Here is a 72,089-nt window from a genome sequence, read left to right on the forward strand (position 1 = left end):
ACTGTTAGCATTAACCCCATCCCAGCCAGAACCAGATGAAGGTTTTGTCCTAGTTTGATTTCTCCTGAGCCAGAAAAAAACCTTTTGTATTATCAGAACTGGGATATTTCCAAGGATTTTCTGGATGTGGAAACTATTCCCCAGCAGCTTCCCTGTATGTCGTGCAGCTCAGCTCTTGCTCGTGGCTGTGGTTTTTGCAGCCTGGGTTGAGGAGTTAGCAAAACAACAGCTCAGCAGGTGCCTGAGTGCCTGTAACATAGTGTACATAGCCTACTCCCCAGGTTGTTGCCCTTTGTATCAAGAAAACTGCATGTTGTCACCCATTTCTGTGTGATGATGGTGCATTTGGGAATGTTTGGGTTCCTTTTTTTTTTTAAGCTGTAATTCCCTCAAACCAGGTATCAGTCATGGGTTATATTTTTATTGTTATCCCATACTTTTTTTTTTAACTGTCTGCTGTGTGATTCTGTGTGTTTCCAAATATTTATTGTTGTGGAAGTGTCAGCGATTCCTTTTCTGCTGTGGGAGAGCTCCCCTGGTTTGTGAGGTGAAGGGAAGGTCCTTGCAAAAGTGCCCCAATAGCCAGAAATAATATTTGAATCCTCCTTACCCAGAATGGGGTACTGATCTGTTTGGGTTTTACGTTTGGAGTGGAAATGATAGAGTGATAGGACCCTTTTTTGTTTTTCTTTTAGCAGAGGCAGGCAAAGTGATGAGCCAAGATGCTTTTAGACCAGCACTTTGGATTGACAGCCTTTGGGTTGGCTGGTTGGGCTTGGGGGCATTTTTGATGTTGAGGTTTGGTTTTGTTGAACAAAATAAATATCTCCTGTTCAAAACATGAGGGTCCTTTTGTTTCTCCTTGCGTATTTTGCTTCTGGCCGTCGGCTGGCGGCGATCAGAAAATTACAGGGGAACTGAAAACACACAATTTATCCTCCCTTTAATATGAGGAAAGGTAGGAATGATTCAGTCTTGCTGAGCTTCAAGGGAAGAACTCAGCCTTATCTCCTTTTCCTGCCGCTGGCACACAGCAGAAGATGAGTTTTTCTTGGCAACGCTGCTGGAAGGAAAAGCCCAATAAAGGACCCTTTTCCCTAATCCATCTCCCTGCAGCAAGGACACAGTTGGGATGTTCCCGAGCCAGTGGTTATGCCATGGTTAATGGAACAATGCCAGCAACAAGATGTCCTGTGGCAAAGTGTGCTGTAGGACTTGGTTGTGCCGTGATTTATAGATGAGTCCATCAGCACAGCCCCAGTTGTGTATCTGCCCCGTTTGCCTGCTCAGTGCCCATGGGCTTACCGTGATAGACTTGTGGGTCAACTACCCTCACCTTCACTTACCAGAGAATGGCTTAGGTTGGAAAGGGACCTTAAAGTTCATCCGCTTCCAACCCCCCACCATGGTCTTACCACCCATCAGATCAGGTTGCCCAGCGCCCCGTCCAACCTGCCCTTGAGCACCTCCAGGAACTGGGCATCCACTTTGGGCACTTCCATCTTGCACAAGGGAAACGCAGCTAAAACAATAACGAGCTGCACATCTGTGGTGCCTACAGTATGGTGGGGTGGCTGTTTTCCTCCTCTGCAGCCCTAAATCGCGACCACCTGCCTTGTCCCCTTGTGTCCATCCCTTTTAGCCTTGGTTCCTACTGATGGGGGAAATTAAGTGAGATCTGGGCTGAGTGCAGGAAGAGGAAGATGGCAGGAAAGAGAAAAGGGGCTATGGGGAAGGCTCCTATTTAATTGCACTTATAATAACTGATATCCACTAACAGTCCTAATTGCACTCCGGTGGGTGAGTTGGGCAGCCAAGTCTGCACCTGCAGAGTTGGGCAGCTGAGGTGCCCATGTTCTGGACTTGGGGCCGTGGCTCAGATCTGGATGAGAGCTGGAACCCCAACTCAATTGGAGCTGAGGACACCAGCAGGATTTGAAGACCCCAAAATAGACCCATTGGTTGCTTCAGGCTCCTGGGAATCTTGTCCATGCTGCACTGCTTTACTTGCCATGGTTTTATTCCCTCAAACCTCCCCACCTCACTGTATCAATGGGTGTACAACTCCCAAGCAGTTACCAAGTGTATACATTTCTAACTCAACAAATCATCTTTCCTCAGACTCCTTCATTTACTAAATCCTCATTGGCTGGGCACTGCTTTCATCAACTCAACACTTCTGTTTCAAATCTTTACCTTTCATTAAATTCAGGTTTGCGTTTATTAATGCTTTCAATCTGTCCTCACCATGGTTCACCACGGTGGGATGGAGAAAAACAAGGGATTTTTTTTTTATTAAGTGAGAGGGAAACTCTTGAACTCCTTTGGGAACCTCCATGAGATCTCTGTCACTTCCTAAGTGTAAAAAACTTACTCCCGATACTAAATTAAGTGAGAAGGGAAGGAGAGGGATAAAGATGTCTCTGTAAATCACTTGGAGACACACAGTTAGTTTCTGTTCAGCATCGTTCATTATACCAATCATAAATCAGCAGCTGAAACCCAAGAGAGTACGAAGGTGAGATTTATTGACATGGAAAACCTGGGAGAAAAAGATCTTGGAGGATATAGAGCCATTATTTTTGCCTCCAGCATAGGTTGTGGATCTCTTCTGGCCCCCTTCCTTCTCCAAGACGTGCTGGAAATTTTTTGTAATTACTAGTATTTTCCCTCTTCCATACAATTATAATCAACTTGGCTTTACCCTTCACCCTCTGCTCTTTGTGAAGATGGATGAGCTGACCCTGCAATGACCAAAGGACAGCAGTGCAGGGAATACATGTTAATTTACCCCTTTAAAGCCTGAGAGAGAGGAGGCAAAGTGGGAGCATCTGTCAGAGCCACACGGTCCCATTTGGCATGGAGGAGGTGCTAGGGGACAGCCATGGGAAGATGCATGTTGTCTTCCGCGTCCAGACAGAGGGTTAACCCTGCTTTGAGTCACCATGGGTGGAAATAATCCCTGGGCTGGCAGCTGCCCAAAGCTTAGCACAGAGGTGATGGCTGGTGACCTGGTGACCTTGAAGCAAAACGAGGAAAACTAATGTTATGTAAAGCAGAGATGTCTTCCGTTAGGATCATAGAATGGCTGGGTTGAAAGGAGCCTTAAAGCTCACCCTGATCCAATCCTTGCCGTAGGGTGGTTACCCCCTACTGATCAGGCTGCCCAGGGCCCCGTCTAACATGCCCTTGAGCACCTCCAGGGATGGGTCATCCAGAACGTCTTCATGCAGCCTGTTTCAGGGCCCCCCACCCCCTGAGAAAAGACTTTGATTCTCACATTTCACCTAAATCTCCCCTCTTTTAGTTTAAGACCATTCCCTGTTGTCCTGTCACTATCAGACCATGTTAAAGGTAGGGGAGGAGAGCAGCACAGTCCTTCATGGTCTCCATGGTTGATTACAGGAAGCCATAACACATGGGATTAATGCAAGAAAAACCACTCCAGGCTCCTTTTAAACCAAAGGAAATCTCTCCTTTCTCCCTGGACAGGGATGTTTTCTATGTTGATACCCGCAGGGAAGCACAAGATTGCCACGTGGGTCCAAAGATAAGATATAATCTCTGGAAGTACCTTTGGCACAAGGGATTTTTCACCATGGAGCTCTCGTGCCTCTGATGGACATTGTTTTATACCTTCATGCTTCTACTTGCTCTGAGGTATAAGCGGGGAGAAGCAAGAATGATAAAAATGTAGGAGCTGCATCCCCCACCTCCCCACAGCAAAAAAGAAATTCAGGCTCAGCAACAAGGGCTCTTCTCTCTCTACCCTCCAGGAGACAGAACAAATATCTCAGAAGCTTGAAATATTTCAGGAGGGTTACCAAAAGGGTATGTCTAAGAAGCAAGATTTACTGCAGAGACTACAGTGGGTAGCAAGAAGCATTTGCTTAAGCTCCAGCTCCAATGGAATGGGCACCTGAGTTGGGTTTGCAAATAGAGCAAAGTGGAAACAGTGACTAGGAACACTGTTGGAAGAGCTGGAGCTGTTGAATGTGTGTGAGGTGAGATCAAGGAAGGACCTAAACGGGCCTTCATCAAACCCTTTTTTGGCTCTCCCTTAGTTGAGGGATGCAAAGAGGAACATGGTCAGTTGGTGTAATCACACCACGCAACAACTTCTCTCACCCCCACTGCTCTACTGTTAAAAAAAAAAAATTGTAATTCAGTTTGACAGCTGCCAAATTAGCAGCATATTATGCAGCATATTCAATTAGACAAGCTCCTGAGGGAGCAGGCAGAGCTAGCAGGGCAGCCAGCTGCTGCCGGGATGCAATGCAGTGCCTCAGTAAAGTATTTTTAGACATGGACGTGGGCATTCAGCAAAGGAATAAGGATCCCTTTGGTCAATCCAAGCCAACTCTTCACCATCTGCATCCAAAAAATACTTGTAAAAAGTAAAAATAAAAAGGTGTTGCTGCTGGATTCACAGTAGTTCTTACATCAAGCCTCTACCAGCCTGTATCAGTGAGGTTAGTAGGGGAGGAAGCAGGGCAGTGATGGTCCAAAAGTAGCAAAGCAAATAATTTTATGTCCATTTTTTCCCAGGTCCAACTGTCTAATTTGGGAAGTGGGTGCTGGAGAATTGAGCCAGCACTTGTCTCCTGCTCTCGTCTTCCACTGAGCCCATAGCTGCTTGCCCTGGCTGTCTACATTCTCCTTGTCCATGGAGCACTCAGCCTCTAGCACTCAATGTGCTCAGCAATTTGCACGAGGAGACATTCATGGACCTCCACAAGTCTTTCTTGAGTTGTAAAACTTTTAGCCAACAAATTTCATATCCCCTCATTTGGGAGGAAGTCTGAATCCATACACTCTACTCTTATTCATCATTCCTTAATTCAGCAACTCCTTGTCCTACAGCATCCACATGATCCTACACCATCCTTCTACCACGTTGCTACGGGCTTGGGGGAGGAATGGGGATAACAGGATCATAGAATCATTAAGGTTGGAAAAAACCACTAAGATCATCTGGCCCAACCATCCACCTACCACCAATATTGCCCACTATGCCATGTCCCTCAGTCCACATTTCTTGAACATCTCTAGAGACAGGGATTCTACCACCTCCCTGGACAGCCTCTTCCAGTGCCAAATCACTCTTTTGGAGAAGTTTTCCTCCAGCATCCAATCTGAAGAGCTGCCTTCAGCATAAAGCAAAGACTGGTAAAGTCTTTTCCATTCATGTGGATCACCAGTATGGATTTTATTGGATGCTGATTAAAAAAAAAAAAAAAAAAAAGGGAAATTAAAGAGCTTGTTATGCTCCCCTCTATAAAAATCAGGACTCAGGGACTTGTTTGACTATGACTAACTTAAGGTGTTACTCTGCTGTAATCCAAACATGCTTTCTGCCAATGAAAACAGAGTTCCCCGAAACAGCCCTGCTTTTATCTGCCAGCCTATAAATAAAAAGGCACCGAGTTGCAAGTTCTGTACTTTCAGCCAAAAATAAACCTTCTAAACTAAGAACACCGAACTGCAAAGCTTCACAATCTGCTGAACAAAACCTAAATATGGCAATCCAACAGCACTGCTGCCTTCTGACTTGGCCAGATGTTCCATGCTTTAGGGTGCTGTGGGCAAAGGACGAGTCCACATAACATGGTTTTTTGTTGGGAATCTTGTAAAATTGGGTGAGCAATTTGATCTGCAGTCTGCTGGGAAGTGGGAGGAAACCAAGCAAAAGTGCATGGAGGTAAAATGTTGGGGAGGGAAGGCAAGAAATGGTTTCTAACTATAAGAAGGGAGATGGAATACAGATAAAAGGGGAAAAAAATCACAGTGAGGTAGTGAAGCATTGGAACAGGTTGCTCAGACAGGTGGTGGATGCCACATTCCTGGAGACATTCAGGGTCAGGCTGGATGAGGCTCTGAACACTGAGGTGTCCCTGTTCAGTGCAATGGAGTCGGACAAGATGACCTTTAAGGGTCCCTTCCAACTCAAACGATCTATGAAAGTGAATATTTGGCTGAATTGGCTTCAGCATATTTCTAACGTGAGCTTCTCTCTGGTATTTTTAAAATCCCATGGTCTATTTGCCCACTGGGGATGAGTAACCCTATGGAATGTCCCACACTTGGAAGCATTTGAGAGCTCAGGGTCCAGTAATTGCTTGCAAACTGGGAGATTCTCTTCCAGTTATGTTATTCTGATACATGTTCTATTATTATCTGATACAAACCCAAGTAAGCTAACCAAAGTCCCAAAGGAGACACTGATGTAGCTGGGGTGTCACCCACCACTGCCCTGATTTTCCAGACATACAGAAATTAGTGTCTAGGAAAACAAACAAACAAACAAACAACAGAACAACTGATCCATCTGCACTGCATTCCTAGTTTAAGCAGCTCTGTTACCAGGCTCAGCTAGGAGGTGTGATCACCCCTGGCTCTGCTGCGTGCAAAACACGAGCTATCTTGTACATATTCATTAACCATGACATTAACAATACTACTATCACCTGTACAACAGCACAAACTGATGCACTGATCAGCATCCATGTCAATCAAGCATGCAGTCGGCCGTAACAGCCAGGATAACATCTGCAAAGGTATTTGTAGAGACAACACAGCCATGCAGAGATCTGTTGGAGATATTGTGATGATGCGGTGGCAGTCAGGCACTCACCTGGCTGTGATGCCATGGTCAAAGCCATCAAGGTTCACACTGCAGCCTCAGCTAGTTGAACTCCTCCTGAACCCAGCAGAGCTGCCCTGCTTTTTCTTCTGCCCAGAAGTGGTAATAACTGGTGCTTCTGACAGGCTGTGCTTCAGTTCGAGGATATGGTCAGCTGCAGTGTGGAAAGGAAACTACTTAATAAAAGGCCGAGCTGTTTTACAAGCTTGCCTGGAATTTAAGGTCAGGGTATCTGCATCGACTCATTACTTACTTTGCTCAGTTCATCCTATTTAAACAACATAACCACTCAGCCACATTCTGAACAGGCGTAGTGAGATACTGCAAAGCTGTTCCATGGACATGAATCTGCACTGTGGCAGCGAGTTGTATCTTCTGTGCACACAAGGACTACTGAGGACCTCTGTAATGTAAATAGCAAACAGTCTTCTTCTGGGGAGGCTGCTCAGGTAAAGGGTCATACCATCTGTTCTACGAATGGATGGCAATGGAAATTAATCAGGACATACACTGACTCAAGAGTTTTATTTATTTGTCAGAGCTCTGTTCCACATATAGAAGAACAAGTCTTCACTTACCGCTTCAGCCAGTTCTCAAAAATTGTTACAGTTTTTCTGAGGTTGTTTGTATAAATACATGTGCAAATGAAATAATTATGTCACCTCTCTTAAGAAAACACATTTTATTAAAAAAAAAACAAAAAACAACTTGCAACCAGTTTTCATTACCAACAATCCTGAACGTTTCGCAAAATCGCTCTTGAAAATAATTCACTACTCCTACAGCACAGGCAATATTACCAGAAGCTCTTATGCTTCCACACTTCAATTAAATCTATAAAATGAGAGGGGGAGGAAATAAATAAATGAACAGAAGATATGGACACGTGGTGGTGAGGAAAAATTCTACAGCATTTCCCAGCTGAGAATGCCTGGGGAAATCATTTCTAGTGTTGGGAAACACAGAAATTACTTTTTAATAAAGTTATAAATAAATAACTTTTTTTGGAGAGTTAATCAGAAATGGATTTAGAAATAATCTTTGATAGACTTTGCTTTGCCAAAGAGAAATTCTATCAAATTCAGTACTGCTGTTAGACAGAAAGCTTCAGTGTGATTGAGACCAAGATTCCTAGCCGTGGCCATCAAGCATTGGTGCCCTTTCGCCCAGATGGGATTGGAGGCAGGACAGGTTTGGAGTTGGTGAGCTGAGGCACGTGGGAAGAGCCAGTCTTGGCTTTGCTGTATTTTCTCTGAAGATTGTCACTATGAAGTTCAGTCTCTGCAGAAATTATAAATAAATAAGTGAAGAAACTTAAGGGGTATTGATTTTAATGAAAAGCCAGAATTTATCAACACAAAGTGCATCTCCAGCTGAAAATGCTGTGTGTTGTAGGGAAGAAAGACTACTATATACAGGTAGTCTAACAGCAATTCTAACTCATGTAAACAGAGGAGTAATTTTATGCCAAAGCAGCCATTATTTTGAATTTTTCTTTAAGTTCACTGCTGCATTAAGCATGTTGCCTCTGCAATGTGATGATGCTGTCACATCAGAACGTTGCTTTTTGTGTCATTACCACAGAGGCACAAAGGCTGCCCTATCACCCAAATAAAGCTAATATAGAATCATAAAATTGTTTGAGATGGAAGAGACCTTCAAAGGCCACCTAATCCAAGTGCCCTGCAATGAACAGGGACATCTACAGCTACATCAGGTGCTCAGAGCCTGCTCCAGCCTGACTTCAGTTATCTCCAGAGATGGAGCATCTACCACCTCTCTAGGCAACTTGTTCTACTGCCTCACCACCCTTACTGTTCTATCCTTCTTCCTTATGTCCAATCTAAATCTCTCTTCTTCTAGCTTGAAACCATTTTCCTTTGTCCTGTCACAACAGACCTTACTAAGAAGTCTGTCCTCTTCTTTCTCAGTGCCCCCCTTTAGATAGCATTCCCTTCTCCAGGCTGAACAGCCCCAGTGCCCTTAGCCTGTCCTCATAGGGGATGTGTTCCATCCCTAGGATAATTTTTGTGGCCCTCCTCTGGACACGTTCCAACAGATCTATGTCTCAGTTGTACTGAGGACTCCACATACCTGCACTATCTGAAGAACAGTTGGACTAAATGACCTTTAAATGTCCCTTTCAACTGAAACAAATTCTATGATTCTACGATCATTACAGTAAGCATAAGCAAGACTGTTACTTTGAATAAGCTTCAAACCTTTCAAACTGTCCACTCCATTTTCAGCTCCCCTTGGACCTTGATGCTGAGCTTTGGCAGCTTCAGGAAGATGAGCAGGGGGAAGAGGGCTCCGAACGGGCAAAGCTTCAGCAGCAGGTGTACCAGTTGAGTTTAGAAATAGTCTGCTAGCAGGACCAAATCCTTTGCAGCTAAGAGAAGAAAATGATTTATGCTTTAAAATAACGATAAAAAAAGCATATATACCAAGTCTGGTACTATTACTGATGTTGCAATCACACAACTCAACCAGAAGTCAGAAATAAATGCCAATGCTCATCAGTTACAGAAAGATTTTTCACACAGTACAGTTCTCTCAAAACATGCAGCGCTTGCAAATACAACTGCTATCTCTCCCCATTTTCATTTATCAATTTAACTAATTAATCACACAAAGAGGTGTTACAAAGGGGTTCATGCCACACAGTGAATCAACTTCAGAGCATCACAGAGTTTAAAGTGGAAAGGACCTCTGAATCTATCTAGTCCAACTCCCCTGCTCAAGCATGGCCAACTAGAGCAGGTTGTCCAAGACCATGGCCAGATGGCTTTTGAACACCAGATCTGAAATCAGAACTCATGGCTTCTTATTTGGAGTCTGACAGTGATAGGATAGGGGTTATTGTTTTAAACTAAAAGAGGTGAGATTTAGGTCAAATGTTAGAAGGAAATACTTTACTCAGAGGGTGGTGAGGAACTGGAGCAGGTTGACTAGGGAAGTTGTGGATGCCCATCCATGGAGGTGCTCCAGGCTAGGTTGGATGACGTCCTGGGCAGCTTGATTTGGTGAGAGGCAGCCAGGATCCCTTCCAAACCAATCATTCTATGAGTCTACGATTCTGCAGACAACGGCTTCTTTTGGTAAGTAAAATAAAATGGGAATTGCCTTGAAAAGCAGCAGTTCTGTAGTACTCACTGACAACCTGGATCACAAGTAGCCATCTACCAATGAGATGCAACTAAGGCACCTCTGACCTATTAGGTGTCTGACAGAAAAACAAACCCAAAACAAAGCCTGAGTGGTCTGAAAGACTCTTCCCCCTGTACTCAGCACTGGTGAGGCCGCACCTCGAGTATTGTGTTCAGTTTTGGGCCCCTCACTCCAAGAAAGACATTGAGGCCCTGGAACGTGTCCAGAGAAGGGCAACGAAACTGGTGAGGGGTCTGGAGCACAAACCTTATGAGGAGCAGCTGAGGGAGCTGGGATTGTTCAGTCTGCAAAAGAGGAGGCTCAGGGGAGACCTCATTGCACTCTACAACTTCCTGAAGGGAGGTTGTGGTGCAAAAGGGTCTGGCCTCTTCTCCCAGGCAAATAGTAGGACCCGAGGAAATGGCCAGAAGTTATACCAGAGGAGGTTTAGGTTGGATATTAGGAGAAACTTTTTCTCTCAAAGGGTGGTCAGGCACTGGAATGGCTGCCCAGGGAGGTGGTGGAGTCGCCGTCCCCGGCAGTGTTCAGGAGGCATCTGGATGAGGAGCTACGAGAGATGGTTTAGCAGCTTGTGGCACTGATAGGAATGGGAGGGTGGTTGGACTAGATGATCTTGCAGGTCGTTTCCAACCTTGTGATTCTGTGATTCTGTGATTCATATTAAGGCAAAAATGAGTAAATGTGACAAAGATAATGACCAGACTGTAGCTTATTATGATATAGGCTTTCCATTTCATTTCTAGGTTCATATCTATATAATATCAATTTACTTGAAGAAAAGTGAAAGGCCCTGATTGATACAGAGAGATCAGTAACTCCTCTTCAATGTAAAACCATAACATATTTCTGGAGCAATGCCTAAGACATTTGATAATGTCTGTCTTCATGTGCTTTTCATACTGCTTTTCTAAGCACTGTTCTGATCTGCAAGGTCGAACTGATTCATAGGTTTAATGAACTTGTGAGGAAGCTCTAAGATTATCCACCCTGACCCTACTGATAGTGCAGGCCAAAAGAATTTCACCCTCTAATTCTTGCAAGATGCATTATATCTTGTGAGAATATTGTGATTACAGCATTCCAAGGAATAGAGAGAGAATTTCTGTGGTATTTTAATAAAACCATGCAGTAAGAAGAAAGGATCATGAATAATGAGATTGAAAAGTGTGTTACTCCCATAAGAAACAGGTAATTATCTTCTAACTAGAGGTAGTGTAGAAGTCTATGTGATTTTTCTACTGCCTTCAAGGTAAAGGAATATTACATTCTGTAATGAGTGTTCCTGTCCTCTATTGAGGTCTAATTGAATCCAAGGATGCTCACCAAACACTGAATGTTACAGCCCTGTGCTCAACCCTAGCTGTAATCCCATTTTAGCTGCCCATAATATGCATCAGATGTAACTGTGGGAAGGATGAGAAATTATGAGCAGTGAATCCAGCTTCAGTATAAAAACAGCTTGGACAATTCAACAGCATCAAAATCCAGCATGCTTAGTGTTGAAGAAACATTGTCACTGCTCCTGGGTGTAGCAGTAAGGCAGGCACCCATGTCCCCCTCAAACTATACAGATAGGTTAATGACAAGAACCCTACCAATGCAGCACTACAGCAGAAATCTCTGTACGTAGCTTGTCAGCAAGCAACTCAAAAGATAAAAACCAAATTACCAATATGATTATCCTGTGTTGGCTGTAATTATGATTTCTCTGTGAGGAAATAGTGCTTTTGATGTAGCACCTTCTTCCACATAGGGAAGTAGTGTAAATTATAATGACAGCTGCAGTCTTGCAAGTGTAACCCATGTTTACTTGTGGCAGCAGACAAGCACATTTGTCTTAGGACACTCAATAATTCTGACTAAGGAGTTATAGTATGTTAGCTCTGACTGCAGCTATAACAAAACTAACACAGGGGAAGACTGGGTGCTTCACTAAATGCCTCACTATTATTTCAGTCTTATCCAAGCAGTGAGTTTTAATAAATCTTGATATGAGGCTTTAGTGTAATGCTCATTTCCTTGTTTAGTTGCACAGAGTTTAGCAAAAGGCTTCTCTAGCACAAACGTGGGAAGTGATTAAGGTTTCTTGGAATGCTACTCAGAAAAAGAAAGCTATCAAAAAGTAAGTGGAGAAATTACAGCTTAAAATCTGCTAATAATCTATGTCTAGACCTTCCCCAGCACAGAAAACTACCACATATGGAGTAGGAATGTGCCCTAACTTTAAGCTTTTACCTCTGCCTATATTTTCCCATCATTTAAATGAAAAGAAAATGAATTTTTAAAAGAGAGAGGACCTGAATACCCCGTGGAATAATGAGAATAATGGAGTCTGTGTGCACTAAACACAGATTGTGTTAGTAATGAGTAGAAGACTAAAGCCCTGGACTGCTACAGGTTCTGTTTAGATTATGCTTGCACTGGACTGCCAAACCCCAACATACATCATTTCATATGTTGGCACAATATTTCAATTGACAGATATTCTTCATTTGATTGTGTTTTGAGACAGCTCCTTGCTAAATGCATAGTTCAGTTATAGGTGAGGTTCTGCCTCCACTCTCAAAAGTACAGATGAGGGTTAACACTAACAGGTTCAGAAGTTTCCACTCACCAGCTACTAGTTCCTAACTCCACTCTGTATTTCACTCCTCCTCTCTTCTCTTCACATTGCTATGCTGTAACCAGATCATTTTAATAGCTGGCTTATACAGTAGCCTTACAAGAACCTCTACTGGTACAGGTGAATACCCCTCTAGAACGAGAAGTAATGGCCTTAAGCAGTGTCAGGGGAGGTTCTGTTGGAAATTAGAAAAAAATTATTCTCAGAAAGAGTGTTGAGGTATTGGAACAGGCTGCTCGGGGAGATGGGGAACTCACTGTCCCTGGAGGTGTACAAGAAACATGAGATTGGCACTGAGGGACATGGTTAGTGGGCATGATGGGTTGATGGTTGGACTTCATGATCTTAGAGGTCTTTCCCAACCTTAATGACTCTGTGGTCCTATTTGCAGTCCCAGCACCCTGGGGTTTATGTTCACGGAGCATCATAAGGGACATCACACAATCCTACTAAGAAAGATCTCAGCATTGAGAAATAAAGCAACAAAATTGGGACCTGGACACAGTTGTCCAGCAAGATGTCAGACTAATCTGCAGACCCTGATCCTGGCAAACAATATTTGCTTTTTTGCCTGTGCCTGGAGGTCAAAACATTAATGATCTTACCCCTTGTTGGCTTTTTTAATTTTACTCTTTCTTCCATTCCAAATGTGAAAAGCATAACATTGGGAAAAAGCAAAAGAAAAGATTAAACCACCTCAATATTCAGACAAGTAAAATCACTACAGGGTTTTACTGCAGTACTTCAGAAGGGAAGGATTATTTCTGCCAGTATTTCAAATGCATTTACACAACAGCATTTCCAACAACCATTCCTATTAGAAAATTTATTCCAACCTTTCCTTATTTCCCTTGCAAAAGAATTTGACAACATGACTCTGTACAGTTTTGCGGTAGGCCTTGATGCATGCACAGAAAACGAATCAGATTAGCAGTTTGCATTTTCCCTCCTCACAGTTGTTTTTCCACTCTGTTATTAACAGTGCTAAATGAAAACACTGTTAAAGTCAAAACACCAAAATGTGGTGGAGTGGAAAGACGTATTTATTCCCATATGCGAAGGGTGAGACCTTTACGATTCATCAAAGCCTCACACTCATTTGAGTTATAGGTCTTGCCACTTACTGCTAAGGACAGATGATGCATAACCCCTCTGCAACCTATTATGCACTCAGTTTCTCTCATATGCTCACTCTGTTCCCCTTCAGCACACTCCACTGTGGCACAAACACTCAGGACAAATGAATCTGCAGAGGCCTACGGTTTCAACCTCTTTACAGCATGCTAATTAACTACTTGTAATTACAGTGGCAGGTAGTACATCACATAGAGGGAACTGGCAGCCCCCCTAGGATATAAAAGGAACACAGATTTCTTTTTTTCAATAGTAAGTTTATCTAAGAATTCTGCTTCAATAGATTGAGAACGAAGTGAATGGGTTGAAATCTTACAAAGATATTAGCATTTCTCATTGCTTTGACTTATGTGAAAAGCTGTCTAATGTGTGTTTTGGTTTTGTTATTTAATGCAGTGATTTGTTCACTTAAATAGTTGGAAAATACATGGTATGGGTGTTTTAATACATCTGGAAAGGTAGCTTGGTTTGTATGGAGTGAGAATAAGGTATCAGCTATGGGATTCAACCCATGATCTAATTCCAGATTTCCAACAGCCATACAGCATAGACATCAGCTCACAGTTGCAGCTTTCAGATGAGCTTTCCGTAGGTTCATAAGAGTGAGGAAAGCTCATTTTAAGGTGGCCCAGGGCACAGCCATAAATGCAAACCCATTTCCATGTGTGGATGGGGATTTTGGCATGTTACACTGCACTGGGTCATGCTGTGTGGCACCTGCTGCTTCTGTGTATCCCATCTGGGCGTGAGATTACAACAGATGGCCAGGAGAGGGGAAAAAATGCTTATTCAGAATTCTGCATAGAAAAGCTGCAGTGTCACTTGCTCTAATAGTTGGCAGCCAGAGCTCAGACATTCTTACGGAACAGGACAATAAGAGCAAGTCATAGCTGTCTTGGCAGGATGGCAACGTTGGACTTGAAGAACTAGTCAGCAAAACATAGCTTTCTTCATAGCAGGATGCCTGAAAGACAGTGTAGATGTAGCCTTTTCAAATCTTTTTTACTTCTCTCTCTACAAGCTTTACATGAGATAGGAGCTGTCTCCATTTCATACTTCGAAACATATGAACATACAAATGAGGATGCTCATCACTCATTGGATGAGATATGCCACATAACAACAATGTCTGAGTAAGGAAAGGCAAAGGTACTACAGAGGATCCTGGCAGGGTCTGCTGTTATCATCGATGAGATATGAATCTGAAGATTGTGCTATTACCCATAGCCATTACCCACACCTCCCAAATGGTATTCAACGTTAACTATGATAATCCTTCAAAAAGGGTAAGAAATAATTCTGATAGCAATATCTGACAATTTGTCTAAAATAAATAGGTGTCACTGAAGTTCTTTTTCTCTATACCTGGGCCAAGTTTCATTCAGCATCATTTCCCCTTCAAATATCCTCTTAATTGAAAGCTCTGGAAATTCCCTCTCTTTTTTATGAATTATGGTGCCTAAATGAAACCATTCCTGTGAATGACAAGATTTGTATACTGTACATTTAATAAGGCTGTTGTAACAGATGAGACAACTACATTAGTTTGGACAGTAGTTTTACATCTTATGTACTGCAGCATTAACCTTCACTGCACTCAGTGAATGGAACTCTCAGAAATGGAACTCACCTGCTTTCTGTGTTAATCAGGGGGAAGCTGTGGTCTTGGGTGACACTCTTTCCACCTGAGACCAGAGAACTATGTGTTGTTGGCTCCAATAATTGTTGCTGGGAGCTGCCTGGTGCAGGAGTGATTCCAAGGTCCCTGGAAAAAAAAGCACAAAAAGAAAATAGAGGGCTTGTTACAGGCTTTTATATACTCTGACAGAATAGTTAGTGCTTAGCTAGCTCATCAGATGTGTCTGGATAAAGGGGAGAACTATCTCCAGTAGAAGAGAAGCAGGAATAAGCAGTTGAGATAGTAGTCCAGGTTCTGCTTAGAGCCAGTGGAAAGGAACAGTCACATTTATGGCGATTGCAGTATTGACATCACTTCATTTATAGACTTGAACCATAGAATTACTTGAGTTGGAAGGGACCTTTAAAGGTCATTTAGCCCAGCTGCCCTGCAATGAAGAGGGATACTTAGTCAGGGACACTGCAGAACTAAGACCAAGCACAAGCAGCACTGAAGACTGCCAGAAATAAGACATTCCCAATGAAATGCTGAATTTAAAATTGCACCTCTTAGGAGATTCCATACATCTACTCTACTAGAGCCATCCCACTGACACAGCTTAACGACCTCAGAAGGAATCAATGTATTTCTAAGGGCTAAGAGGCCATTTAACTTCCGCATTTTCTGCTTTCCCTAGGAAGCTTGTTAAGAGCATTTTTAATCACAGCAGCAACTGCTGAATGCTTGCTCCATGGCAGAAACGAGGTTTCAAAGAATCAGTGGAAAAGACCACTAAGATCATGTCTGACCATCAGCCTGTCCCACTAACCATGACCCTCAGTGCACCATCTCCATGCTTCTTGAACACCTCCAGGGATGACGACTCCCATCTTCACAATTTCAAAGTTTAAATTTATTTAAATCTTCCCATGCTTCAAGCTTTTGTTTCATTGTCATCCACTGCTGGCTAGCAACAGTTTGTTCATTATTGGCTCAGATAAAAACCTGAACCAAATTCATGGAAAAAAAGGGTCCCTAGAGCTACTGAGTGCTCTCAGAAATCAATTTGTGTACATCAGCATAATGGAAATAAAAATTAAAAAGAAATTAAGAAATTCTTGTAACAGAGAACTTTGGTCAATGGAGGGTAGAAGACTAAGGCAGAAGTCTGAAGGCAAACTTCAAGGCCACACCTCCAAGGACTGGATCCCCACAACAAAATGGTCTCTACTATTTGGAGTAAAGCTTGGTATACACAACCTATGATCAACTCAGAAGCTACATCTCAGCTGAAAAATAAATTTAAACCAATCTATCAGACAGTTAAGGAACACAGGCATTTTTAAAGTTGAAAGGGATGTTTTTCCACTACCTACCTGTGTGCCAAATGTCTTCTTCACACTTGGTCTTGAGTTTTGTACTGTTGTTAGAGGTTTATAAGGCTTAGTGTAGCTCTAATTGCACTAGTATGCCTCAGATCAAATGAAAAAAGGAAATTGGTTGATATGATTTAAATAGCTCCCATGTAGTTCATACCCATGTAGTTCTGTCCTAGGTTTGTCACTGGCATGGGCATAAAAGCAAAACTGAAAAGTGAAATTATATTGAAGTCAGAAGCTGGCCAGACAGCAGGGTCTGCAAGACGTGTATGCTACATGCATGCAAATCTTATGCTTATAGCAAGCAAATCCAGCCTGAAGAGAGTGTCAACCACAGGTAGACCACGCACCTTTGCTCTTCCAGTTCTGGCAGGGAGCTCTTTTGAGACTGTAAAGTGTATGAATCTCCTCCAACTCAGAAACATGAGTTCACAGGTTACAAATTTTCTGCTTGGAGATGTTTGCTCTTGCTTACTTCAGTTCTTTCAGCAACATTCCAAGAAAACCAACAAGTTCATCATTAGACAAAGGTCTGATCTGAATGAGACTTCACCCCAACTCCTTATTTATTACCCTCAGCCACAGAGACAGTGAAATTATTCAGATCAAACCACGAAACATTGCCCTTACATTGTATCAGGCAATGAGACATCAGAATGACTTTAATTACACACAGCCGCAGGCAGAAAAAAAAAAGGCCAGGTTTTCAGTAATTTAGATTTAAGAATCCAAATTTATGTAGATAACCCTGTGGGGTTGCAATAAATAAAGCAGGATGGATGCTTGTGTGACACCACTTTTAAAATTTTCTAATGCATGCTTTGGAAAATTGAGCAATATATATCAGTCTGGATTAAAATGTGCAATGGAGAGATTAAGCATTAAAGAATCTTTTAATATTTACTGATATATGAGAAATTCAAAACATTTAGTACCTTAAGAACTTTTTTGCATCTATCACTCTTGGCACCAGTTTGATATATCTCCCAGTATTTAGATTCACTCCTAGCTGAAGTAGGGTTTTCATTCTCTGCAATAGCACTGCTCAGAAGCAAGTTGACATGCTTCTGTCCTCCACCATTTTGGGTCCACAGCTACTCACTCACCCTCCCAGTCTGCTGTCAGCATCACACCAGCATGATTAATTATTCTGCAAGTGAGTGAAATGGATTAGAGGACTGAGCAAAAACAAAACCAAACCAACAAAATCCACCAAAACTCACCACCTTTTTTGGCTTTGCAAAACCTATGGCAGCAAGTTTCCTACATTTAGGTGCTGGAACAGCTGCCCAGAGAGCTTGTGGATGCCCCGTCCATCCCTGGAGGTGTTCAAGGCCAGATTGGATGGAGCCCTGGGCAGACTGGTCTAGTATTAAATGGGGAGGTTGGTGGCCCTGCCTGTGGTAGAGGGGTTGGAGCTTTGTGATCCTTGAGGTCACTTCCAACCCTGGCCATTCTGTGATTCTGTGATTCTGTGATTAAGACTCATCTGCTAAAAGCCTCTGTAAGGTCAGAGACGTTACCAGCAAAAGAAATTATTTTTACACAAACAGCAGATTAGGCAGACAGATTTTATGCACTGCTGCTGACAATGGAAATTAAAAAAAGGTGTCTCATATTCTAAAAAGAAAAAAAAATAAAAATAAATTTAGGACAACGCTGATGAGATTCAAGCAAAAAAAGCAAGTGTTTTTCAAAAGCAGATTTCAAACAGCATGACTTCTGTCCTATTTACATAGCCGAGTAAAAAGAGAAAGAAAAACCTCCAAATGAAATAGCTTAAAATAAGTATTTTTCCATGAGAGAGAAAAACCTGATGAGTACTGAAGACAAGGTGGATCTAGACATAATAGTGAGATGAGATGTCTAACCTGAATGCCTATTGCAATTCGACTGCATGAAAGGATTGATGCCCATTTTTAGTATCATATACTGAGACAATAAAGTGGTGTGCCTCAGACATGCTATTGACTTTTATTTGCCTGCACTTCCAAGGACGTTTAATGTTCTCTGGTCAATTTTGAGAGTTAATTAACAAATTAGAGAGAACTAACAGTAACATTACTGAATTTACTAAGCACAGGCTTGCAGAGAAAGGTGAAAGGACATGGATTTGAAGGGTGGACTGTCAGGTGCATAAACAATTGGTTGAATGGTTGCAGCCAGAGGGATTTAGTCAATGGTTTGATGTTCAGGTGGAGGCAGTGTGATGAGAGGTGTCCTCTAGGGGTCCCTAGGGGTCCATCTTGGGAACAATGCTCTTCAAGACCTTTATCAATGACATCAGTGACGGAATTGAGTGTACCCTCAGCAAGTTTCTGATGACAACACATTGAGTGATGCAGTTGACGCAACAGAAGGAAGGGATGGAATCCAGAGTGACCTGGAGAGGGTTGAAAAGTGGGCCCCATGAGAACATAATGAACTCTAACGAGGCCATATGCAGAGTGTTGGGTTGAGGCAATCCCAGATATGTCTACAGATTGGAAAAAGAAATAATTGCAAGCAGCCCTGATGAGAAGGACTGGGGGTTCTAATGGACAAAAAAGCTGGACGTGAGCCAGCAGTGTGCTCTTGAAGCCTGGAAGGCCATCTGCATCAAAAGAGGGGAGGCAGCAGGGTTAGGAGGTGATTGGCTCTCTCTCCTCTGTCCTTGTGAGGCCCCATCTGGAGTACTGCATCCAGGTCTGGGTCTCTCAGTACAGTAGGAATGCAGACCTTCTGGACTGGGGCCAGAGGAGGGCCATGAAAATAATCAAAGGGCTCCACTACCTAATAGTTACATTCCAGGAATCAGATTCTCTCTCAGAATTTAAATCATTTTGTAACATTTACATTAATGGCATTTCTTGACTTCTTGCATGGAATGGTGCGTTGTCTACTCTTGCCTCCAATTCTGCTGAGTGCATCTATCCCTTGAGGCCTGGTAATTGCAAACACTGATTGGGAGTGACAGGATTTTCTCTCACCTGCCTGACAGCTCTGCTGAAACAGCTTCATATTTAACTCCTCAACCAGTTTCCTTGGAATGACTATTATGGAATAGAGGCTGCAAAGAGCAATGGATGCAAGAGAACAGTTTACACTGCCACACTAAATCAAAACCAAAACATCCAGCATAAGGAAACACTGATTTCCATTTTTCTTCTCAGTACAACATAGTTTAAATGAATGAGTGGAAAGAAAAGTCTTCCTTCAGCTACTTAAAAAACTTTTCTTTAAGGTTTAGAAAATGTTTCATAATTATGCATCTCTGCTGTAAGCTTCTGACACTGTTTTTTCTAAAGATAGTTTAACCCACTGATTTGTTTCTTTCCTTATTTATTTTTAAAGAATCAATTTTCAGTCTTCATTACAAAAAAGTTGATATGTGTAATTAGTGAACTGAAAGTCTGTTCTATTCATTTTGATAGGTGCTGATATGGAGGCCCATGTGCTACTTTTAAATGTCAACAGTGTGATTAGCCTTTTCACAACAGGTAGGAGAAGCAAGCAAAAAAGAATCCAAAATAGGAAGATTTGCAATGGTATTTATCAGGGAAAGGAAGAGCTACCAGAAAAGGCCAACCAAAGAAAGTACACTAAGATTTACAGACTTAACACTATTTTTGCAGGGCTGTGACTATAAGAAAAGGCAGAAGGGACAGTAAAGATATGATTCACCTTCATTAAAGAAAAAGAGCCAGAAAATGGAGTCAGCTTTCAGAAATTCTGCTTTAAACAAAAGTATGCACACAAGTGCACTGCAAAGAACCTCGTGCTGAGCAAGGTCACTAATCACCAGAAGCACTAAAAAACATCTTGGAGACTGTGCACTGCCAGAAGCAGTATGTTTTCAGTATGTAAATGGAGGCTATGAGAAAGAAGGGGATAGAGTCTTTAGCAGGGTCTGTTGTGATAGAACAGGGGGAAATGGTTTCAAGCCTAAAGAGGGGAGATTTAGGCAAGATATAAGGAAAAAGTATTTTACACTGAGGGTGGTGAGGCACTGGAACAGGTTGCCCAGAGAGGTGGTGGATGCCCTGTCCCTGCAGACATCCAAAGAGTAGAGCTGGAGTAGGCTCTGAGCACCTGATCTAGCTGTAGATGTCTCTATTCATTGCAGGGAAGCTGGACTAGACGAGCTCAAAGGATCCCTTCCAACTCAAATGATTCTGTGGTTCTACATTACCTTTGAAACAGCTGGACATACGCACTAGGAGCCTTTCCTGACAGAGCCTGATGTGCTGCAGCATGACGTCTTCGGAGAGAAGCTTCTTCCTGATGAAGAAATACAACCAACTTCACACAGGAACTTAAAGGTATATAGGGTAACTTAATTGGTTGTGATATTCCTCTCTATTGTTAAGTTTCTAAAATGTATGCATTTATTCTGGGAAAACAGAGTTTCACTGTAAGTAACAAGATGCTAAGTATAATTCACCAATGTATACAAAGCAAATTTTGGTCTGAAATCCTGTAGGCTTTGAATAATGAAAATATTCATCTCCAGTGAAGCCCTATTTCTTCATACAACATTCAAAACTGCCAGGACGTAGCAGGAAGGAGTATCTGCAGAGAACTACTTCTGATGCATTCCTACCTCACAGTATAACAGAGCTGGGATAATTCAAGGTATGCTCTTGTCTTCAGCTTGTTTTCACCAGCAAGTAGTTGAAATCAAAAAAACTGCTTCTGCTACAACTTAAATACATCAGCTTTCTCTCTTTGCTCCAACAATAATGAAAACCCGTGTTTCTTTCTATATAAACCAATAACCAATATTTCCCTCTCAGAGTTGGAATTAACCAACTGAAATTTGCGTAAGGTAAAATGATTCCATACAACGAACACATTATGATCTTAGCAGACTGAAAAATATGGTCTTGATTTTCAAGGGTGTGTTAATTAACATGTGCTGTGCACAGTGTAATTTCTCAGGTCAGACAAACACCGAACAACAGCGTGCTTAAAAAATGAAACGTAAATCTCAGAGCAAAGTTATTACATCCTGCTTTGTTATCAATTGATAGCCATCGATAGTTATCAATTTAACAGCTAAATCACATGTCTGTAACAGAGGTGTTTTGTTATGGTATGAGGAATGAAAGAGAATACAGTTAATCTGCTAACAGCTCACATGATGACTACTGCGAATTCCTGCACTTTCTTTCACTATCACGATAAATAAGGGTCTGTTTAAAAGCTCACTGAGCTTGAGTTATGTTTTGCTTTCTTTTGGTAAAGATGCAGCTCCATTCCTGTTTTTGTTGGTGTGGATTACAGGCATGGATTCCTTTATGTTCATCCCTTATATAGTTAATTGCAGCTACGTGACATTGGTGCAGGTTTGGCATGCTCACAAGGGAGAAGGCTGTAGGGAATCAGATCTGCTGTCTTCCTCTAAGCAGCAGACTCTGCTTCTTAATTTGCTCATGGACAACTCACATCCATGATTTCTTCTTTTTATTTTTTACTTTCTCATTCTACATGATGGGAGTGGAATGTAGTTACTGCAGTGACAGCAAATTATTTCAGTGCTTAAAGTAAAAAAAAAAGAAAAAGCATAGTCTCAAATGTAACAGTTTAGACAAAATTTTACTTTAAAGCCACAGACATATTTATATTCTTCTCATTAAATACAGTCCAAGAGGCACCTGTGTTTCACCTTGGATGTTTTACTACATTCACACTTCAGCTGATGCTATAAAGCTTCCTCTGCACATAAAAATGTGTTGGAAACTTAGCATAGTAAATAACTAAAAGTTATTACCAGCATTGAACAAGGAGACTAATAAGAAAGAGAGCCTTGCAGCCACGAAGTAAGTAGAACCCACATTAAATGATAGCCTACTTCATCATAAACCACTTCTCCCTGACTTGACAAAATGTAAACGTTCAAGATAATATTAAAAAAAAGATGAAATAAAAAGTGAGAGAAATAAATTGCTGGGGCAGGAGAGCTGTCAGAGAGCCACCAAGTTAAAAATTCTGCTTTCTGTCTCACCTTAAACTAACAAACCTTTACATGAAAGAAACATGAAAATGAACAACACTTGTGACAGTTTTTGAATTCTGCAAGGCTTGAACAGAGGCATTTCATTTCACAGAATTGGAAGATAGGAGGTTCCTTATTTATGTCAGCCGTTTTACCATCATACCCTTCCCCACACTCAAGAGAGCCTTTTTTAAACCCTAGGAAGCCCAGGAGGGGGTCTTCTACTTTGCTCCATCTAGAACACTAATTCTATACATCAGAGGTAGTTATAAATATAGAGATAGTAGCAAAATTGTGCAGCAAGTCATCCTGCGCAGCCATCATTCATCATAATGACATCATAAACCTGGAATGGAACAAAGTTTAAAGCCTTCATTTTTCTTTTTCTCTTTCTCCTGTCATTGACATATAAAAAGAGCATTAGACACATCTGCTTCGTAGTCTCAGCTCCCCCACTGCCTGCAAGGAGAATGAATACCTTTAGCGAAAACACTATTGAGAAGGAAAAAAAAAAAAAAAAAGAGATGAAGCCAAAGTTGCAAGAGGTTATTTGAAATCCAAGCACACTGTTGGATCTGTTGATTGAAAAAGTGAAAGCAGGTGAAAAATGTGCTTAAATTTGATCCCTGGCAGTCATTACCAGCACTCACTCTGAGACACTTGGCTGAATGAGTTTTTCCACTGCCACGGAATGGCATTCATAAGTAATCTTCATTGCCCTATGAACTGCATCTAACTGTTTGCTCTGAACAGGATGGTTTCAATGTTATGTAACAGAACTGAGAGAGATGCTATTCAGCTCCCTTACATCAGGGCATAACTGGATGAAATCCATTATGATAAATGGTTTTATTTTGGTGTGAAATTGAGCAGATAAGTTAGCCTTACTCATCTGCCTTGAACTCTAGGTAACTTGTAAATGGTTGGAAGGAAAGATAGCCAGAGAACAGAATTTAATTCTTTTCTGGAGAAAGAAAAGTCTGATATACAAATAGGTTTTTTTCCATATAAGTTACTTCTATCCTAAGACTAGAGCAAATGCTACTTACCACAGCGCTCAGTTGTGCAGTAAGTTTGTCTAAAGTCTCTCCTGAATAATTTTTGGCAGAAGAGTCCAAGAATTCATTGATAGTTGAAGACTGAGTACTGCCAGTCACTCCTCTGCTGGGTGACAATCTTTGCTCTTGCAAGAAATGTACCCTTGAACCTAATATGGAAAAGACACTTCTCAAAAAATAAAATTCTGAACAGCACTTTGCTTACAGCAGTCAGAAAGAACCTGGACATTTGCAGCTATGAACTGGCTTTCGGTACCATTTTGGATTTACAAAAGATAACTGAAAAGGTTACAAAGGATATAAACCATTCCAAGCTAACTGAAATCCACTTACTTAGGAATTTTTTACTTTCTTAGAGTGGTCAGAATGTGATAGGGAGCTAGAATGGGACATCTGTTCATAGAATCATAGAATGGCTTGGGTTGGAAGTGACCCCAGGGATCATCAAGCTCCAACTCCCTGCCACAAGCAGGACCACCAACCTGTAGAGCTGGTACCAGACCAGGCTGTCCAGGGCCCCATTCAACCTGGCCTGGAACACCTCCAGGGATGGACAGGGCATCCACAGCCTCTTTGGGCAGCTGTTCCAGTACCTCACCACTCTCTCTATGGAGAGCTTCCCCCTGACATCTGAATTTTTTTCTGTTACTTCTCTAAAGTTTAAAAAACAAGAAATCCAAAGACTTGTAATATGCTGTACTGCAAGGAATCAAACAAAAATGTAAGTTGAAAATACAGGTAACGCCTTCATTTTTAAATTTTTTTCAAATTTGAGAAATCTGTAAGCTGGAATGGGTGAATAGATGGAAGATAGCTGTCCTGTACCTGGAGCTATTCAAGGTCAGGCTGGACAGGGTGCTGAGCAACCTGATCCAGCTGTAGGTGTCCTTGTTGATTGCAGGGGAGCTGGACAAGATTGTCTTTAAGGGTCCCTTCCAATTCAAACAATTCTATGACTTATTCTGTCTATAAAGTAATATCTAAATATTACACTCAATCACAGAAAAATATCTAATATTGGTACATGGCGCATTTTGTAGAAATTCAATCATTTCTTACTGTAAATTCAATCATTTAATCTTACTGTACTGTGTGTCATATCATATATTATCACACACAATCGGGATAGATGAGAGTCAAAAAGATATCCAATCCATTTGCATGTTCATATGTTAAATATGGTTACTTTTCTTACTATATGCACCTATTAAAAAAAAGTTTCAACAGTCATCAGATGACTTTGAGCCCAGCCATTAAATATATACTGCTGGCTTGTAGCTGGCAGGAAGTCTGGTGTTAAAAACAGAGGAGACAAGACGTGAGATTGGTAGGCTCTGTTTCACTCACAGTAAATCACTCATTTTGACACTGAGTAAGTGGTGGACTCTAACCTTCAGAAGCACAGAGCTTCACAACACAAAAAATTCTGTGGGCTTGCTGGTGCCCAGCATCACAAATAATCAGTCTTTAACGCAAATGTTCCTTTACTCACTTGTAAAATACAAATAGTAACACATACTCTACAGGACTGCTGGAGGAAATAATTAATAGTTGTATAGTACCAAGTTCTGTGGATGAAAGCTGATAACACAAGTACAAAACATTATCAGTCCTGCACTGTATTATATTTCTCCTCTAAAAAGTTTCTAAAAAGAAGAACTTATCTATTTTCTCCCAGTATTTTCACTTTGCATATGAGCAAAGGATCTTGCACAGCAGTTCATTAAAAAGAGAATTAACAACCTATCATAATCTCACACAACCAATCTTCCCCCTGCTTCTATCTTACTAAAAATGTCCATTTAAAGACAACCTTGAGGCAAGTTTTTAAAAATAAATTATTTCACACAGTCCATAAGAAGGGATGATCACTAGAAACAGGATAGTTAAATTCATTTAAACACCTATAAATGAAGCTCCAAATGAATTTAATGGTGCATAGTAAATTTCAAAGTTGCTTTATAGACAGTAGAATTACCAAAATGTAGCACTGTTAATGAAGTTTCTGTAACTAGTGACAAGCCACTCACAGAAAGAACTCTGAGGAATACAGAGACCTTTAAAGAAACCTCACGTATGTACACACACATCTTCAAAAATGCAATTGCATACAAATCTTTTGTCTTCATACCTTTTCCTTTTTGTCCTGATAATCTAGTTAGGGCTTGGTGGGTTTTATTGCCTCTCAGGACAAAACATCTCCAGTGATTTTAAGACAAATAAGTACCAAAACTATAGGCAGTAAGGCAAGGAATTCCTCCCCTCTGACTTCAAACAAATACGCAAGCTCTGGAAATAAAAATTAAATCTATATAGATAAGATTAAATAAGATTCTTCAGAAAATGTGCTCACTGTTACAGCACTGGGACACCACAATATGCATAGGAGCTTTTCCGTCCCCCCCTGGGAAATCAGTATTTATTAATTCTTTCAGGATACAAAATTACTTGAAATGATGAACTGATGAATTTTGCACTATCCTTCATTAACATTTTCAAACGTTTTTGCCCTCCTTCATCTACTTTTATTTGCAGCCTTCTGAGCCACACAGAAGGTCATGAATATTGGCTCTATGTAACTTCAGAAACTAATTACTCTCCTATTGCAATGGATCTAACCAAGAGAGCCATAAACCACAGAGGTTCTTAGAGGTAAGAGTTCACATAAATGAGCTTGTTGTTAGTCTCTGTTGTGTAACATCTTACTGCTGTGATATCTCCTTCTTATTTCTTTTTCTCCCATACTTTAGAGACTGTATTCTTCTGCTTTTATCTCAGCTGGTAACGTGTCCTGTTTGGAATAAATCATAAGTAGAACTGGGTTCTCATAAGCTAATCTTAGGACTTCTCTCTGACGAGAGCAGTCCTTTCTTCTTCTAGAAGCACTCGTGAAGCTCTTCTCCCCTACCCTTTTCTCCTTGAGCCAATCCTATAGCTACACAATGAGGTTGATCAAGGAATTAATCTGTCTGAAAGTCAGGTGTGTTCTTTTCTGGGTTAGTTTTTGGAGGAATTATATGTGACTGCACTATCAGGGGAATGAGAGCAAGGAAGGACTAGAAACGTACAGGCAGGAGAGGTAAGTTGGGCAGAACTCTTTTTGCAGCAGCATGTGTTTGGGTTAGCCTGAAGTGATCAAGAGGCTTCATCTTCAGTTATTCAAGTAGTTAAAGGGTTCTTTTAAACACAGCGCCAATCATCTGGGTTTATGCTGCAGTGGGTAACCCCAAAAGCACTTGGAGTGAATTTTTAAGATGCCTTCACTCATCTTACTATCCTGGTATTCATATATCTCTTCATGCTTCTGGCTATCCTGAGGGAAAGAGAAAACTAAGCTCTCAGTGCTATGCCCTTTTCTTCTTGTTCAAGTTTGATAGGCACAAAGCTCTCAGCCAGGGACACATATCCAGCTTGTGATTCATCTGGAATGAATGGGAGATCCTCAGCCCAAAAGCATCCTCAGAAGAGTCTGGTAACTTTACTTTCTGCATATTATTGCCTCAGGGCACACAGCAGTATAAAATACCAAGAAAGATCTCCATTAAAGATTTACATCCCAGGGAGGAAACAGCCCAGGAGACCCATTACAGAGAAACACACAAAGCTTTCGGAGGCAAGCGGTCTCACAGGTTGCATCATTCACAGATTTTAATTCTCATAACAAATAAGCAGGAATACTCTACTGATAAAAGCAGAAGTAGCATGTGCCCAGACACAGTACCTGTTCCTGCTTTGCTATTCATGTTTTGACTGCTATCAGAAACTGCAGGTGGCTCCAGACCCAGGCATGCCTTTATCAGGAAACTCAGCTCTGCAAATGCCTCATCCAATTCATCTGCAGAAAGGGATAAGCATTTGGTGAAAAAACAAGCTTCCATCAGAGCAAAGTCACAAATCACAGAAAATGCAATCTTAACTCATGCATTCTTAACTCATCCAGCTCATCTCTGAAAAATCTTCCTCTTCATAAGCAGCACATTCAAGCAAATAATCTGGAATTCAGCTTGAAGTTTCTACACTCTATGCTACAGTTTGGTTCACTGTGTTTTAGGGTGGGTTTTTTTATGCTTTATTTTAACTGTAAGCTCCATAAACCCTTGACAATGACTACAGATAATGTTTTTGTTACCACTATGATATAAATATTTCACCATCACTGTGATGAACTGAAAAGTGACCTCAACAAAAGGGCACACGCTGAATGAATTAGAGAAAGATTCCTCTCCACCTTCTGCTGCCCTCAATCCCTTAATATCAAGAAGCAAACACTGGTTTTAATGAAATATTGACCACTCATGCATTGCCTGTCTCAGGCTGGAAGACTTGAACAAGTTACTAATTAGAAGAGTCCGACAAGGAAAATCATTGCAGCAGCCTCTCCTTTATAGCAAGATGCATATCAGCCGTCAATTCAACACTTGAAAAAGTCTATCTGGTCCAGAGATAATTAGATCTGTTAGGTCAAAAGCTCCTCTGACCTCTACTCAGAAGCTAACAGACAATTAACATAAATCACTGAACATCTGTTTGACATTCTTACAGGAGACAACTCTTAGTGTTGCTGAGTTCAATTATTTGGTTTCCTTTCTAGATGGCCTTGAGACAACTTGGACACAAAATAATTCACTCCTGACAAATCTCCAGAGTGTTTGGATTCCCGGGACAAAAATGAACACAGCAAATCAATGATGGGATCCAGCTGTTGTTGTAACAGTCCATTTAATGCTGTAACATGAGAAGTCAGGTTTAAAGTATAAAAGAGATTAACTCACCTGTGCTGATTACCGCATCAAAGTATCCTGGGATATCCTCACTTGTTCTGAGGTACATGTCCACTCTGGATACTGCCTCTTCTATCTCTGGCCTGCTGAATAATCCTGTCCTTCGCAGATGTCCCTCATATTTTACTTTGTTCATTGGTACCACCAGGATATACCTGGGTTTAAAGTAGGTAGTTTTCAAGCTACGCACACCCTTTAGAACGAAACAGAAAAGCACAATGTTTTTTCCTGAAACCGAGTGTCCATTGAATTCATACCTGAGCTGAGGACAACTCTGTTTATCACATAGCACTGTAAAAGCAGTACTGGTAACCTGAATCCAAGATCTCAAGATCCGGAATCCAGCTTGACAGAAGAGGTAAGTTCCAGGTGAAGTGCCACGATGTCTACATGTGACGAATGTTATAAGAATAGCACTACTTTATTCTAAACACACTTCTAAAGGAATCCCTTCGGTCAAATTCTTACAGCGATTTAAAGCATTATACTTCATCACACTTCTGATTTAGGTACCAATTCTGAACTTTCAACAGCTCTCATTTGCACCAACTCATATATCGAATAATCTTTTTTCTCTCCTTCTACATAAATAAAACAGAATACTGTAACCATGGAGTCCTATAATATGGTATTGCCACTGCTTGTGATACTGAGTTTTCAGGGCTTCAGGACTAAGGCTTGTCCTGCTCCCTCTGGACATCTCTTGACTTACCCTTATCTTTGTTTTACTTGGCTCAGCTGTGACAGCAATTTCTTTTGTTGACCAGATGTGGTATCTATCTGATTTTTGTTTCTCTTAGTGTAGTAAAACCATAGTTTTATTTAGATAGCAGTAACAAGCAATTGTTCCAGGTACTATGGGATGTTTACAACTGAACATAACAATATAGAGTAGATAAATAAAGGCCTAATACAATAGCAGAGACCTGAAGAAGCTGAGACAGGACACAGTGCAAAGGAGTACAGACACAGGACAATAGCAGATGGGGCAAAGGCCTGATAGTACAGATCTCACAGCAATAAACTGTCAGTAATAGTCATTAAAAAATGCAGATCTGGAGGTGGACAATGCTGGTTAAAGGGGGACAAATTAAAAACAGTCTGTAGCACTGTTTAATAATAGGAATCCTATATAGCCCAGAGCTGCAGACCAGCAATGAAAGAGAAAGGTATAAATGTGTGCTACTAAAAACATAAAGAAGTTCTCAAGATAATCTCAGAAAGAAAAAGAAGCTACGAGCATGAATATTCTCTGAGCAAAGGACTCAAATGTTGACAACTCATTTTAACCCCCCCCTGCTAACAACACCAAAGGCAAAACACCTTTCCCTTTTTAGGGCCAAAATTCTTCAGAGATTACAGAAGAATAGCAAAGGATTGTTTTGACCATTTTGGAAGAACACCAATATCAAGGACTGCCAACAATCATTGTATTGCACAGTGATGAACAAATTATCTTGAGAGCATACACTTACTGCACTATAGAAAATGCAGGGAAGCTTACTTTGTTTTCATTGAGGCATGCTTCTTTGCTACAGTGGGCAGGAATAGAAAGGAACTAATATGACAAAACTGAACACTGTTGTTCCATCAGAACTGAAAGCCACATGCTTAAAACTGGGGTTTCCCATGATAATTCAATAGTCAAATATAAGCCAAATTATACAACAAGCAATAACTGGCTGAACACTTACTGGTTTTTAATTTGCTTAGCTATGCTAGGTACGGAACTGTATTTCGATCCATTCAAACAAGTTTCAGGGAATAATTCTGGGGAAAATCCTATTAATTTTGGTGAAAAATGGAAGGGAGAATTTGGGGCACAAATCTTTGGCTTCTGGCTATGTGGCCACCTACAGACAGCTATGCTTGTAAATTTTCAGAGATGAAACAACTGGCAAAAAGCACCCCTACATTCAAGCCGAGGAACATCCTCCACATCTCAAGCCACACCATGAGTTATGTCTCTTTCTGATCAGGAAGTAATGTAGCAAACAATTTATATGACCACACGCTTCATTGGAATAGGAAGGTGGCACATCAGGGATGGACAGGGAAGAGAAATAAAGAAGAGATACAGAAAGTTCCTGGTGTGCCCAATAAGTTTACTACATGGAGACCATAGGTTGAGTGACTAATGTGAAATGAGAAAAAGTGACCTTTAAATAAAGAATAAGAAAATGCAGAAGTTGAAACTGTTTGAAAGCAACGAGATACTCAGAAAATTAGAAAAAAAGCATTTTGAGTTTCCTGAGATTCTATATGAGAATCATAGAATCACAGAATCATAGAATCATAGAATCACCAAGGTTGGAAAAGACCTAAAAGATCACCCAGTCCAACCGTTCACCTATTCCCAATAGCTCCCACTAAACCATGTTCCTCAACACAACATCCAGTCTTTCCTTGAACACCCCCAGGCTCGGTGACTCCACCACCTCCCTGGGCAGTCCATTCCAGTGCCTGACCACCTTTTCTGAAAAGTAATACTTCCTGATGTCCAGCCTGAATCTCCCCTGCCGTAGCTTGAAACCATTCCCCCTGGTCCTATCACTACTGACACGAGAGAAGAGGCCGACTCCCAGCTCACCACAACCTCCCTTCAGGAAGTTATAGAGAGCAATGAGGTCTCCCCTGAGCCTCCTCTTCTCCAGGCTGAACATTCCCAGCTCCTTCAGCCTCTCCTCATCAGCCCTGTGTTCCAGACCCCTCACCAGCTTTGTTGCCCTCCTTTGAACACGTTCCAGGGCCTCAATATCTTTCTTGCAGTGAGGGGCCCAAAACTGGACACAGTACTCGAGGTGCGGCCTCACCAGTGCTGAATATAGGGGAGCAATCACCTCTCTGCTCCTGCTTGCAACGCTGTTTCTGATGCAAGCCAGGATGCCATTGGACTTCTTGGCCACCTGGGCACACTGTCGGCTCATGTTCAGCCGAGCATCAATCAATACCCCCAGGTCCATTTCCTCTACGCAGTCCTCCAGCCACACCGCCCCAAGCCTGTAGCATCGCCTGGGATTGTTGTAGCCGAAGTGCAGGACCCGGCATTCGGCCTTGTTGAACCTCATCCCATTGGCTTCAGCCCAGCTCTCCAGCCTGTCCAGATCCCTCTGTAGGGCCTCGCTACCCCCAGGCAGATCCACACTTCCAGCCAATTTGGTGTCATCTGCAAATTTACTGAGGGTGCACTCGATGCCCACATCAAGGTCATCAATAAAGATATTGAAGAGGACAGGCCCCAGCACCGACCCCTGGGGAACACAACTCATGACCGGTCACCAGCTGGATTTGACTCCATTCACCACCACAATCACAGCATCATAGAATGGCCTGGGTTGAAAAGGACCACAATGATCATTGAGTTTCAACCCCCCTGCTGTGCACAGGGTCATCATCGACCAGACCAGGCTGCCCAGAGCCACATCCAGCCTGGCCTTGAATGCCTGCAGGGATGGGGCATCCACAGCCTCCCTGGGCAACATGTTCCAGTGTGTCACCTCCGTCTATGTGAAAAACTTCCTCCTAATATCTAACTTAAACCTTCCCTGTCTCAGTTTAAGATCATTCCCCCTTGTTCTATCATTATTCACCTTCATGAACAGTTGTTCCACCTCCTGTTTATGTGCTCCCCTCCAGTATTGGAAGGCCACTATGCGACTTTCTTGGAGCCTTCTCTTCTCTAAGTCAAACAAGCCCAGTTCCCTCAAACTTTCTTCACAGGAGAGGTGCTCCAGCCCTCTGATCATCTTAGTGACCCTCCGCTGGACCATTCTGAGAGCTCCAGATCCTTCCTGTTCTGAGGTCAAGAAAGGCCAAAGGGCTACCTGACTTAAAGATGCCCACCCATTTAAAGTTTCTTCAGTTAACAGCATGGGATTATGGAAAAGACATAACTAACATTTACCTAATTTCTTCTGACTCCACAGCCTGGATCTATAACCAGCATCAAATGCAAAGGAATATGATCTTAGGGAGGAGACAAGGTGTACAAGGTGGAATCATTGCCCAGTTCAAGAAAAGGGTAGATGCCACACTAAGGGACAAAGCTTACTGGGCATGATAGGACAGGTTGATGGTTGGACTAGATGATCTTTGTAGTCTTTTCCAACCTTAATGACCCTATGATTCTGCTTACAGTCCTGGGAGCATAATGAAACAGGGACAGGGAGGTGATCAGCAGGGACAGGGAGGTGATCGTCCCTCTCTACTCGGCTCTTGTGAGGCCCCATCTGGAGTACTGTGTCCAGGTGTGGAGCCCTCAGTACAAGAAAGACATAGAGATTTTGGAAAGGGTCCAGAGGAGGGCGACTAAGATGATCAGGGGGCTGGAGCACCTCCCCTACGAGGACAGGCTGAGGGAGTTGGGCTTGTTCAGCCTGGAGAAGAGAAGGCTGCGGGGTGACCTCATTGCAGCCTATCAATACCTGAAGGGAACCTACACCCACGAGGGGAGTAAACTCTTCAAAAGGGCTGACAACAGCAGGACTAGGGGAAATGGATCCAAGTTGAAGGAGGGAAGATTTAGGTTGGATGTTAGGGGGAAGTTCTATACAAGGAGAGTGGTTAGGCCCTGGAACGGGCTGCCCAGGGAGGTTGTGGATGCCCCGTCCTTGGATGTGTTTAAGGCCAGGTTGGACAGGGTCCTGGGCAACCTGATCTGAATGTGTGTGTTTGGTGGCCCTGCTAGGCAGGGGGGTTGGAACTACATGATCCTTGAGGTCCCTTCCAACCCGGGTGATTCTGTGATTCTGTGATTCTGTGATTCTGTGAAACACGTGAGCCATTCTGCCATTAAGCCTTCGGCTGGAACATGCAGCTCCTCTGTTACTATCCAGATATTCATGGCTGCACAAGCAAATGAAAAGCACTGCAAACGTGCATACTGTGTGTCAGAATTGCAGCAGCTTCACTAACTGCAAGTGTGGACTCAGCAAGATATAAATGTTAAAATCTGCGTCAGTCTCCTTTATCAGTAAAAGATATACTGTAGATTAAAGGGAATGAACAGCTCTAAATTTTTAGTCTCAGCCTATGGACCGTAATTAAAATTTCTTTTAATGGTGCTAAATCACTTTTGTTATGAGCCTAGCAGAAGATAATGGAGTTGGATAATTTCTATTCAGGTACATAACTCACCATTATTGTTTCTCATCTGCTACAAGAGTCCACAGTGATACGAGAGTGCACATTATAACTATGTGACCTCAAAACTTCAGTGACAAAGGAATTTCTTAGCTGTCTGTCCATTCCAACAACTTCAGTAATACCCAGAGGTGTAGTAGTATCTATGAACTTGTAGCAATCCCTTAGAGGTAGAGCTAAGCCCTACAAACACAGCAAAACACAGAAACATTCAGTATCATGTTTTGGGCACTCCGTAGAGTCTCTTGTTCTGGAAACTTATGTAGATAGACAGAGCTTTGGATTTTAGCAGCAAATGAAGCCTGCCTTTCCTCTTTGTTTCCTCAACCCTTGCCTAGTATACCATCTAAGGTAATGAAATGTTCTTAATTAGAGAGCGAGATAAAATGTTGTTATTTGGGGATTCCAATAGATGGGTTTTGGCACATTGTTGTGACTTTATTTCCTAACACAGCAAGACTTTTGAGATTCTGCCATCTGTGCATGCGCACCTGACAAATCTCAAAGAAGGTAAAATAAACCCTTACAGAGATTCCATCTTTTAACCATCCTGTCCCAAATATTGCTCCTCTGTTGCCTCATCAGGAAAGAAGCATGGCATTGTTTTAGAGAATGTGCAGCTCTAGACCACTCCCTCTCTAAGCTGGGCGTAGGTGGAAAGAACATGGATGAAAAGTGGAAGATACCATAATGGAAATACCAATGACATGGAGGGGAGATAAGGTGACTGAAGATGGGAAAAATTGATTAAGAAATTTTAAGATGCCAGCCATGGGGTGCACGTGACTAAATGTGGGTATCTGTAAAGGAAATGTTAGGTATTGTTTCATGCATAGACAATGGAGAGCTACTTGATGCAAGCAGAGGAATTAAAGGTACCATTCATTCAACCCAAAGAGTGCATTTCCAGTGACACTAAAGAAGCCCAAAGAAGTCACTGAAATCCATCCAAAGAACCTGCTTTGGCAGGGGGGTTGGACTCGATGATCTCTGGAGGTCCCTTCCAACCCCTACGATTCTGTTTGTGATTTTGTGATTCTGTGATCCACAGCAGGCTTGGTGTAAGGCCTTAGAATGCCTCTAAAGTCACTAAGTTGATAGGTCTAGGCTCCTGAAACAAACCTTAGTCAAACTGCACAAACTCCTCCCCGCAGCAGTTCTCACAAAATTATTTATTCAAAAATGTTAAAGCAAGATCAATTCTTACCTCCAGTTCTAAATGAATACATGTCGCAAGACCCTCTCTGGCAATTGAATCCACAGTGTCTCTTCCAAGTCCATAGTAATAGCCACTGTATTTATAGGTTGCTATAAACTTCCCCTGAAATTCAAAACAGTGAGTATAATGACAAAGGAAGTACTTTAATGAAAACACTTTCTTAAAGGAGCATAATTACTGTGAACTTCTTAGCTTGCTTTACCAACAGATTTTCTCTCTGACTAAATCATCAATGATAATAAGGCCAGTGGGAACACAACATTTGCAGAGAAGAGCACATAGCTAGCCTGAAGGGTATGGGTTTGTATGCTGTTCATGGATAATAAAACACCAGAGCCTTGAAAACAAGCTGCTGACAGGTTACAGCTTTCATTGGTTATTCATTCCCTCTGTAAAAAAGCAGGATCTAAAACGAAGGGGCATCCTTTTTTTTTGACAATACATCAAACCATATGGCTATGCCATGTAAAATGGGAGATGCCAAAGAAAAGAGGACAGAAACAATACTGCAAGGAGAATGCATAATTGGCCAAGAAATTTCAAAGTTAATACCTAACAACTGAAAATTTGGTTTCCAGCAGTATTTCTAGAGAAATGTACGCAAAACTGCTTGGTTACTGAGAGCTACTATTAAGAACCATTAAAATCAGTCACTTAAGACTGTGTTGGCTCCCTTGTTTGCACATGTACAAATAATGAGCTCTGTTGTGGCTTTTCAAGCCAAAATTTTATTGCAGGCAGCAAAAGACATCAGAAACAATAGCTGGAGGCACAATGCCTTTAGGGGGAATTTGCTAAAATTCAAAAGACTGCATTCCCTGCAGGGTTACTAGAAAATTTAGAGTGGAGATGACAGATACGTCATGAATTTATGTTTCTTGTACCCGCATTAGATACTTGTACATGCAAATAAGATTATTTCTACTTTATAATGCTATTTAAAGATTCCTACTGACCATTGGGCCTACTGAATAGCTCCTACGTATGCATACAGAAGAAGAGACAACATAAATATACAATGAACTTTTGGTTGTTTTATATGAGCTTTCATATTCATTCACATAACTGTGAATGATGACTTGGATGGAAAAGTTGAGTTAACTCTGTAGCAAACAGTTCTGCCAGAATACTGGTGAGGTACTCACCGCTTTCAACATTTTGTCAAATGCTTCTTGAGAAACAAAATGATAATCAAGTCTGTTTTCTTCACCAAAGTAAGCTGCCCTGGTGGTGTGACAGGGACTGGAAGATAAATGGTGTAATAAAGAAAAAACCTGTTTTCAATCACAGAAGCAGCCATGGGATAGGAAGGGGGGAAAAAAAAGGAAGAGTTCTACAAATCATTTTATTTTTAAGAAGAGAAGAAATATGAGAAATATAAAGAGGTGCAAATCATACCACTAATGCTGCATGTTTGAAAGATTAACTCATAAATACACACAAAAAAGTTTAAATGTAACATTACATTTTGGCTATAAATCCCCTCCAACCCAGGATAGCCAGAGCTGAAGCTGTCATAGCACCCTGTAATAGAGAAATGATGAAACCATTTTTTCCCAGTTATGTCAGCTTGTGAATGATATAAAGTAGAATCCTGAATACAGAAAAGGAGACCAGGAATTAGGCTGAACTGTGAGGTTAAGAAAGAGATACAAAGACCAATCTTTAAATAGTGCCCTAATATCAAGAGGAGATACAGTCCTGAAACTAGGGAGATAAGTGGGACGCAAGGCAAGAAAAGTAATTGCCTGTCACCATGTAAGGATAATGGGATAAGCCTCAGAAATGGGAACCTAACTACCAGAAAAAAAAACAAAAAAACAAACAAACAAACAAAAAAAACACTAAAACAAGACCAGTCCAAAAAGCCCCGGCTAAGTCAATGCATTTAGCAACTTTGGATTAAGCTTGGATTGATACCACCTTTGCTATTCAGTGGCTCATGTTCTTAGGAAATGATATTTTGCTAATTGTTTCTGGTTTGATTTTGCTTCTAATTTTCACATTGTTGGATAACAGGAATAAAAGCATGACATGGAATTCACGCTGACAGCATTTTCTCCTTAACTGCTGTTGGACTGTTTTGGAAAATATGGCAAAAAAAATCATACCATGCTAGTATACCACCTACTGGGTTCACCCACATTGCCACATTTGTGGAGAAAGTTTTAATAGGTTTTCAAGAGACAGGGAGAGGTAACTTAGAGATTAGAGCTGGAAGTGATAGAAAACCAGGAGCCACTTCATACCAAGTCAGTATTGTCTAAAATATGGGCCAAGGACTCAACTCTTGTTTTTCTAGCCTGAGATTTGCCCAGAGCATTGCTATTCCGAGTCATTAATTTTCTTTCTTTTCTTTTCACATCAGGAAGCAATGGCAAATGAGAACAACGTGCTACACATGGAGTCTGTAAAATAGCACTTCAAAGGCTTGATTTTTTCTTAAGATACTATGAACGCATCCAGCTTTAAAGGTCAATCCTGAGCACAAGCCAGATGGTTTGAGGGTCTAATTTCACTTTATTTTTTGAAACACTTTTAAACATTACAACCCTTTTTAATTGCAAAGCCATGTTTACATTCAAACTGCTAGAGTATCTTGCATGAAATACATTTTTAATGAGTGGAATGTTTGAAATTTAAAAGAGTAAGCCATAAAATTGCTTAAATCTCCACTGAATAATTAAAATACAACTTTGCTTTATGGTTGCAATTATCTGCTCTGTTAAGATTCTGTCTCTATTCCCCTTCCCCCCCCCCCCTCCCCCCTTGTGCATAAAACTTTTAGGAAATAAAATAGTATAAACAGTATAAAAACAATGCTCCTGAAAAAAAAAACAAAGCAAAACAAAACTCAACACACAGTGCTTAGAAAATTTCAATTGACATTCAATTAGTCTGTAATTTCCCATCTCATCTTTCAAGACACAGCAGTTTGTTTTTTTTTTTAAGGTAAAGAAAATACATTTTTCCAATTGCATAACCCTCTCAGGTCTTTTCTTAAAATGTCCTTTTGATTCGCCCATTTATAGCCATGTGTTGGATTGGGTCATTAATCTGAGAACAGTGCAGGAATGGAAGCTTCTTCACTGTGGAATATTGTGGTAGCCAAGAAAGGTATATCAGATATTGAGAGATGTGGTTTAGTGGGCATGGTGGTGATGGCTGGACTGGATGACCTGTTTTTCAACCTCGATGATTTTATGTTATTACAACAACATGCAGATTGTGGTTCCATGATGTTGTGAAACTGAGAAATATTTCTCAAATATTCACATGCCCATGGTCCATTTCTTACAAATTATGCTCAGTATGACAGCATGAATATGGATCCAAGATATTGTGGCAAATACCATATGTACGAAACTATGGCCAAGGTATGGTTAAAAAAATTAACAGATAAAATTGTGGGATTATAAAAACAACAAACAATTGAGGAAGAGTGACAAAATAGAGGAGAGATGGTATAAGAGGCATACAGGGATTCAGATCAGTGCCATATAGAGCACAGATCTATAAGAGGATCTCTGGAAATTAGCTACCATGAATAATGAGGTGAGTAGACAAAAGGAACAGCTTGTACCACCTAGTTTTAGGTCCCAGACAGCGATGATTTGACTTAGCCACAATTCCTATCCATGGGCACTGAGGAAAGGTATGTGATTCACAAAAGCTGAATCCCCTCTGGAAAGAGCAGGTTTCTCTCCACTAAATACACAGGGAGCCCAAGGCAGAAAGGTTCCTAATTCAAGCCTTTCAGAGTGGGAGAATTACTCCTCCCAGCAGGTGGTGAAGGCTGAAAAGTGCCATTTACTTTGATAGCACTACTTGCAAGATAATAAACTGGTCCAGCAATTGCACTTGCTTCTTGCCTAGCTTCTGGATGCAGCGTGCACATGCATGCTAATGTGTTTACATGCAGGTACGTTATAAAAATTTAAGAGAAATGGATACATATCTAAACAGATGTTTAGACTGAAGGGCATGTGTGAGAGTAGATAGAACAGATCAATAAACAGAGCATAAATGACACTTTTTTGTTTGCTTCCTTGCCATTCACCTTTGAAAAGAACAAGACAATTTTAAATGGCATTTCTTTTAAAGAAAGTATCTGATGACTTCAGGCAATTAAGCACTACAAAGAGATAAAATGCACAGCTACTAACATTTATTGGTTGTATTTAACTTTTAACTTCTTTGGGGAAAAAAAAACCAAACAATAAAAAACCCCAGCAATTTGATCTCTGTGTTCTTTTAACCTCAAGGAGTGAACTTACCCATATCTGAAGAAATTATTGAACTGTCTGCAGATCCTATGAGCAAGCTCTCTCTTCCCACAGGCGAGAGGGCCAACCAATACCAGCATGGGGTAGGGAGCATCGAGACTAGGGAGAGTGCTACAAGAAAGGAAAACAAGGAGGCATTAGGTTAGTTGGAAATAAAGTCTTCACAACATTGCATAAAGCTTCTGCAGAGACTTCATCATCATTTCCACTAATTTCCTCTATCAATCACAATATTCACATTGTTCACAGCATAGATTAAGATGAGGAAAAGCATGTGCTCAATTTGACACACTCTAAACATAAAAACAGAACAGAATGCTACAATAAAGACCCCTGGGTCTCTTTTGCTGAGGGTATAATATTATGTGTACAATATCTTCTCTGATTTACAGTCTTTTTGAAGTTGCCTCTGCAGTTATGGCATTGCTGGGTTTTGTTAAGAGTTTTCCAATTCTATTGCAGGGATGGTAATATTTTAATGATCGGGACAATAAACCTGGAGTGAACCCCAACTCAGTCCTACAAATCTTTATGTGCTCCTGCATATATTCTTGCTAACCTTGCCAGATGAAGGTAGTAATTTGTGAAGAGCTCTTCAGTTCAGTACAATGAGAGCCACTAAGAAACTTAAACTCCACTGAACACAAATAACACTACAATGAAAGAAATCAAATCGTTGCAAAAACACAAAGCCTTCACTTTGGCTCCATTTTCTCCATGCTGTGCAGACGGTTTGATTCTTGAATTTCCTCTTCCAGCTTTAAATACAGGAATAGGGGGGTTGGACTCGATGATCTCTGGAGGTCCCTTCCAACCCCTACAATTCTGTGATTCTGTGATTCTGTGATTAATATGTGGTATTTCTGCATTTCTGAAAGTCCAGCAATTTAGGGATATAAAAATAGAATTCAACTTTAAACTCTCACTTCTTACTCTCACTTGGGCTGTAAGATCATGCCACTTGATGACATGTCAAAAATAGCTGAAATGATTTCAGAAACACACGTTTTTAACTAATGAATAGCTTTAAAACAACTTCAATTTTAAAGGAAGAAAACCACCTCTGTGCACTAGGATTACATTTAATGTGATTTACAGCAGGTGAGCATAAATTCCTGAAAACAGATTCCTTTCTTTTAACTCTTCCCTTGCACAGGACAAGATCCACAAGAAGTAATGATGGCCATCAAACACAAGCATGGGGAGAACTAAATATAAATAAATAAATAAATGAAATCACAGTAATAGCTTTACCTCTATTTAGGTTCAACAAAACAACTCCATCTTCTACCAGATTATACGGATGTAATGGGACCGAATGTTTGAGAAGCACTGAGATAATAATGTAATTCAGTCTCCTAGTTCTCCAGTGAGGTAGATAAATACTACCCTCACAGAAGACATAGAACACACACAACTAATAAATTGGCTGGCTTGAGGCTGTATATATGTGGGGTTACTAAATTGTAAAATGAAGTAAGACCCTGGTCCAGTGCTCCATTTACTGGACTAATTTCAAGCAAGAGGGCAGCAGCACCATTTGGAGACCTAAGGTTGTTTTGGTTTTGTATATAAATGTACTGTGACATTTACAAAAATTAGACAACATTGACACAATAAGCTTATTAGCAGAATCATAGAATGATTTTGAGTTGGAATGGATCTTTAAAGGTCATGTAGCCCAACTTCCCTGCAAGGAACAGGGACACCTACAGCAAGATCAGGGCCTATTTACTTGGGATTGTCACTCTCTCTAAATAAATTCCCATTACTAGAACAGAGAACATATCTTCACATTCCTTGGCTTTATTGTTTCCACAGTACTATCTCTCATTACATCACCACTTACCTATTTTCAGAAGTTCTGGTTTTGCTAAAATGTAAAAGCAGGATCTGGTAAGGAGTTCTTGGTTTATTTAATGTTCGTCTTTCAACTTCCTTTAGTGAGTAGAGCAATACACTGCTGTGAACAATTAATAGATTTCAAGGCCAGAAGGGACTCATGATCATCTAGCCAGATCCACTTCATCATACTGGCTCCCCAAGTCAGTTCTTGTTTCAAGCCTGACGCTGAGGGTTCTGTCAGAGCATATTTTAATTAAAACGTTCCAGTTGTGGAGATTTCTTGGTACCCATGGTAAATTGTTCCAGTGGTTAATTACATTCATTGTTTAAAATAATCCTGCCCTCTTTTTTCTCTGAATAAATTTATCCTCAAAAGCCAGATAGTAAGTCTCATCATGTGCTTGCCCAATAGACTGAAGAGCCCTCTGTTATTAAATTTCCACTCCCCCCACAGCAGTTATAACTATGTCAAGCCACCTTTTTAAATGTCACATGCATTTAGAGTCAGGGAAAAAATACACATAACATTGTTCAGTGGTCTGTTACTATGTAATTAAAGATAGCATCAGGAGGCACACAGAGAGGGAATGGCATAAGTAACTTATGCTAATATTTTCTGACTGGAGTAAGTAACAGTATAACCTTTTCCTTTGATTTCAGGCTTTATTTTTAATAGAAATATTACTAAAACCAGAATTAATTATAAACTCATCTAACAAGATCGATGCAAATGAACTACACAAACCTTGTTCCAGTAAGCAGTTTATAGCGTGGAAGACAGCAACGTATCATCATTAGGAAGATTTCATTAATGACTGTGTTGTGTATTTTCCAGCTGAGCATAGGCAAACACTCGAAGCTTAAGATTCGACTCGAAGACTCGAAGATTTAACTTAAATAGTTAAATCATTAACTATTTTGGTCAGTACCATAAATATTGCTTTGCTTGTTTATATGTTTGTGTACACGATGCCTCTGACAGAGTTGTTCCTTTCTAGCAATGAAGACACACATGCACAATCCAATAAACAAATATTTAAATAAGGCCTATGTCTGCATTGGAAGAAATCCATGCCTTTAGGTAAAACTACTCTTTTTGGTTTGGTTGCTTGGCTTTTCTGTTTTTTTTTTTAATAGGCTGATACAAATTCTCAGAGCTATCATCACCACAGGGATAGTTCCTATCTGTCATCATCAAGCCCAGAAATAAAACCAGCTTTGCAATACAGACATCTAAAAATGTAAATTAAGTCACTGAATCATGGATCTTGAATCACGTTACTTAGCTATGAATTAAGATGCCCATAATGATGCTAAGACAGGATGTTGGGCACAAACTGATTTCAACACCCACTGTAGCTGATAAAATAACAAACCACTTATATGTCATTGTATCCTCCATCAGCGTACGTCAAAGCACTTTCCAAACTTATCAAGCAACTATCATAATTCGTCTACAGAACAGCAAAGTATGCTGATTTCCATTTTCTAAATGAGAAATAAGACAGAATGAAGTCACCTGGCATGACAATGGCAATGTCAGAAAAAGAACATTGATTTGCTTCTCCCTTCTGTTCTTTAAATGGCAGACAGCATCATCTCCTCCCACAGGCACAAGTTGGACTTCCTTAAGTACAAACTTGAAAATTTTGCCTTATGAATATAGAAACGTGTCCCAGAGCCACAAAACAAAGCCATTCTGTTCACGCCGGCACGCCAGTAGCGTGAAGAGGAATAAGCAGAACAGGAAGAAATGTTTTACAGCTCTCTTCTCCCTCTAGAGACTTTCAAATTGCCTTTTAGAAATAGAATTTTACATCTCTCATTTATGGTGCAAATGGCCATCTGTTTCAACAGATTGTTTAAAAGAAATGGAGTTGTGGACAATCTGTCTCCGACTTCAGAGGTGAATGACTAACTTCATTTCATAATCCATTTCAACCAAACAAGATCTGCCTAATTTGCAGACTGCTAACAGAATGCGATGGAACATGTCCTCTTCATTAGATTAATTTAAAGGTGGGAGAGGGACGGAAAAATGTCCCTCTAAATATGCCAACATATTCTGCTTTACATGAGTGCCACCCTCAGGAGCAGATGTGAAGTGGAGGTAAGCTTACCTGTCAAAGATTCGCTGGGGCTGCAGCATGCTATACATAAGCTGAGTCATATGATCTTTAGCAGCAACAACTTCTGGAGGAGGATCATATTGATTCACAGCACCAACCTGTCTCCAGAGTTTAAGGACAAAAGAAAGAAGAAGGGCAGTGATGTAATTGTTTCCAACTGCAATACGTTTCTAAGATCACTATGAATAATGAGGGCTTTGTACTTTTGATGGTCAGTCCTTGCATTTGGCTTGTCTACACTCTGCTACATAAATGTTTTTGGGAGATTTAAACACTGTCTGATAGATGGATGGAAGGTAGCCAGAAGTAGCTCACCATCGTTAATATATTCAACCTTTTACTGGAAAGAAAACAGGATGCTACATAAGACACAAGGTAATTCTGCTTAGGTTTTAATTATCCATTAATTTGCATCCTTTCAGTGCTGGTGGAAGATGCCAAATTAAAATCCTTGGGGACTGAAGCCATTCATTTATTTGTTAGAAGAGAAACAGAATGGGTATTAACAAAGTAAGCAAACTGCAATTTTCTCCTGACAAAGCACTTCTGCCTTTCCTGGGAGGAAGAGCATTGAAACTACAAGGATTCTCCCTATTTATTCTATTGAAGGTACTGACCTCTAATGGGCTGTATTTATTTTATTTTACTTTTTTTGTTATTAATGCTTGCCTCTCCTACAATAACCTGAGGAAAGGATTTTTGAAGTAACTTCAACCACACAAAAGTTGTGTGCTAGTCTCAATCAGTCATCTAGGCTTACTCTTACAGTCCATAAAGAAAGAAAGATTTCTTGAATACACGTGTGTGGAAGGAAAGCAGATTGTCACATGAGACAAAGAATAAGATCAACATCTCTGGTATCATCCATTCATACTCATGATAGCAAGAGGCTGGCATTAAACAAGAGCCTTGATCCCTGATGTTTATGCAGCTGAAGTTAGGAATGACAAATTTCCTGCAAGGATCCTTTATACGTTTTTTTTTAAGAATGCTTCCCTTAAATCCAACACCAATATGCAAATATTAACCCTAGCAGTTCTAGATATGGCAGCACTAGAAGAAAAGTTTACAATAGAAAGTTACTGTAAGCAGTCTGAGGATTTAACTAAAGGAGGAAGATTTTACAGAGAAAATTGTATTGAGTAGACCTGGAAACAAATATCATTATAACATCCAGAATACATTATAAAAGAACACATTATAACCACAGCTGCTAAGTAAATACTCTGCCCAGAATGCTCCATCCCTGGAGGTGTTCAAGGCCAGGTTGGATGGGGTCCTGGGCAGCCTGGTCTAGTATTAGATATGGAGGTTGATGGCCCTGCCTGCGCTGGGGAGGTTGGAGCTTCATGATCCTAAGGGTCCCTTTCAACCCAAGCCATTTCATGATGGCTTTTAGCTAAGTTTTGCATTTTCACTTACATGCAAGTGCTCCATATCTGGATTTAGAAGCAGAAGTCTCTGAATTTGTAGTCTGAAATATGGGACACCTATCACACTCAAATGACAAAAATCCTGTATTTGCATGCACAGTTGTTCAAGTTTTTTGTTTGTTTGTTTGCTTGTTTTTGTATTTGCATTCTTTACTTAGAAAAAAATCAGAATGATACACTTACATACCTTTTCTTCCACTGAAATATTCTTGAGATCCAGTTCTGTTAGTTGTTGCAACATGAAAATCACCAAGAGCCAATAATCTGTTTGTTCCTGAAGGAAAAAAGAACCTAGATTCATCAATCTAATATTTAATATCTCTCAGCTGAAATTAAATTGGTTTTAATACAGTGTGATATAAGAAGACTGCTGGAGAACCAAAAGCATTATCTATTCTGGAACTACATGATCATCTATGTCTAATACTTCCAACCTTAGAAGGACTGCAGGAACTTTAGAAGAGAACTTGCATTATATAAGCATTTATAACAATGAATTTAAGTCTGGGACAATAAAAATGAATAATTAAAATTCAAATAAAAAGTTGACACCAATAACCAAAACTCAAATGGCTGTCTTAAGGTGATTGTTGTTCATGTAAGCTACTAAAACAGTAATTTAAAGGAATAAGATCAGAATCTGCTTAAGAGAAGGTCACATAAAGAGAAAAAGGTTTTCAGTACATGGAGGGACGTGGGACAGCCTATCTCAAAAGAAGAGTCAAAGCAAAGTTGAGCAGTTGAGGTGGAGAGGATGTGTTTTCAGCCATTGTTTTGGCTTAACTAGCCTACTCTACTTTCAATTGGTAATAAATGAATCTTCCCCCAGTCAAGTCTGTTTTGCCTGTGATCATGATTGGTGACTTATCTCCCTGTCCTTATTCTGAATCATGAGTGTTTTAATCTTATTTTCTCTCCATCTTGCTGAGAAGGGGAAGTGAGAGCATGGTTTGGTGAGCAACTGGAGGAGAACCAAGGTCAATTCAGCACCATCTCAAACAACCTAGAAGTCACAAAAGTCAGGAGAGAGTCATCTTGGATTACTGAGGACAAGTTACAAATGCAAAGTCAGTTTATCTGACATTTTGTGAATCATAAAATCGTTAAGGTTGAAAAAGACCTCCAAGATCAGCTAGTCCAACTGTCCACATATTACCACCATGCCCACTAAACCGCATCCCTCAGTGCCACATCTACACATTTCTTGAAAATCTGAGTAAAACAGATGTTTAATTCATTAGTTGAGGAATATTAAGGGAGCCATAAACGAGGACTGAGTAAATCCTGGATGAAAAGATGATAGAGATTCCAGAGACACATTATTTGGAAAGGGCTACTATTAAGTTCCTTTCAGCTTTTCTCATGAACAAGACAGTACCTTCAAAGCAAACAAAAGTGGGATCTTCTACAAAAAAAAAAAAAAAAAAATCATTGCATACTATGAATACAAAAGTATTAACAAATTGATCAAATTCATGGATTTATTGCGTGAATATGAAACATGATACATTTTTAGCTTTGGCTAGGAAGTTCCCAAAGAAAGGTGGGTGAACATGCTGGCAGAACAACTGCTCATCACTACTTTGTTCCTAATCTTCACTCCCTGAGATGACCTGGCTACTCTCAGAGACAGAAAAGGAATCTAAATGGAATCTAGTGTGACACAAAACAGCAGCTCTAGGTTCATATTTTTGCCTTCATTTTTACTTTCTTCTTACCTGCACAGGATTTTTCAAAAGATTTAAAGCCCTGAGGAGAGGCAGATCTTGAATATTTTCAAGTTCACTCAGCTCAGCAATCTAATTAGCAACAAAAACAGAACATAAATTAGCAGCAACAGAGTCAATGATAACTATGGGGAAAAAAAAGCTTTTCATTCCTGTTCCTAAAATCTGGAAATAAAGAAGTCATTATACTCACAAACTGGGTATACATGTTAACTGCATTCAATAAGGCATTTTCAGCCACAAAAGGCAGACAACTTGGATGTTAGCTGGAGAAGCAATATAACACAGTAATTTCGAACCACCTGCGTTTTTCCCGTTCTTTCAAACGTCAAGCCATAACACATTTAACTTTTATGTGGCTGATGTGCTTAAGTGAGGCAATTCTGCAGTTATATTTGTGCTTCATGACTAGCGAAAATAATTCCTTCTAAGGAGATTTTCTTTTCACTGAAGCTCAAGTTAGAACACCCTATCTAACTTGCAGCACTTAACTGAAAAGCATCAGCATACTTATTCTTACCTCTATTTATGTCCAGAGGGTAATGCATCCCACTTAACGTCTCATCTGTTCACAAAGAAAACCTTGGTTGGCTGCACTCAGCCATATCCATTAAGCTTTAGAAGTTACGTGGGACTGACCAAAGCTTGTGTGCCCAAAGTGAAGTCACGCCAGTGGCACTCAGTGAACACTTGTAAGGCTATCAGTTAAAACAAAGTGGGTAAAAAGGAATTCCTTCTGACTCATTTTAACCATCTGTAAATTAATTAGCCCAGATCAGCCACTTAACAATTTCACTTTATAATCAGTGGAAAAAGACAGGTTCAGAGGACATGACCCATGCAAGGCTGGGATGAATGGAATTCTAAAGAAACTAATTTTCCTTTAAATGCTGGAAGACTGAACCATCCCCATGTGTTAGTTAGCTTATGTGAGGTTCCTAAAAATACAAATCTCAACCACACTCAATTTAATATTCCTTCTGAGATAACAAGCCCCCTGCAGAACAATTTTGACTAGGTTGTCATTTGAGTGGATTTCCCAGATAAGTCATAGAAAACCAACAGTCCATAACTGAAAACCCCTAAATATGTACAGGTTATATATGGGTTATACACGGGGCACTCAGCACAAGAAAGACAGGGAGCTCTCAGAATGGTCCAGAGGAGGGCCACTAAGATGATCAGAGAGCTGGAGCACCTCTCCTAAGAAAAAAGGTTGAGGGAACTGGGCTTGTTTGACTTAGAGAAGAGAAGGCTCCAAGAAAGTCGCATAGTGGCCTTCCAATACTGGAGGGGAGCACATAAACAGGAGGTGGAACAACTGTTTATGAAGGTGAATAATGATAGAACAAGGGGGAATGATCTTAAACTGAGACAGGGAAGGTTTAAGTTAGATATTAGGAGGAAGTTTTTCACATAGACGGAGGTGACACACTGGAACATGTTGCCCAGGGAGGCTGTGGATGCCCCATCCCTGCAGGCATTCAAGGCCAGGCTGGATGTGGCTCTGGGCAGCCTGGTCTGGTCGATGATGACCCTGTGCACAGCAGGGGGGTTGAAACTCAATGATCATTGTGGTCCTTTTCAACCCAGGCCATTCTGTGATTCTATATATAGATAATGATATACGTGAGAGCTATATGCTGCAGATAAACCTACTGTCCTCATTGGCCAACTGACAGCATGTGGGAATACTCCAGAGAGATAATTCCACCTTGTGGATGCAGAAGTGAAATAAAACATTGAGAGTTCTGTCCTATGTCTGCTGACTGGCCCTACAGATCTGCAGAATATCATGTCCACCCAGCTCTCCAGAGACACCAAGCAGCTGGCATCCTACTCTCACCACAGATGCAGGCAGACCAATGTAACTTTACCTTGGAACAGTGAGTTCCAGTGAGAACCCTTAACGCAGCTTTTTTAGACAGATAAAACTTGAGGCTAAAGCAACTGTGCCAATATTCTCTTTACATTATTCTGCAGAAAGAAATGTTCAAAAATGGTGACTCATTAAACAGCTTCAACAACATCATTAACAGAGGTAGGTTTTGATGAGGCAAAATTAATAGTTCCTACGTGCCGTAAAGAACAGTAGAATCTATATGAGGCAATGGAAGTGGTGTTATTAATACTAATAACAGCTACACCATTAGATAGTTTCCTGTCTTGTGTAATTTCAAACACTGATGCACCTTGAAATGTCAACCTGAACACATCATGAGAAAAAGAATTCATAGTGTACTGTATTCCTCTTCTCTTATAAATGTATCTTGCGTGGGGAAAAATTACAGAAAATGTTCAGTTCCTGGTTTATACTGTTATTTCTCATTTTCTTCTTCTTTTTTTTTTTTTTTCTCCACATGCAGATCTATCTTTGATGTCAGAATGATTCATGAATTGACAGTCTTTTCAGCTAGAGACTCCAGGAACTCAACATCAAAAGGATTAGGTATACGTCGCCTGGGTTTCAAAATTCAAATACAAATGAGTTGGATTGTATCATCGTACTCCCTGTGAAAATCTTGCTGCAGAACAAAACACAATTTATAGCAGAGTACACGCAGTTCTGCCTTACAGAAACATACCATTTGAGAGCTCAGAAGAATCTGTGGTCATAAAATCGGGCTGAGAGATATTAGCAAACCCTCCTGACAGTAGGAAAGCTGTGATGTAAGTAAAGATCCTCAAGAATAATCAAACTGGAAAAAACCCACCAATACTCACCTCTATCATATCTACACAAGGGAACTGTGTTAGGCCTTTATGTACACGAGCACTAAATACAACAGAAGTGATCCTTACATAACAATAAACCTGGACATGTCAAATAAAGCCTGAGGAATATACTACTAATCAACATGTGAAACAATACTGGATCAAAACATCAAAGGAAAAATGGCATCTTATCTAATATTCCTTTCTTGGAGTATTGTAAGATTCACTGTTTGACGTTTCTAGGGATTGGATTTAAGGAGAAACAAAAAAGGATGCATTCTCAGAACAAGTTGAGATCAATATTAAATATGTTACCTTGTTATCCTCTAGATTGATCACCTCTAGTAAATCATGTCCCTCCAAGCCTTCTAGAGTAGCTATTTTATTGCTAGAAAGGTCCAGCTTCCATAGAGTTTTCAATCTATCCAAGCCGGTTATCTTCTCAAGCAGGTTAGAGCTCTAAGGATACAGGAAAACATATGAAGTCTGATGAAGTTCTACAGATGGGAAACAACATCTCTGAGGAAGAGCAGCGTTCACTTTATTATTGAGAATCCTATTACAAACAGGCCTTTTATGCATTGGCCCCAACATGAGATGACATACTGCAGCTCTCCATACTCCTCAAGGAGAAAAGAATTACCTTCTGATTAACTTATCTTCTGCTCACCTTGAATAACAGCAAGTGACAACAGCAGTATAAAAAGAGCTCTAGCATTCTTTTCGAGATTATACTGCCTAGAGAATACACTTGCCACCATCAAACTCAAATTTAGAAAATAGATATACACATAAAAATATAGAATACATACAATATACATACATACAATTTCCCTCTATAATTGTGGTTATGTTTACATTTATGATTAGAGAATAAATAATGAAAATACTAAGGTAGAACAAAGCAGTACTGCCTTCTTTGGGCTACAGGCAATCTATAAAATCTCTTTGGGATACATAAGTTCATTAATATGTACAAAGTGAAGACAGACTATTTGCTGTCAGTGACAGCATGCCCTGAAATGTTCCAATAAAAACCCCTACCTACCTCTACTGTAAATTCACCTGGACAGGAAATTACCCAAGCTTCTGGGAACTCAAGCAATTATCATTGTTTTACATTGCTTCCAAACAAGTTACAAGATAGAAAACTATATTAATCACGGGACACCAGATGGCTTCATTTGTCTGGACCCCACAAATCATACACTCATTCCTGCTAAACTCTAAACAGATACAACATGCAGGATTCTCCACTCATCTCTGTCTCAGTGGCTACATGTACCCAGATGGCCTCTCAACATGATTCTCTCCCTATAACCTTGCAAGTTATATTTTTCCATCAGCATCACCTTGTGCTTAAACCTTAGAAGCCTCATATTCTATTTATAAATATTTAGGAACTGTTGAAATAAATAAGCCAGCTGACTCTAATGTTAATCCAGTTGTCTGTCCTTGACATTTTTCCTGACTTTTAAATCTTTAATTAGGTTATTAATAGCATGGAAGCACTCTCTTCCTGTATGCTGTTAGACCTCCTTAATAAGATAAAGCTCAGAGTTCTAGTTGCAAAATGCTATGCAAGAGGTACACGTAGAATTCTGTGAACAAAAGAGATTTTTGTAGAGGTCCTTTCTTGCTAAGCATAAAATTCCTAAGAGTCCAGTTCATTAGAGTTGCACTTGTTATTTTTTGCAAGCTTAAGCAGAACAGAGGCTTTTTTGCAATAGTAAGGCAGTATTTACAGTTTCTGAAGTCTTTCTTCCTAACTTCAGACCTTTACTACTCTTTCAACCTGAAAGCTCAGTGGAAAATAGAAAGCGAATCTGAATCAGTGGGTAGAAAGGGGGAAAAAAAAAGAGGAACTGCATCTTGTTCTAATTAGCAAAAGAAAACGCTACGTTAAAATCTGTCTATTTACATAATTTTCACAACTATCTACTTTGCTAATTAAAAAAGAGAAGCAGTTGGATAAATAATCGTATCAGCATGTAAGAACCCAAACTGAAGAACGTGTTCATATTAATAAGCCTCAGCTCTTAACACGATCTCCAAAGCATTTTACAGGGCAGATAACCATTACTAACAGAATTATTATTAGGCCTTTTAACAGACAAGGAAATCAAGGTACACAGTGGCTAAGCAATTTAGTGGAGATGAGTTAGAGAGAAGATTTTCCTGTCAGCTTAGATTTTTGTATTCCTATAGTTCATTTCAAAACTTCTAGACAAGATTTTGCCAATCTTTTCCACTAAAAATTAGAAAAAAATAGTATTATTGCCACTGGAGGCATTAGATAGAAATATAAATCCATTAAAAATATACTGCTGAATGACTTTTGAATATATTATTCAAAATATACAACTGCCCACTTATGAATCTGAATGCCTGTACCAAAGCAGCAAAAAGTATAAGGGACAATCAGGCAAAATGGACACAGACCTTACTTCTGCTCTTCTACTTGAATTACTACAGCACACACATTAAAAAATCTTAAAACATTTACAAGGATTGAAAAAGAATTCTATACTTGAATAAAGGATTCATTCGCTTTACCTAAAATATTTATGTAGGTGCTTAACACTAATGTAGCAGATATGAACATATTTCTATGTATAGCTTTTTCATACTCAGTTTTAAATTACTATTTTAAAGTACTATTACAAAGTAAAACCTATTAAGATGTGGATTGGCATTTTTATAGCAATTGCATTAAAAGTAGTTTTTGCTTGTACTTTGCAGCCTCTATACTGATAGCCCTCCCTACTACGCAACTTGAAATAATTTAGAAGAAATTGGTATATTTTACTGATGTGGAACTGAGGAATATTGGAATAAACACCTACCCAAGACTCAAAAAAGGGCCAAATGCATTCAAGTGTTGGCACTGACAGATAGAGATCTACAATGGGTTAGTTAATTCTCAACAATCTTTATAAACAACAGAGAGGAAGAGATGCTTCCAAGGACTGATGCATCTTGCATTAAGAGAGATGTCATCCACTGAGGATGAGGATAATGCAGTAGTTTAGATATCCATTTCTCTCCACTGATTTTTGAGGCAGCAGAGAACAAGCTCTGATGCAGTGATGTACACTGCAGAAATCTGTAACCAGATGAGATAAATCCCACTAAAAATATAAAATATGCCCTAGAAATGTTGTATTGCAAATATACCCTGGAACAGGTTGCCCAAGGAGGCTGTGGATGCCCCATCCCTGCAGGCATTCAAGGCCAGGCTGGATGTGGCTCTGGGCAGCCTGGTCTGCTGGTTGGTGACCCTGCACACAGCAGGGTGTTGAAACTGGATGATCATTGTGGTCCTTTTCAACCCGGGTCATTCTATCATTCTATGATGACTCTGTGATACCCTGATATCTTCATGCAAAATTAGCAATCTAAGACTTTCAGTCACATCACAAAATCCTTAAAGATAAATCCAAGATTCTTTAATAACTTACCACATTTGCATACTAAACTTGTTTTCTAAAAGTGAATGCAAGCTGCTCAGTCGCCCTTTTTCTCTTGTGTCTAGTTCACTGCCGTCACAAACACAGCTTTGAGGAAATGTATCTCTGAAGATAACCAGTGTTAGGACAAGCAGCAATGGCTTTAAGTTATACCAAATGAGGTTCAGTTGGATATTAGGAAAAAATTCTCAAAAAGAGTGGTAAAGTATTGGAATGGGCTGCCCAGGGGGGTGGTGGAGCCATCATTTCTGGAGGTGTTCAAGAAGTGTGAAGATGTGGCACTAAAGGCCACGGTTTAGTGGACGTGGTGAGGATGGGCTGACAGTTGGAGTAATGTCTTCGAAAATTTGTTATGTAATTACTTTCACTTTTATTGTGGCCTTAATATATTGATAAAGATTGAAACAATATTGGAAAAGATTGAAACACCAAAACAATAAGAAATGCTTTCTTACCAGATTGAGTATTTTGATAGGTAAGTTCTCAAGGCCACTGATTGCAGTGAGTCTGTTGTGTGACAAACTAAGATGAGTCAGACTATGACATCTTTCCAGTCCTCTTATCTCCTCTATGTTATTAACTTGGTAAAGGATTTAGAATTCAAGGAAAATAACTGGACGCAAAAATCATAGCAATAGTTGCTGGCCACATTACTCACTGGGATTGAAGTTTGTGGTATGGGGAGCTGGATGTCAAATGCTTCATGCTAAAGAGTTTAACATCCCAGCTGCTCATGCCCATGCCTGCTCTGAAACATACTGCTTCCTTGTTTGAATGATACAACTTACTGTGGAACTGCAGAATAAGTGACTTAATTTACCCTCCTCTCCTTTTTTGTGGGTAAGTGTCCAATGTGGAACTATTTATATGAAAAACAAGTGACAGAACCAAGCAAAATAGCCAGAAGAAGCAGGACACAGAGAAATGCCCTTAGGCAATCTCAGAAGAAAACACTTCTTAATTGACTCAAGATAATGAACTCTGCCTGCAAAAACAGATGAGTTCTCTCTCTTATCAAGCAGTGGACAAGTTATCTGGATTTTTTTCTTCTAACTCTGAATGATATTGTAAATCTAAATGAAATGTAAGCTTAGACAGTGCCAACATAATCCTTTTTAATAACCATAACCTTACTCTGTTTTTCATTTTTTTTTCCTTAGCCACCATCTTATATGAGGACTTCATTATATTTTACCTCTAAGTTCTGCACTCAGGCTGAGGTAGGAAAGGAGAGAAGAAATGAGCTGGAAAGCTGAGATTTATCTTTTCAAAGGACCTCACTTGGCTGTTTCCTACACTTAGGAAAGAAACCAGAAGCATGCACAAGCACTGATAGCTGACAGATATTCATTGATGCAAATACAGCATGGGACTGCTCCCCTTTCAACCAAGGAGGAAAAGCTTTAGTGAGCAAAGAATTAAGGTCGATATGAAGGAGATCAACAAATCATTCACTGCCAGTAAACACAAGCACCAGCCTGTTTCGAGACAAACAGGTTTAAGCCATAAGCATCAATATGAGGCAGCAAATTGCTCAGCTCTAAGAACTAATATAATCAGTTTTCTAGCAGCCCACTAGAATGCCTTGTCAGCTATTATCGTCCAAGCTGTCTCCTCTCTGGTTTGGGCAGCTTCCTCCTTGAAAACTCATTTATACTCCTGTCAGGTGTGCTTCTATGTGCACCTGTCAGAAAGAAAGTTACAATGACCTTACCATCTGCATTAGAATTCTTTAAATATGGTAAGAAATGCTTAGTTGCTGTCAAAAAGGAAATGCACGCCAAACATTTCCACGACTGCACGATATTATTAATATTTTTTTTCCATTTATGATTACAAAGAACAGCTTGTTTTGTCTGCCATGTCTTCCGTGAGGAATGCCTGACGTGGGTTAGGAACAGTGTCACTTTACTGTTCTAAATTCTGTCCTCATTTGCCTCTGTTTCTGAGAGTCCCATTATAATCGCACACATGAAACAGCTTTCATTTCCATTACATTGGCATCAGTGCAAATGAAGAAACTGAAGACAGCATGCTGTAGCATTCCAACCAAATGAAGAAATACTGATTCAGATCCATAATATAAAAATCTGTTCTTTTTCCATTTTCATTTTTGTCATACGTATAAATTTTTTTGCACTATGATGGAAAATTAGAATTGCAAAGGAATAGCATCTCCATGCCATTTTCTGACAAGAATTATGTCACCTGCACACCTTGTAAAACGTGTGAGTAAGGTAACCTGGAAACCCTGCAAATGCTTTATCTGTTCCTACATTAAAAAGACATTGTATTAATACTGTTAGGTAATGGGCTACTTTAAGGACAAGAGACAGAGAAAAAAAAGACAAAACTGCAACGGCCTGCTGACTTCTCCTTTTCAGAGAGCAGAACATCAAGATGCAACTTATGAAGCAAAGAGGAAAGGGTTGCAAGGCTTCAGGAAGCAATTGTAGATGAGGCTACACGTCACTGTGAAGCTCCAGAAGAGTTTTCAGAGAAGCATGTATAATCTATACAGAACTCAGAGCACTGTGAACAACCTTAGAAAAGTAAGCAATCAAGAAATTCTATCTGCAGATTCACACTTCCCTGATTTCTGCCACAATAGTGTTTTTAGTCATGTGAAATAGGAACCAGTGACACTGTAGCACATGTGGTTTCCCTGTCTCTGGAAGTGTTCAAGGCCAGACTGGATGGTCTGGTATTAAATGTGGAGGTTGGTGGTGCTGTGGCAGGGGGGCTGGAGATTCCTGATCCTCGAGGTCCCTTCCAACCCTGGCCATTCTGTGATTGTGTGTAGCAAAATAGTCTGCCTCTGTGTGTGTATGCAATGGTATACTCCAGGAAATTTCCTCTCACTTAAAGATTCCCTTCACTAGCACTAAACAACCTTGCTCTCCATAGAGCCTCTGTAGGCCCTCAGTAATAGTAGCTAAGTCTAAGATTAAATAACACACGACTTGTTCACTTAAGGGATCTTAGTGTTCCAGGCTGATTTCCTATTAACTTCTCTTATTTTAAAACAGTGGGGTTATTTATTAGCTCTGCTATGTGAAGGCAGTGTGACATGTCACATTTTCAGTTTAACATGACGCAATGTTGAAGATTTTCTGTGTTCCTCTGGCAGGCTAGCTTTACATACATCTACAAACAGCTTTAACTCATTAAACTCAGTAAATTCAGATCAGTATCACAATCAGAATTATAATGCTTAAGCTTCCTTCTAAAGAAAAGCATGACATGAAGGAAAAAATACAAAGAACTGCTTGAAGCAAAAATTTGTTCGTAAAGCAAACAAGCAACATTTCTTCCACTCAAATCTGCATGAAGGATACAGTCCAGCAAGAGTTTAGTTAATGACTGGCATGCTGACAAATCTTGCATTTTAGGTATTTGATTGTGCGAAAAATCTACTTCCTAAAGAGAAAGGAAGACAAAATTAGTTTTCTTTTTCACCACTTATAGATGTCTTGTGAAATTAAATGGCTGTTATATTAAACTTGTGATCAATTTTACAGACATTAGAAGAACATCAACATTAGTACTGGAACCTAAGCAGGAACGCTCATTTTTACAAAGAGGAATTCAAAACTACGTTTTTTCAAACAAACATAACATTAGAGGTCCTGCAATTATGCATACGTATTAAAAATACACCTTCCCATGGAATGCTGAGGTTCAGAAGGTGTAAGAAAATAAAAGACTGAAACGTACAATGTAAAACACCCAGAGGTTTGGAAAATATACTAAAACGTCAAAGGAAGTATCAGAGAAGAACAAGGAAAGCTGAAAAGTTGGCTTCTGCACACATCCAAATACAATGTCTAAAGTTGATTTAAAAAAACATTCTGAATTGAACCTATAAAATGCATCTATTTGCAACTTACCTTGAGATTTTTCGGTGGCTTAAAACCAAAATATGTAGTCAATTCGTTGTTGGAAGCATTCAGTTCTAGTAAATAAGGCATCTGACTGACACAAGAAAGATCTAATAACAAAACAAATGCCAAATGCTTCACATGAATGCATAGGTAAATGCAGATGTCATCATGTCAGAATGTGATAATTATGTTCAATAGCAACTGAAAATCAGCTCGTGATTACACATTCAGAAAGCAGTGTTTGAAATGCAGAAATCTGATACATTAATGCCTTGTACTAGAAAAAAAAGATGATTACTAAACATCAAAGAACAAATATTCAAATTCTACATAAAATCTCCATTAGGAAACATATTTGTCTGTGAGCCATAATATAGCTCTGTATTCTAATTCTCTTTAAAGTAACAGAGACTACCTCTGTCCTAACATTAATTACTGAAGAAAAGTATTTGAGTCATTACTGATAACTAAATAACGAGTGCTACAAAAAAGTCCACGCTCTGCTCAGACCTAGGCTTGCTTTTACTAACAGTCTGTCTGTCAAACAGAGAAGTGCCACCCTACCAAAGTGCTGCTATGACACAACTCAGCACCTCAACTGAAATGAAGTTGAAAGCAAAACTGTAATCTGCTGCTACTACAGATCATTTGTTTTCATGTTAAATTAAAAAGATGAGATGGGGGGTACAAGGCAGAGGAAAGGAGCGGAAAATAACAGGTTTTACTTCAGTCTCCATTAGTTATCTCTCTAAATACAGTGTGCTACTTGTTCTTTGGTCCGCAATGGAAAACCTTGAGGAAGGATAGCCCAAGGCTTGCAAAACTGTACCAGCCATAATTTTACACACTGTGACATTTGTACGTGCAAAGTCTCAACCTTAATCTTGTACTGACATGCTTGCTTGCATTTTAGTTGTGGATAATAAACTGGACAATAATCTCCATGTTCCCACTGATAAGCATATGCTGGTGCAGCACTCTGAACAGTCCATACATCATCCATGACAAGATCGAGCCATTGCCTCAGTCTGTAGAGCCAGCATAGTTATGCCATTAAAATGTAGACCAAGGTTTGTGATATTAAGCCTACACGGTACGCTGCATTTCTTATCTTAAATGATTTCACAATCCAAGAATTTACTAGTGTATTTAGTACATACCATTAATTTTATTATATGAAAGTTCCAACTTCTGTAGGTGGACGTATCTGGAGAGAATGTTAATGTTGCTCAACTCACGACCCTGGAAAAATAAAGCAAAGAGACTTTAATAACTAACTGTATAACCTCGCCTTTCTCTCTCAAGAGATGTGAAGTATCAGAAGACACTGAAGACATTCCCCAAGGTCCCTCCAGCTGGATCTCCGAACAGAACAGCAGAAAGCATGTTAGACCAGCCATTAATGGAGACAGTGTCAAAAGAATACTTTAGAGCACAATCAGGACACAGCTGCAGCTAGGAATAGTGCCACAGAAGCAAGGCTCCACGGAAGGATGCCTACAGCAAGAAATATTTAAGGCAACCATTTAAACTTTCTGTCCAGAAGACACTGAACGCAGCTTTCTTAAATGTTTAGCATGTTCTTCTGTTTCTTTCTCTAGCTGATTAAAGAATGAAGATACATTTCCACACCTGAAAAAGGAGCATGAAAAAACATTACTACTGCTGCAACTAAGTGAAAAGAACAGTCCTGATGTGGCAATTGTGAGTAGAAGCTGTGTTGTGTCTTATCAAGTGTCCCAGATATGGGAAATTGATGCGTATAGACAATTTTATTTCTTAACATTATTTTACCAGGCCAACTATTTGCTGTTACAAAGAAGAAACCTTTGAGTGGAAAAGCACTTTACAATGATGCTCTTCACTTATACTTACTGAAAGTGACAGATTAAGATAAACGTATTCAGTACCAGGTGCTGAGCGCCCCAGCTTGTGGAGACCCTCAGCCACAGTGTCTTCATCCAACATTCCTTCCAAACACTCCTATAAAACACCAGGAAGGAGGGAAAGGGAGAGGAATGGGTTTAGGGGAGATTTATGAAACAAAATTCCAATTTATAGAATCTAAGAGCTGCAACTGGGAACAGTTTAATATAAGACCTCAATCAAATGCTACTTTAAGTGCTCCATCACTTTGTTAAGGCACTACACATTAGGAAGAAGGATGAATAGAGCCCTCAAAACTAATAAATAGAAACACGTTTCATGCTAACTCCAGACATTGAAAAAGGTTCGTAGTCAATCTTTCCAAAGCTTTTTTTTTTGCTGTTGGGATTTTTTTTTTTAACTTTCTGATTTACAGGCTCAGCCTGTTTTCAGAGATGTTGAGCCATGAAACTCACATTGATTATGGATGTTAACATCTCAGCAAATCAGCATTAACATAACCCCTGTGTTGTATACCCCAATACACGCATTATTGGAGGCCCTTTACATTTGTTCAGCATGAGCAGCTAGTGCTACTCTTCAGAGAACACTCTTTGCCAAAGAGGCTACTTGACAGATGGCACTAATGAACCACTGCATAGATTTAATGAGAAAATAAGCCAATGGCTTGTGAAATTCCTACGAGCCAAGAGAAGTCACACAATGATCCCTTATCTACAGACAAGGATAAATAATGTTTCCAATGGCAATCATCTAAATCATAGCACCTATATGCTCTTATCTACAGACAAGGATAAATAATGTTTCCAGTGGCAATCATTTAAATGATTACACCTATATGTTATAGCAATGGTGACTGCAGAGATATTTTCATGACTGCTGTAGCAGTGGACACAAAAGCCCAGCCAAGAACGTAGATCCAGGAGCTTATTTAACCTCAGGGCTGGGGGTATATGCAAGAAAGGGACTTAATTTGCTAATTCATATTCCCTGGATTAATTAATCAATCTATATTTTAGCTTGTCTTTTTCTTCATAGAAGGAGAGGTAGGGAGCAATATAGAACTCTCCAGGACACAGTAGGGATGGAAGGGATCCTAACAAGAAAATGAAGCACCAAAGCATCCTTTTCTCTTGTTGGGGAAATGAAAATCACTTCCTTTTGCCCTCATTACCTCTCTACTTTTCCCCCCACAACTACCCTGAGAGATGAGGAGGGAAAAGACACTGTCCCTATAGGCACACCCCTTCCCAAAGAGCAGGGGAAGCTCTGAGCTGAACCTCTGTGGGACGCAAATCCTTGAGTTCATCCTCTTTCTCCTCCTCTTCGTCCTCTTGGTGAGGAGGGTGGAGCTGCAGGTAGGGCCCCTCAAAGTGCCCCTGGGAAAAGTCGTGCTGACGGTCAGAAGAAGGAACGGGCAGCTCTTCTCCTTGCTTCTCCTCGGTCCCCGCCATGAACTGTGAGAAATGAGCAGAGAAGCAGAGAAATCTGCGTTATCGACGCTTCGCAACCGAGCTCAGCCCTCAGCCCGTGCCGCCGCCATCTTGTTTACTCTCTCGTTGTCATGGAGACGGGAAAAGCGCCGCCTTCCCCTCTCCCCCCCATCCGCGCCATCTCGACAGCCAGCCAATCAGAAAGCGGTGGTTGGAGCGGTGCACGCTGGGAGTTGTAGTTCTCTGCGCGCGGCTCGTCCGTAGGGGACGGGCGTGCCGCAGAGCATCTTGGGAGTTGTAGTCTGCTTCAGAGGCGCTCTCCTCAGCCAACCTCCTCACCCAGCTATTTTCTTACGGTTCCAACTCCTCCGTTTGTGTTCTGACCCATGGGAAGAATACAGCTCCTTATGGTAAAACAATTTAATGTGGGAGACAATGGATTCGTGCTGATTGCAGTGGCTCTCCAACGTGGGCCATGGCAGCCAGCTGACAGTCCTGAAATTCAGCTTCTCGTTGCCACATAATTGCCTTCTCCACCTGTGTTCATTAAAGGACACCCATCTTTGATTTCAATTGTTGTTGTTTTTTTAAAAAAGAGAGAGGAAAAAAAAGGACATAAAACCTCCTTATGGACACCATCCGCTGACTTTTATCTCTGTGCTTCAGGGAAACATTATGATAACTGCAATAAAGCTACTCCAAATTGCCTTCCTTCATTATCTCGCCAGCCATAAATGTTAAAACCCTTAATGAGATTTACTCCTTTTCCATTAAGCACCGTGTGCCTCCTCCCAGAGCCCTCTGGGCACAGTGGCTGCCCTGCAATGGCTCTTCTCCAGGTAGGGCATGGCTGGGGCTGTGTTCAGAGGAGGGCAGCAAAGGCACAGGATGGAGAGCTTGTGGAAAGATGGAAAATCCTGAAGGGGAAGGCTGAGTCCTGTCAGGATACGCACAGGGAGGCTTTTAGAATCATAGGGTCATAGAATTGATTGAATTGGAAGGGACCTTGAAAGGTCAGCTAGTCCAACTCTCCTGCAATGAGCAGGGATACCTATAACTAGATCAGTGTGCTCAGAGCCTGCTCCAGTGTGATCCTCCAGGGATGGGGCATCCACCACTCCTCTGGGCAACCTCTGCCAGTGTCTCACCACCTTTATTATTTTTCTTTATATCCAGTCCAAATCTTCCCTGTTTTCATTTGAAAACATTTCCCCATGTCCTGTTACAACGGACCCTGCTAAGGAGTTGGTCCCCTTCTTTCTCCCATCCCCCCTTTAGATATTGAAAGGTCACTATCAGGTCTCCCCAGAGCCTCCTCTTCTCCAAGCTGATCAGCCACAGCTCTCTCAGCCTGGGGAAGTGTTCTATCCCTTGGATCATTTTTTGTGGCCCTCCCCTGGATGTGCTCCAGCAGGTCTATGTCTCTCCTGTACTGAAGATTCCACATCTGGATACATTACTCTAGGTGAGACCTCACCAGCACAGAGGGGCAGGATCACCTCCCTTGCCCTGCTGGCCATGCTTCTTTTGATGCCAGAGCTTCAAAGCCAAGCAGGAGCTGCTTGATGAGAGCAGGCTTCCTAGAGAGGTGGTTGATGTGCCATGTCTGTCAGTGTTCAAGAGGTGTTTGGGTTACGCCCTTAATAATATGCTTTAACTTTTGGTTAGCCTTGAAGTGGTCAGACAGTTGGACTTGGTGATCTTTTAGGTTGGTTCCAACTCTCCTCTCCTCTCCTCTCCTCTCCTCTCCTCTCCTCCTCTCTCCTCTCCTCTCCTCTCCTCTCCTCTCTATTCACACCCTGGACTGCAAACAACATGGGAGGGCTGACCTCATTTGGCCAACCAGTGTTCCCTGGCTTCTCACTGCCTTCCCCATTCAACAAGCACAGGTGAACCATCAGCCAACACACAGTGAGCAAACACTGAGCATGTACAGTACAAATATCTGCTCTCTGCAAACCTGAAACGTCACTTGCATGGAGCTTTATATTGCACAATGCTCATGAGCTTTCTGGCTGTAAAATACTGCTGCAGTGAAATAGCACAGTTTTGCTACATCTTTCAACTGTCATGGAGGTTTTCTTATCGTACCTACCATATTTTAAAGCAGAGGGCAATTGGGTCACCCCCAAGAGAGGTGGCACACCTTTAACCCAATTGAGTTGCAGAAACATTTACCTTTCAGTGGGGCTTGTTCAAAGGACACAAAAAGGGCTTTGAGATATCTACAAGCTCGGCAAGCTTTGTGCTATGGAAAAGCTATGAAGTTGTAGACAGAGAAAACTGCAGAGTACCTCTTTTTCCAGATGACAGCTTTGGCAGTCTGACATCCAGCAACCACAAAAAGAGGAGCAGGCTGCCAGCTAAGCCAGATCTCTACTGCATCCATAAGCACCTACCACAGCAGAAACACCCATAGGGACGTGTGCTGGGACTGAGAAAATCACTGCAGCCAGTGCAAACCATAACAACATTAGCTGTGGCTGGACTTAATCCGTTTACATGCATGTACATTCAATACCAAAAACCTCTTTATTCCTCGGATTGCACAGGCAGGTTAACATTAGAAGAGTGATGGGCTGACCAGAGGTGTGAAGGCAGCTGAGATGCTTGGATTGGTGCGCAGTAGGTTTGCAGGAAAGAGACTTGCCTGAGCTCCAAGCTCTCCAAGAGGCAAAGGCAACAATGTAATCAAATTCCAACTAGCTGGACAGCTGGTCCCTATAAAAGGGGGCTGGAGATTTCACGGGAACAGATTATATAAAAAGGGCAGGTCCAGACAAAGTTTAGACGGGCTGCCATTGAGCTTGGAGCAGCGCCAGCAGGGCTAATGAGTTCTCTGCGTGGAAGTCTCCCAGAGTTTATTTCCTACCATCTGGAAAATGCCTGCCCTTCCACTGGGATCTGCGATGATTCAGACAGGACTAAGGGTTATTAAAACCTCAGAACCATGCTTGTCCTCCCTCCTTGTCCCCTCCCCACCCCATCTGTTTGGCTTGGTGATGCAGGGACCAGCTGCTGGCTCATGAGCTCCGAGTTGAAACGGCTTCTTTAAGACCTTGCTCCATGGAGGATGGCAATGGGAGTGAAATGAGTCTTATGTATTTTGGGCCAGAGACAGATTGTTCCTGAATGGGGCTATTAAAAAGAAAAAGAAACAGATTAGAAAATGCCTAGGTGGTAAAGGTAGTTTTGGTGGATGCAGAAAATGTGTGGGGTGATGGGAAAGGTCACCCTTTCTGTGTTGCACCTCTAGTCCAGCACAGCATGTCCAACCAGATTACCTTAGATATGATGTGTTCTCCTTCCCTAGCACCTAAAACAAAAACTGAGTTTTTCCTACAAAAATTGCATTGAACAAACTGCACATGAAAAGCTTATAATGGCCAACCCAAATGGCCAAACACTATCTGCCCATCTTCTGCTGGGAGCAACATCTATTTTTATGCTGTGGATTTGTGCCCAGTTCTGAAGATCTGTGCATTTCCCTCTGTTTCTTCTTCATCCCCCTATGTTTCTAGGTGCTGCCATCACTTTTTAGCTTCAGCTTGCCCATGGTTCTTGGTAGGTCATTTCCCTTTCGAGGTTTGGTGTCCCCAGCCCCAAAATATTAGCCTGGCCTTCTGGCTTGCTTAGTTATTGCACGCCTGGAAGGCTAGGATGGACAGGAACCATTGAAGAAACCATTTGCTGGCAGCCAGTTGATACCTCTGTGGGTAGCAGTTCACTCTGAGGGACTCTGCAAGAATGTGTGGGGTTTGATTTGGGGCTGATGCCCTCAAAGTCATCAGGTGAGTTGCCATCTCTGTGTTTCAGCTCCTCTTATTCAGCCTTCCCTTCCTCCATGTTCTGCACACAGCACGGGTGACCCTTCCATGATAGCTGTGTGCACAAAGATGTCTCAAGGTCCCTGCCATCCAACCTATGCATTCAGTAATTGGGAAGGACTCTCCTGATGGGATGACAAAAAGGACTGTCTCTATTTGCTCAGTGCTTTGGGGGCATCCTACTGATGTTCGAGGAGTCATTAAAAACAAGAGCTGTACAAAGAATGTCCTTCTATCATCAGCTGGGAAAGAACTAATCATGCAGATGAGAGACTTTACAGTTCCCTTAAATGCCTGGGCTTCTCTTCTGAGTGATTAATGAGCAACAGTTCAGTGTGCAGGCTCAGTTATTCATAGCCTCATCTGACATGATCCTGTTCTTCATGTGAGAAGGGGGATTTCTGGATGCACCAAGGACAGATAAATCTTCTGGGCTGGTATTCAAGCAAGGAATGAGAACAGATGAGGGTAAGACAAAGGGCAACCCACAACATGGCCAGCCTGGCCCAGTGAAGATCAACATTTTGAAGTGGCCACAGTACTAAAAACATGTTTAAAGAGCCTTCATTGCATTCAACTTCACAAGCTTAAAGTTCAAGGTAGGGATAGTAGAAGTTCAGATAGGTGAGAAATGCCCCCAGTTCTGCTAATCATGGAGAACTCATTTATTTGCTGATGCCAGATGGCCTGTTAGGGCCCAAAGGGGCTGATGTGGCAAAAAAGGGTGGGAGATATTCCCTAAACATCCAGTCTTATGTTGCTGCATTTCAGATGTTGTGTGGCTGCGGTGTGAATTGTTCCCCAAGTTCTCCTGGCTCTGGAACAGCAAACACTGAACCGAACGTGTGAAAAAAATCCAGAATTGAAGCTTTCAATCCACAGCTATTATTCTAATAAAACCTTCCCAGTATCGACAGAGGGAACATTTAATACTCAGAAGTGTTAACGGCAAACGCTGGCCTTAAACACATTGATTTACAATTCAATTACAAAAACAATCAGCTCCCAAATACATGCCACATGCAAAGCAGATTTATAGGGAGCCCTGGCACTCTGATAGCACTTTGCAGTCACAAAAAACCCATGCAAACTCTCTTGGTGATTCACCGGTAAGTACTAGGCAATAAAAAGACCCAGCTGGATGAACGGGGAAAGGGGAAACCTGAAATGCTGCCAAGGTGCTCCTGAGCAGGGAGAGAAGCAAGGTGTAAAGCAGGCACTGTGCATCCCACTGAGATCCAACTTCAGCCAACTTTGCAGGCGCAGCTTTTCATGGTGATGATGGGGCACAGCTTTGGAAGCGCTCAACACCAGTGGGTGCGATTCAGGCTGCTTCTTATTTCTCTTTCCTTTTCCCCAGGCCTGCTTTTGCCTCTCCAATTTTCAGAGCCATGGAGGTAGCCAAGTGCACACTGAATTGTAGCAGCAGAGCGATTTGTCTGCGCCAAATCTATTTCATGCTGCAATTCCATAGAGGAAATAGCAAACACTGGAGTCCGAGGCCCTAACAGTCCAATTTTCTCCACTGATTGCTGCTGTGCCTAAGCCTAACAGAGTAAATAATGAACACTGATGCAATGAACTTCCCAATAAATCGCTCCTGATGAATTTCAGACAGGTCACCCAAAAGCAAATTTAATGATTATATGCTGGCCGCAGCCACCTCATTTTTTTTTCTTCCTGGCTCAGTTGTTAGCTTCGGTCAGCAAATGAAGGAACAGAAAATAAAGTAAAATACCTCATTTCTGAGCACGCTTCCCATTTGAAGAAAAAAGGTAAAATGTGAACTATGGGGCACATACAGCTTGGGTAAACAAGATGGATATGCCCAGCAATGAGAGCAGGGCTGATACCCCAGGGACCATGGCCTGAAGAGCATCATTTGACTTCCCTGCATCTCAGCTTCCTTTGAGTTTATCATCCATCACGGCTGTTTTGAGTACAAACTCTTCAGGGCACAACATACCCTGCGATGTACATACGCACCAGTGGACATCCAGCCTTGCCTGAGGCTCAAGTTGCTGCTGTGATATAATTGATATGGGTCACTGGGTATTTAAAGTGCGGGGGAGGAATGAAGCCTAGGGTAATAAATTCCTGAAATGAGAGCACAGTCAGCTTTGTGGCTGAGGTCTGTAGCAATGAATGAGGCTTGGGCAGCATAGTGTGTTCCTGTTATGGGAACTAATCCCCAAGAATAAGGATCAGTGTATAAGCGGCCGCCGCTCATTTGTGTGACTTCTCCATAGCTCAGCTCAGGAAAGTGTCTCCCTTTCCCCCTACAAAAAGTTCCCCAGTTGCCTAAGAGCAATAGGACTGACATTACTGCAATGCTAATTTCCTCTTGGCAGCTCTCCCCTGCTCTCTGAGTGCCCTCCTCTTTATTGCCATGTATCACACTGAAAAAGAAATTTGCAATTATAACTCGTGCTAATAAAACAAAAGCACAGCCAATAAAAGGAGAGAGACTTTGTAGAACGACTGCTCAGGAAACCTTTCCAGTAGCACTGTCTCTCAGTGCTGCACTCATCGCATCTACAGCAGCTTATGGGGTTGAAGGGCCCCACACCATAATATCTCTGGCCCCTGTGTAAATGTATGTATATATAGTGATATATATACACATAGGAACGTGCGTGTGCACATCCATATAGTTGTATAAGCACCTATTGATCAGACAGCTTTATATTCTCCTTGATCAAGAGGTTGCCAGCAGGGAGGAGGTACTTGGGAGAGGATGAGCTGGTGACTGTGGTGATACTGTGATACACAACCGTGGCAGGAACAGGAGCAATTTACCTTCTATTTCTATGTCTGGCACAGGCTTCAAAACAGCATGATAATTAAAACCCAGTAAAGATTACGAGGCTGTAAAGGGGAAATTGTGAAACCCTCATGAACTCTTACAGCTCCCATGAAAATATTTCATTTTGTGGTCTGGAGGAGTATTTCCTTGTCTCTTTAAGCACCAAAGGGCCACATTTGTGTAACAATCACTTTCTAAGGGCTGGTGGAGCTGATAGCATTTCACATTGCATTACAAACAACGTCCCTAAGCACTGTCCATAAAACATTGCGTCTTGCAGGGTTACATGAGGACTGTAAAACCACTGTAGGCAAGAAGTGGTGCAGAGAACAGAACAGGCAATGACACCTGTGGTCTCCTAAGAAAGTACAAGACTGATGATAGGTCCTTCCTTCAGGGCAGAAGGGTATGTCACCCTATATAGTTGTGCACAGAATTACAGAATGATTAAGGGTGGAAAAGACCACTAAGATAATCAAGTCCAACCACCAAACCATCCCCACTATACTCTAAGCCATGTTGCTAAGATGAAGGTGTTCTTGTGGTCTTTGCACGGTTTTCAAGACCTTCACAGTTTGTTCCCTTTGGGAGCCCATCATTTGCCCTGAATGTGTTATGAATGCCCTCTTTGAATTTGTGTGAGTACATTCCACACGTTGAGATGGACAGTTACTAGAAGACAACGTGCTGAAGGATTGCAAGGAAAGTAATGTGAGAAAGTTTTCCAAGGGCTCAGAGACTTGTGCTTGTCTTGAATTTGCAAGAAGTAGTAAATTCATAATCACAGAATGGCCTGGGTTGAAAAGGACCACAATGATCATCTAGTTTCAACACCCCTGCTATGTGCAGGATCACCAACCACTAGACCAGGCTGTCCAGAGACAACCAGAGCCTGCCAAATCTGCACCATACCGCAAGCACACATACAGTTCATCAAGGAGATTGTACAACTTGGACAGCACCCAAGAATAGAATCATAGACTCATAGAATTGTATGAGTTGCAAGGGACCTTTAAAGGCCAACTGATCCAACTCCCCTGGAATGATCAAGAACATCTACAGCTTGATCATGTCACTCATAGCCTGGTCCAACCTGAGCATGAGTATCTCCAGGTACAGGACATCCAACCACATCTCTAGGCAACCTGTTCCAAGCATGTGGTGGCTGCTATGGAAATGAGGAGTTATAAAGACATCTGATGAGACATGTTCTCAAGTGCCTTTCCAAACACCTATTCAGAAACCAGTGGTGTGTGAGTACCACCCTTGGGTTTGGAGCCCAACTGTGGCTCCAGATGGGCATGGACGGGTGTGGACCGTGTGAGAGGGTAAGCCAACATGTTGTATGAATAGTTAGTTGCTTACTAAAACAGCTTGACTCTACCCACAATAACAGCTTAATGAACACAAGGTGTTCCCAAAAGATCTTTCCCCCACTTACTCAATCCTCTACTAGTGAGAGAGGATTGCAACAAACGCCAAGATGGAAGTCAGACCCTGTACAAGGGGACTTCTTTGTTCCAGGCAGGTTTGGTGCCAAAAGAACCCCCTCATTGTTCCATTGTTCCAACACACCAGGTGTGTTGTAGCAAGAGGGTTGTTACTGTGCCATCCCTGCTATCTGGAAACATGTATGTGGTGTAATTACCTCAATTGCAAAACCTTTTTGTTTCTTGATCCCATGATCTAGGTAAGTCCCAGCATGTCACTGCCTCTCCTCTCTTCATAGTCATGTCATGCTGTTCTTGAACCCTGCAGTCCAACAAATTCCTTCTCACACCTCAAGACAGTGAACAGTCCTGACCCAGGTCTGTAAATACCAGGACTTGGTATTTATTGCTTGTGGTGATGTGATGGACAATGTGATGTGTAATTCAAAGAAAAATCTTTTAAATAATTTACTTTTGAAGAATACAGACTGGTACATTTGAAATTTTCTTATTTTCATGTGTCGTGGCATCTACCAGCACAGCTGCTCAGTGGGTAGAAAATGTGGACTTCAAAGCTTGAGATCAGCCGTGTAAAGATGAGGCAATCTCAGATTATTAAGCAATTAGAGACAAATGGAATCCAAAATAGTTTGACTTTAGGTCACAGCAACCCAGCCTGAATTCAGAGCTCCACACCTACCTCAAAGGGTCTGAAATCTATCTTACATTTACCGTGCAGCTTCTTTTCCATCCTCCCATGTCTGGATCCATAACAGGCTCCTGTCTTGCATCCTCTCTGCAGCACATCTTGGATGCCACAGTTAGTGAATACAGAGCTCATGTATTGTCCCAGGAAGATCCCACATCACCATGCATGATCATGGTGGCTGCTCTCCACTCTTACTCATGCAAATTCCTCACTGAAAGAAATGAACTCTTGGATTTAATGGCCAAAACTGACACGAAAAACTGAGTTTATGAAAAAAATGAGAACAGAAATCAGAAGATTCTTAACAATTGGAATTACTGGGTTCTTTTAACACAGCGGTTGTGAAACTTCTTGTTCAGTTAGACTGTGGCAGCTGGGAATTGGACTGATTGATTCACAAGACCACTTCTTGGAGGACACCATATGACTTTGGACCTGGAAAAGAATCTTTTCAATACCACAAACATTCATAAAAAAACAAAGCACCAGAGCCTTTGAGGAGTCCTCAAATATCTTTTAATTCTGAAGTTTCAAGACAGATGCACGAGCAGTTACACAGCTCAGAGAGAACCCATCTCAGAATGCAAAACTCAGCAGGGTTTGCTATTCACCTGACAAATACAAGTGCAGTGCATCCTTGGTTTGGAAAGCTGACATAAACTTATCAGCCCCAGTGAATAAGGAATCTTTTATCAGGCAGGTACAAATGGCCAAGGCAGGACAGAATGGTGATGTGAGCTCTCCTCATTCTGCAGAGCTAGAATGCGCCCTCCTCCTGCCCTTGCTGAGCATTCAGTGCTGAGCTACTGTGTGTCCTTCCAGCACATCAAATGGTGATTAGAAAATATCTTCTGAGCTGGGCATATTCTAAAGATATATTCAGAAAAAGAGAATTAAGTTCAGCTATTACCTTTATACTGACAATTTTCTCCTACATTCACTATCATCCAGTGCAGTATGAGCTGCAGAACTGATGCCATATGCTCTGTGATAATGAAAAAGTAGAAGTGGAAACAAATGGTCCCACGTTACCTCCCATTACGAGAATTGGCTTATTACTATCTAGAGGAATAAGCAACTAGATCTCTTTGCAGTGGAAACAGCAGAAAACAAAATGCATCTATGACTGTCACTGCAAAAAGTAATGGCAGAGCTGAAACAGGCTTCCCGTGCAGCAATGCTGTTGGAACAGCTTCAAAATCATCACGATCCCACATGTTACCAACAAATAATGTCATGGTGCTTTTTACTTCAGTGTGGTCTGAACTTTCACTGACGGCTCTGGCCTCAGCCAGTGTGAAATCTCTTTTTCCATCCTGCCTTACATCCCAAGGCAAAGCAGCAGCGACAGAGCAAAGCTAAACACCCCACCTAAATCTCCACCAGAATGCCTGTTCCTCCTGCAGTGCAACCACTACTGGGAGAACATATTAAGGAAGCATTACATGATTACACATCAACCCCTACCCCAAGAAAATCCCCAAACCAAATTTTAAATTGCATTTCCTTTCTCGCTAGCGGTCACCCAGAAGATACATTCTTTTGCCATAAATTATAACAGAAACACAGAAATCTGAACTTGCAACCTGACAGCCCCTGCTGCTCACTGCGGCTGAGCAGATTAAACAGTGGTGATTTTCTTGTCCTTGGTGGCCTGTTTGATAGCAGCCTGCTCACAAATGATCTCCTTCAGCCTCTGCAGCCTCATGTTCTGTGTGGTTTGGTCTCCCACACCCGTCTGGCTCCGGTGCAGTAAGTTCAGGGCGTAGATGTATTCCAGCTCTGTGTACTTCACACCTTGATCCACCACCAGGTTTAAGAGCTCATCTGCTGTGTTGTAGAGCATCTCATAATACTGCCTGGAAAACAAGCAAACAACCATCTGGTGAGTATTGATATTTGATGCTCCAGACCTTTAATTCTATAGGATATCATCAGTGATTATTTTTTTATTCAGCACTGCCATGAGCTGAGAAGGTTGCATCAGGTGCTGGATAAGCAGAGCACAAAGGCATTCCTATTTAACACAAAGTTAATACAAAGTGCAGAAGTGCATGGGAGCAAACCTCTTACTCTCCCTGCTCCCAACACTTCCATACTCAAAACACAAATTATGGGGAACTGAGGGATCCTCTTTGCTAATTGTTACCTTCAGCCAAGATGTCACACATCCGTGCTCTGTGTCTCAATTTCCCCCCCTGTACTAAGGTGAAAGATCTCTTGCAGGTCTGTGATCTAGATAATACCAACAGAAAAGCATCCTGTCCAGGGGAAGCTGTGCAAGCATAACGTTTTACAGAGCTCCCTTAGGCAGAGGGGGTCCCAAACCTGGGCAGACCCTTCAAAGTCAGGGATAAGGGGAAGCTTCTCCTTTATGACTCCACAGTACTAAGATCCAGGGAGCAGTGAATCTTGGCTGTGGGTTTTGGTCTGTTTGGGGTAACAAAACAAGCAAAAAAAAAAAAAAAAAGAAAAAGAAAAAAAGAAGTGGTGCATGGATAGAAAGTACTCCTTTTTCTAGAGGAACTGGTAAACTGTGTAACTTGCACAGATGTAACAGAGCCCTATGTAGATCCTATATAAGGATCTGAAAAGCTTAGGGAAGAAGTAAAAATATCCCTTTCTTGCATCACGTTGCAGCAAGGATTCTTTCAAACAAACACTGTAACTTCCAGCATTTGCATGACTTCCCCATGTGTCTGCAGGAGAAGGCTGCAGTCTAATCCTTATGTCTTGGTAGGATCAATTATTTAAAACCCAAGAGGAAAGGCTCCAGGAAAAGTTATCACCTCGTTCCCTCTCTCTGCTCTGTGACTGCATTAAAATAACAATCAGGGCAAGCATGGCAAAAATGCATATTAAATTCCTCCTGTTCTTTACTTTGCAGGCTCTTGGGTCTGGTTTAGCTGTGCTTTTGCAGAGCATGCAGCTTGCCAGCAGACTGCAAATCACTGCAGCAATGACTGGAACTCGCTGTAACAAAACCGTGTGTTTGCAGCTTCGTGCCTGGTTGTGTGGCCAAGGCTCCTGGGCTTCAGAGCTCTGCATTTTGAACCACTGTCTCCTTCTAGACATTGCCTGCTGCTGTGAGATGAGACTTTGCTCCTGTGGCTGAAAGACTGCAGCAGCATCACTGCTATCATAGACCAGGTGGGATGAAAGGCTTGCACCTAGAGGAAGGGGACTCAAAAACCATCACTTCCAAGAATAAGGACTGATAGGATTTGTGTTCAGTGATCAGAGAAGAAGGAAGTCTGCTTGTGCAAGTGAAGGTGCACACAGAAAGTACAAGAAGCAAATAAAAAATAGCTGAAACAAGCTGAAAATAGAACAACAAGCTGAAACAAGCTGAAAATAGAACAACAAGCTGAAAAACCAATCAGTTAGGCTCCACACAAATGAGATGCAGAATACAAAATCCTGAAACTGAAGGAGGATGAGTTTTCCAGCATCACCAACAGTCCCAGGGGACACTGAGCTGGGCTGTGGTACAAGGGCACATGGCTCTCCTTAGAAGCAAGGGAAAACTGGGCAGGCTAACTTTTGCTTCTTGAGAACACAAGATATTCTGTGATTCTGCAATACAATTCTTCTCTCTTGGAAAAGAAATGGGAACCATGCAAGCTGCTTAAGAATAGCATTGTCAAGAACTGTTCAGCAGCAATTTTGATCAAAAGGACTCCTCAAATCCCCCCTTAAGAGAAGGATTCCAGACTGTACATCTGCAAAGGCAGGTGGATATGTAAGGATGGGAGAGACCCTG

At 41.1% G+C, this 72,089-nt stretch overlaps 3 protein-coding genes across 3 annotated transcripts in view; 1 reads left to right on the plus strand and 2 right to left on the minus strand.

Moving 5' to 3' along the window:
* Nucleotides 1–844, plus strand: part of SLC35B4 (solute carrier family 35 member B4) — a 14,302-nt gene extending 13,458 nt beyond the window's left edge. The window contains exon 10 of the mRNA XM_042816111.1: nt 1–844. This exon is cut by the window's left edge and continues 2,225 nt beyond it. The gene's annotated coding sequence lies outside the window, so the exon portion shown is untranslated.
* Nucleotides 845–7,655: 6,811 nt separating this feature from the next.
* Nucleotides 7,656–59,575, minus strand: LRGUK (leucine rich repeats and guanylate kinase domain containing). The gene is made up of 21 exons (XM_042816070.1): nt 59,402–59,575; nt 58,110–58,214; nt 57,395–57,476; nt 56,241–56,341; nt 55,689–55,770; nt 52,806–52,930; nt 49,196–49,339; nt 46,157–46,237; nt 44,626–44,712; nt 42,997–43,103; nt 39,023–39,142; nt 35,891–35,987; nt 34,734–34,847; nt 28,376–28,577; nt 27,325–27,438; nt 23,595–23,752; nt 20,740–20,828; nt 15,202–15,336; nt 13,043–13,072; nt 8,866–9,035; nt 7,656–7,924 (listed from the first exon to the last, which is right to left on the minus strand). The coding sequence occupies exons 1-21, from the start codon at nt 59,573–59,575 to the stop codon at nt 7,788–7,790; spliced, it is 2,454 nt and encodes an 817-aa protein (XP_042672004.1). The 3' UTR covers nt 7,656–7,787.
* A 9,244-nt stretch (nt 59,576–68,819) lies between these two features.
* EXOC4 (exocyst complex component 4) overlaps nt 68,820–72,089 on the minus strand; it is a 397,972-nt gene continuing 394,702 nt past the window's right edge. The window contains exon 18 of the mRNA XM_042815485.1: nt 68,820–70,185. Coding sequence (XP_042671419.1) covers nt 69,948–70,185 — 238 coding nt within the window. The 3' untranslated portion in view covers nt 68,820–69,947. The remainder of the gene's footprint in view (nt 70,186–72,089) is intronic.

Source organism: Centrocercus urophasianus, unplaced genomic scaffold, assembly GCF_019232065.1.
Source record: "Centrocercus urophasianus isolate 14NV4802_14NV808 unplaced genomic scaffold, USGS_Curo_1.0 seq_15, whole genome shotgun sequence".
In the NCBI taxonomy this organism is placed as follows: Eukaryota; Metazoa; Chordata; class Aves; order Galliformes; family Phasianidae; genus Centrocercus; species Centrocercus urophasianus.

Excerpts from the sequence above, each read along its gene's own strand:
- LRGUK (XM_042816070.1), bottom strand. The coding sequence starts at position 59,575 with ATGGCGGGGACCGAGGAGAAGCAAGGAGAAGAGCTGCCCGTTCCTTCT. Across the intron at positions 44,713-46,156 it reads TTTTGAAAAATCCTGTGCAG|GAACAAACAGATTATTGGCT; the intron begins GTAAGAAGAAAG and ends TTTTTCCTTCAG. Across the intron at positions 35,988-39,022 it reads AATAATTTCTTCAGATATGG|TCCCTGTCACACCACCAGGG; the intron begins GTAAGTTCACTC and ends TTTATCTTCCAG.